Consider the following 72,089-nt stretch of genomic DNA (forward strand, 5'->3'; position numbering starts at 1 on the left):
AAAAGCACAGTCAATGCTCTATGTGTAAATAAAGTGGGAGGTTTCGGAATCATTCATGACAGTAACTATTAAGTTTTTATATTTAGATGCGATTTTACAATATTAATATTCACTTATTTTAAGCAGTAACAAAAACATTTAAGCATAAATAAAACACATTCCAGTGCAGAATAATTACTTAAATAAAGTAATCAAAACTATGATATGGTTTTTAATTTAGAAGCAAATAAAGAAAATAGGAGTCAAAGGCTTATTCCCAATGAGTAAGCGGTACGGAATAATAAATAGTACGCGGCCAAATTACACATGCCGAACTAAAATTTATATAACAAGAAAAAATGACCTAAAATGGCATTTCCATTTGAAACCCGCCGGAGTCCCTTTATGACAATAATTTTGTCTACATCCAACATTTTGTGAGGTTGTTTTTGATGGGGTGAAGGATAAGAAAATTTATAGCATTGGGTGATTATAGAATTAAAAGTAGAATTTAGAGAAGAGGTAATAAAAGGGAAATGGATGAAGGGTATATTTAAAGAAAAAGAGGTATTTGGTAAGATTATGAAAATTTGTGGTGTATATGGGGTTGAGGTGTGGGTAGTGTATGTGAGGCAGGACCCACAGTAAGAGGGTGTGGACCATGAGTTGGTGAAGTTGATATTAGAAAGATGATGGGGTTCACCAGGAGAGTGGACCTTCATTCTCTGAAGTTCATCCCCCCTTAGCTTTTCTCCTGCTACCCCAGTCTCGACACACACCCACTCTTCTCTTTTTATCTCCTTTCCTTATCTTACTTATAACCTTCTCTTTCAAAACATATATAACATTGCCACATCAAAATCTCCTATTTTATAACAATAACCATCTTTTTATACACATAATCATCAATAATAGTGATGGTGTGTGTGTTTTTTTTTACCTAAAAGATGCATGCTCTCAACCAGAAACAAATTCTTGCCCATCCATCCATCAGTCCCCACCGAACTTAACATCCCAGTTCCGGTTTGTCTTTTCGACCAGGTTCGCCTAAGTATTATTCCACGATTTTAACAAAAATAGAAAACGAATAAAGAAAAAGCACATCCATTGCACTATCCTCCTTTTGCTCATCGCATTATCATTCATTTCTATTGTTTGTCCCATGATTTCTTTATCCACAATCCTACTTCTTAGAATGACCAGGATTCGGCTAAGACTATGCTCCTTCACACAATTATTGTCAACCTCAGCTACAATTATATACCACAATTTACCCTTTTGGGGTCACTCTTCCTGATACCTATTGCATTACCGTCACATCACTCACAAACAGTCTTATTATAACTTTCATTATTAATTATTTTGGTGATATATATATATATATATATATATATATATATATATATATATATATATATAGCTGTGTGTGAGTTGTGGGAATAAACGAGAGCCAGACATGCTATGAACAGGGAAACAGTTTGAATGATGGGACTATGAATAAAAAGAAATACGAAAATATAAAAGCGTGTTGTGGGTGTTAGCATGTAGAACAAAATTCCGTATTATTGGGAAATAGACGATGTACGGAAAGAGTCCTTGGGCATTGGAAGGAATGGACCACATGGCAACAACAAGTTGATCAAAACCGGAGGGCTCTAAGACGGTGGGCCACTTTATTAGTTTTTCTTAGATGACTCGGTTCTTCTTCACTGGTTTTGGTTTTTGTGGACCCTCCTAAAATAAGGGTTAGAGAATCCCACCCTAACTTTCAATTATGGCCTCCAACAACATTTTAAGGATTATCCATGCAGGCACATCCACATCCTAGATCATTAATTATTACCAATAATATATGCACCCTCTACATTAATCCAATAATATAATTCACTGTCCCTGGTTTAGTTCTCTACTCTTGTCTCAACCCATCCAATTCTATGCAACTTGTACTTCGATTTTATATTCTTCCTTATAGACATAATATATATAATATATTCTTTATATTTTACTGGGTTTTCTTCAATTTAAAAACTGAGTTCAACATTTTTAATTCAATTTTTTTAATAAATTTGTTTTTTTAATTTCATTTTCAGAAATAATTTTGTGCAAAATGATTTAATTTTTTTTACCCAAAAACTACATTTGAAACAGGTGCCCCCCAAGAATCTTGTTTTATCAAAACTTCTTTTTAAGTCCAGATATATAAGCACACAATAATTTGTCGAGAACTGAACCAACTTTATTTAAAACCCACTATATATATAATTACCCGTAAATAATACCCACTGTACATTGTTTATTTTATTTTATTTTAAGTGTAATTCGTATTTAAAACCGTACGGTACGAATAACTATTTTTTTTAATTCAAATTTATAGTAAGTCTACAATGTTAAACAAATATGGATTATAAATACACAATGTTGTTTTACTTATTAAATTTTAAAAATATTAAAACTGAAATTATTAAAAATAATAAATTAAAAGATATTTTAAAAACCCAAAAACCCTCATTTCCTACAGTAATCCAAAGGAATCACTAGACAAACATCGTATTGAAACAGAGACCAAACTTTTAGATTATGATAGATCATCATCTAGCATTTGAACGGTTTTGAAATTAGGTGTTTACTTCTTTTAACCTTCGTCCAATCAAATAAAGAATATGTGGTTATGAACCAAGAAAAGGAATGTTATCCATTGATGTTATGATCAATTTGATGGGAGAAATCATGTTAATAAATTAAATGAACAAAAACTAATTGAGAACTTAAAAAAGCAATGAGAAAAAATTCAAACCAACACAATAATAATGAAATGAATTATAATGTTAAACCTAAAAACAAACATAAACTACGATATCGGGATTCCTGAAATTAGTTTATTTGAAAAGTGTTCGTAAATTGAAGCAAATGTTTCCAAACAAAAATATAGGCAAAAATAATCAGGATATGTCAAGTTTAGAGTTCAATTCGATCAAAGTAGATAACATAAAACTACATTATTTGATTGAAATTAAATAACTAAAATTATACATATTTTCAAATAAAAAATGCATTTTGGCCTTTACTTTTAAAACAGTAAAAAAAGGATTTTTCATATGAAATAAAAAGGTGGAAAATATGATGTAATGAATAAATGGTCTTGTTGAGTTGAAGTGTGGTGGGAAACAAATATCCATTTGGATTTTTGCGCGCATCTAATGGTCTACAACTTGTGTTATTTAAATTCCGTCGACGCGACCCATCTCAAACCACAATCAATTTGTTTTTTAAAAAATAGAAATTAAATAAAAAAAGTGTTAATAAATATGGATTCTTTATTTCAATTTAAAATTATACAGGTAAAAATTAGGGTTTTAGTAATGGTAAATAATCAACGATGCCAGATGGGATGGTTTGTAAAAGTCTTTCGGTTGATATTATTTGTACGCGGAAACGGTTTGGTGGTCAAACACGTGCATCGCCAGGCTAATTAAGCCTCTGATTAATAATTAATTACCCTATGTTCATGCTTATCTTAATCGTTTGCGTAAATCACACACAGTTCCACTCGATGAGATCCGGCTTTCATGATGAAAGAAATATACTAGAAGGAGCAAAATCCCTTTTTTTAATTTATGAAAGATGTCGACATGTGAATATCTCTGAAATTGTTTTATGTTGATAATGTTAATATTAATTCTATTGGTAATGTAAAAATTGGATCAATTGTGAGAGTGTATATATTAAGTACTAGTGATTTTAAAAATTTATATTAAGTAAAAATGAAAAAAAAATTATTATTTTTAAGTTTATAATTAAAAATAATATTAATTTATTATATGAATTGGATTCGAGTATATAGTTCTTATGTTTTTCTAAAAAAAGAATTCTTGATAAATCATCAGTGATATTAGAACTACAAATTTATTATTATTATTATTGATGTGAATTGAGTTAAGATTTTATTATTATTGTGTTTTTTTTTATTAATTATTTTTTGAATAGATTCATCACAACACTAATTATGTGTTATACATTGTTGTCATTCATATGCAATTCAAGAAACCAGATTGTGTTTATTTCATAGTTTTTAATATGAATTTTGATAACTGGTAAATGATTTTCATAATTTATCTTGGAGTCTTTTGTGACATATTTAGTGTAGGAGTGGCACATGATGGAGGATCTTATTCCATGTTGTGGAATAAAGCAATGAAAACAAAACCTAGAAGTAGTGTTGTAAAGGAAGGAATAATGAATGGGTGATGAGAAAAGGAGATTATTAGATTGGATTAGGGTTAGGTTGGTTAGGGTTATGAGGTAGAGGTATGGATGAAGTGTGATGGACACTCTGGCATTTTTTCTATTATTAGATATAGGTTGGTCCCACTGTCCCATTTCCAAGTGTGTAACATAACTATTACTATTAAGTATAAAAGCCTTTATGATACAGGTCACAGGTGGTGGGAGGGACCCTAATAGTTTAATAGACTGCTTGATTCTCATTCTGATTCCCTTCCTTTCACCTTCAAAAATTAAACACTACTTTGCACAAAGCCTCCCACAGTTTCTGGGAATTCTGAAAAGGCCAAAATTTAAATGCATTAATTAAGTGTTGCTTGCGTTTTTGTTTTATTCAAGTTGGAAATACTATTTTAATAAGAGATATTGGAAGGTAGATTTTAAATTTACTTCAATTTCATAAAATCAGTTTAAATAACTAAATGCATCTATTTACATATTTTAAAAATTGATTTTATTTTTAGTTAATATCAAACTTCTAATATATTTTTTTATGTCAAAACTTTATACATAAAACTAAACATTAGTTAATAATTCAATAACAGATGAAACAATATGATCAATACATATCAAATTTTATTAAAAGTGACTTTCACAATCACTTTAATATTATTATTAAAAAAGTAAATTTTAAATCTTAGATTTATATCCATTCATGTACTGTAAAATTAGTCTTAGTTTTATCTCTCATTAAAATTAAACTTTTAATAACAGAATTAAAAAAGAGAAAAAATATTTTAAGTTTCTCCTCAGTCGAAGACTTCATATTTAGTCTTTTCGGAATTTTGAATTTTCCCAAGGTTTCATAAGAAACACGGTTGTCAAAGTGATTCACTAAATTTAATTTGAACCGCTTATGTTATGGTTTTCATTTATTTTAATTGGTCAAATATTTTTTAAAGAAACTTATCTCACCGTATCTAGTAGCTATTAATTTGTATTTGGCCATTAGGAATAGACTGAAGCATTAAATTGGTGTCATTTAATTACAAATTACGAAACTTGTGTTTTTTTTAATTTACGTAAATAGACAAATCGAATTCGAAATCACGATTTCTTCAAGAAAAAAAAAAAGCATGTTCTCAAGTATGATTTAATTTTTATTGTTTTCGATTTGTATTACAAAAATAAAGTTTATAAACGTTAGTTTGGGGTTTTAAATGATTTTTGTATTCAGAATACACCAATGGACTGTTTCTAACCTGCTACCTAAATGAACTCAGGTCTATGGCTGACCCATTTAAAAAATAATTATTATATTTAAAAATTAAAGTGATGTTTTCTTAAACGTACTTATATTATAGTTTATATTTCTTTATATAAAAAATCATCATACCCGAAATTTAAATTTAAGTTCAATTACATGACTTGAAATTTTAAAATATAAATTTGTTTTTTTTTAAGTTTAATATTCTTTTTCTTAAAGTAGACCAAGATGGTGTGTTAGCTTGACGTAGGATTAAGGTACGTGGAGTTAGAATGAAAATTTTGTAACCCAATTAAAAAGAAAAATAATATTTTGATATACATAAATAATTTATATTTATTTAATATATTTTTTTACGCTCTTTTAAAAAAATATAAAAATTAACTTTTGCTCAATTAAAAAACGAACCGGTCCAATAGAGATTTGTTGCTGTTAGTCCACATCAGACTGGTCCCATCTTACCAAGTATTTGCAAAATTTATAAAATTCAAAATCAAAATTACAGAAATTCATTATTAACTCTAATATGTGACGACCGTAATCGAGAAAATCAACCATTATTCTCGTTCACATTGAAATAAAAGCATGCTTATAAACACAATTATAACATAATTTAATTCACAATAAAATCATATTTGTAATTTAAGTCTTTTTCTAGACACAAAATATATAAAACGCCAAGTTATATATAAAAAAACACGACCTTTAGATAAAAATTAAAAGAAACAAAGTTAAAATTTCGATTTTGTTTATAAAGGTGTATTTACAAATATATATATATATATATACACACACGTTCAGAAGCAATGCTTTGCCTTGTAAGATACTTTATACATTCCCGTTGATATGTATGGTTTTGCTGCGTTAAAATTCAAAGGAAATTGCTCTCACTGTCACTCACAGGTCACACGAAAAACGTCATTCTTCTTTTGACAGAAATAATGACATTGCATCTTTCATATTATTATCTTTATTAAAAGTTTTGAGAAACATATTATTAAAAAAATTGATGATTTTTTTTGAGTATTCAATAAAATTAAAACTTAATTAAGTTTTTCACTTAATTAATATATTATATATTATAAATAGCGTAAATGAATATTGTGGTAGTGAAAGAGAGATTAGAAGTTGCGGGTATGACATGTGATAGTGTTTCGTTTGAATGATTTGGACAAGTGGAAGACGTAGAAGTTTGACACACGATGATAATATGTTAACAATTTTTTAACAACAAGACACGTGTTACCATTTTATTGATCTGTTTAAATTTATTTTTTAAAGGACCAATCACAAGTTGTCGTACATGCATTTTAAAAAACTTGTCAAAAGAAAATAAGCTTACTACTATGTAATGTAAGCCTTTTCTTTCTCACTAGAATGTGGTCGACCAAATATTTTCACTCTGGGAAATCATGTTTAACTCACATTTACAGAAATAAATGAAAGGTCAATGCATAACTACTGGACCACCTTACATTAATCCCGTCTAATCCGGTGCTACTTTGCATCCTAAAAAACAAACTTTAAGAAAAATAGAAAGCAATTGCACCAAAATAACAACATTGACTTCTAAATGTCTTGTTCAAACAAATAATCTTTTGGTTCTAGAATGTTTTAGAACCCTACTTCTCATGCATGTAAATCAAATAATTAAGCCAGGTGAAAAACAAAAAGGGCACGAAGAAAAAAACAGTCCACAAGAGCTGCTACCAACAAACTAGAGCCAAAAACATGTAACTCTTTCACACTAGATTCATCGTAACACCATGGAATATCAAAATGTTTTTTTTTTATATATGGAATAATATATAACACGGAAACTTATTAATTATGAACAGATATTGATCCTTCAAACAGATACTTTAAATGATAAAAGCACCCTAATTTAAAAGAAAAAGAATAATTGTCACAAAAATCATATGACCAAATATCATCAATTCTTTTATAAATTAAAAAACTCATTTATATATAATCGTCCAAATTATGAAATGCAATAGTTTAAATGGTTTTGAATCAACTGTCTAATTATAGAACTTAATTAGTAGTAGAATTATTGAGTGTGAATCCGTGTTTTGAGTCAAAGCATCGGTGGAAGAGAAAAGGATTAAAAATAAAATTAATTGAGAGTGTGTGGTTGGAAATAATGTGGTTGAGTCAGAGGGTTTGTTAAAGTCAATTTGATCACATGCTGGTTAAAGTCAATTTCAACACTTATGTCAGTGACTGTGCATGGGTTTGGCTTGGTCAAAACTGGATGAATACATAATCCAAATTCTTCTTTCAAAATCAAAATGTCGTTGTAGATACGCTTTTAGATGGAAGTTATTATGCAAACATGGTCATTTCAAAACGCGCGTTTAGTTTACCGCGTGTTTGGAAACTCCAAGAAGTCGTATTTCAGATGTTAAAAATTATAAATAATTTAACTACGCTGTGTCAAACATTGCCATGCAGATGACAATATGGAAAACTGAATCTGACTATGTCATAAAAAGTTAGAATAAAGTTTGTACGGATTACGAGTACGCAAACCCAATTTTTATCTAACTTTTTTGTGAGACGCAGCAATTGCCAAATTGGATCAATAGATAGGTGGGCTTAACGAGTTTGGGTGGCTAGAAGTAGTACTAGCATTGATGGACCAAAACTAGAATATAAAAATGCCTAACTTCTGTAGTTTCTCCGTGTACTTTCTTAAGAAACTGAACCGTTTTTATAGTTTATTCTTTCGACTCAGCACTTCTATTTATATTTTAAGTTATACAATTTAGAATATATTTTTTATTTTATAATTTATATTTTATATTTATAATTTATAATAAAAATATATATTTAAAATTATACAGTTCAAAATGAAAAATAAAAAATATATTTTAAATTATACAATTAAAAATACAAAATTTGTATTTTAATTTTTTTTCAAATTTTATATTCTAAAGCTCGAGATAAAAAAAGATAAATTATTTTTTTTAAATATATGGAAGTATAACAAAGAAGAACAATATTAAATAGAATAGTATATAAAAGGGTTAAATGGATTCAATATATAGATTCTCGAGGGTAACAAAATGAGTTAATATATCTATTTAAGTTCGGTCTAATTTTGTTTCATCAAAATAGGTTCGGTTGGATTAGTTTGCAACTTAATAATGGATTGATTTTTACAATATTGCTTGTTGAACTGTCGGAATGTCAGGCTGAAACAAATTTATGTTAAGTTGATGCTGAACTGTTAGACACGTTGCCGGGTTACATTTGAATAATTTATCACTTATTTGAATATAACATCATTATCTGCATTTGAATTTCCTATAATATATCAAAATCTAATTGTACACTAAATTATTTTTGTTTCCACAATCATTCGATTTATAATATTAAAAATAAAAAAAATAACAATCAGTTCCATCATTATTCCTTCGTTCAAATTCATCATTTCCCCTTTTAAGGTTATTAGATGCAATATTAGAAGAACTTTCTTTCTTCACTTTCATCTTCAACAACATCATCATCTAAATCACGAAACTCATGCTTTTGTATGGAAGTACAAATTACTATTTCAACATTTTTTGACAATAGATGACTTTTATACTTATTCAAAAATTTTGAACCAATGCTGAAATCATATTTAGATGCAACTATAGTAATTGGGATACTAAGCACTCTAGCCAACAAATATGAAAAACATTGATAGTTACTCTTCTACAATTTAGTAATATCAGCATCGAATGTTGGTTCATCCAAATATATATCAAGTTGAGTCTTCCCCATTTTAACAGCAACCAGAAGCTTGCGTTTTTTATTTCCTAACATAAAAAGTGAAATCAAAATTTAATTTTTATGTATAATAATAGTAATTAAATGACAACAAAATAATATGACTTACATCAATAGTGGATGACTTGATTGAAACAACTCAGAATGACATTGACAAATCACTATGCTTACCTTTTATAACAGGGAAAGTCTCGTTCTTTAAACAACATTCAAATAATAGGTTGTGCGACTTTTGCTTCATCTTTTCTAATTTTACTTCCTAGTTAGAGGATCTATCTTTTTATGGTAATATCCCAAGGTTGGGTTGGTCTATCGAGCTAGACGAGTTGGTCTGTCTGGTTGAACAAGACAAGTTATGTTGGGTACCAGGATTGATGACGTCGTCTCAGAATGCGTTGTTTGACTAAACGATGAATTAATCTATCATACTTTATTTTTTTTCATCCTTAATACTTTATTTTTTTTCATCCCTAATTCTAATTATGTATGTTTCTTTATTGACCTTTTAATTTGAAATGGACTTTAAGCAAGTAAAAAATTTACATTTTGGAAAACTTGTTTCAAAATGAACAAAGATGTTCAAGAATTTTATGAGAATAATGTAAGGAAGATATCATGAGAAAATAAATGAAGGAAGATTTTTTTTATCCCTTTCCATTTTCCTTCTTTATTTTTTAAATATTAATTTGTAGAACGTATATTTGAAATTTTGTAAAGTTTTGAAACTTGGGTTAGAAATTTAGTTATTTAACATTTTGATTTATGTTAAGGTATTTTGTTTCAAATTGTTAACATTAAAGTAGACATTGAATTTTTTTATTTTGGAAATATGGTACAATAAAAAAAAAGGTTTGGAAGTCAGTGTGATACCATAAGAAGTAGTAGCCTATGGGAAACGTCTAATCAAGAAACTACTACTAGATTCTTCCTATTTGTAATGTGAACGAGTTGAACAGACAAATATTCCATTTAAACTCACAGAATATTTGTTCAGCCTCATTTATTAATTAAATAAATAAACTTAAACTTGATATTTATAATTTGAAATTTTTTCTAAACATATTTTAAAACTTTTAAAATTCATTTGAAAAAAATGTAAACATTTATAATCTTATTCGTGGTATATGAAATGAGACCTATGTTTCCATTGATTTTTAGGTGTTTTTATTTTAAAGAAAGAGTTGCTAGAGTGAATTTGGGGTGAAAAAGTGAATCAATTTGAGAATAAAATGTTCTTGTGTTTTTAAAGAATTTAGAAGTCATTAAGAATAGATTTAGAAAGTTTATGAAAAATTTAATTGATGTGATATATTAAACTTTTATCTTATGTAACATGGCATTGTCACAAATATGCATGAATATCGTAATGAGTATAAACTACACTGAACACAACTGATTAGAGTATTCATAATCTGTCCAACAACTTTCAGACAAAAATTATTGTTGATTTAGTTATAACCCAAAGGAAGGACATTGTTTTAAAAATTCTTACATTGTGCCAGCCATCATATATTTGCATTTCCATTTTATTGAATATTGTTTTCACGTTGCATTTACTCCTACGAAATATTATTTTTCAAGTTATGTTTTTGTTTCAAATACTTTACCCTTTCTATTAATTCACAATCTTTTAGAAAAATTATTTTTCAAATGATAAATGAACTAGTAATTTATAGCATTGTTGTCATATTTATGACTGATGTAGTAAAGTGAATTTTTTATATTCATACATACTTTTATTCAAAAGTCGGACAGGGGGAGACAGAAAATAATTAATGTCATTCATTTAAAATATTTATCAGTCTTCTAATAAAAACAACTCAATTAATTAAGACTGTTCTAGGATGAAGTGTAAATTATATAGCACTTTAGAGGACTTAAATCTAAGTTGGAAAATGAACTTTTTAGTTATTTATATGTTTGGTTAAAAATTTCTAGTACTATATACCGTCTTTTATTACCAAATAAACTAGCTCATCAGCATTAAAAAAATAGTTAATTTCATTGAAATAAATTAGAAATTTCCTGTATTAATATTTTTTTTCTATAGTTCCTCTATAAATAATACCACTAATTAACTTATCTATTGAATTGGATAAAGATTTTCGAAAATTACAGTACATTCAAAATACATTTTATTTGAATTTATATAATTTTAAATTATTTTAATTTTCAAATATTTATTTAAGTAATATAATGTATTTTCTTAAATAAAATAATTTATTGATCATCTACTTAAAAAATATATTAAATTTTTTATTAATTTAAAAATAATTTTAATCAATGTTGGTCGAATATTGAAAAAAAAAGAACAATCAACTTTTGGTTTGGAAGTAATTCTAGTTGATATTAAAAATATTATTGAAATTATAATACTTAAATTTCCGCCAATCAAAAATTGAGTTAAATATAGAATGAAAAATGAAAAAAGATAACTTTAGATTATAAAAAGAATTACTTTTGAAATAAAATTTTAAATTTTACATTTTTAATTTATCCAACTAATGTCAAGTTTTCTCTAATTTTAAAATAACCATCTCGCTAAAATGGAATTGGTAGCTACTTCTCAATTTGACCTACTTAGAAAAGGAATAACTAAATTTTGATATTCATTATATATATATGTAAGAAATTTAATATACTTTCGACTGAACACTATAAAAATATAGATTCTAACAAACTAATGAGAATACACAGCTGCAACACCAATCAAAATGACAAAAAGAAAAGGAGATGAGAGAAATAATTGGAACAACTCTGTCAAAAACACATGCAAATAACATTTTTTTATTAGTTAAAAAAAGGAAAGAAAATCCGTAAAAATCGGGATGCCAATTCGGTTTCGCTCATGGCAAAACATTTTGCGTCAGTAATGGATAACAAGTATTTTAATATCCGTTTTTAAATGGGTCGAATGCAGATATTATACTATCCAATCCGCATATACCGTTATCCGAAAAAAAATAATAAAAATTTAATTAATATTTTTTAAAATTAATTTTTTTTATTACTCTTAAAAAAGGGAAATTTTAATAATAATAACTTAGGATTCCTTTCAAATTACTTTTTTTTAAAAGAAAGAAAGAAAAAAGGGGTTACATTACTTTTGACCTAAAACCCTAATAAAGATATTAAACATATACATAAAATCCCATTAGAAAATTCTCTCTGACTCTTTTCTTCTTCCTTTTGCTTCAGCTCGCGTAGGGAGTAGGTTCTATTCCCTCTTCCTCTCTCTCTTGGTTCTGATTGGGGTTTTGTTCCGATTTGGGATTTGAAATTAGGGTTTTATTTGTTCTCTGGTTTTGGGGGTTTCTTTTGTAAGTTTTGATTGGCGTTTTGAGAGTTCGTTTCTTGATTTCTTCCATGATGATTGGTGACGCGATTTTGAGGTTATGATTTGAATGAGTGTTTTGAGTTTTTTTGAATTTTAGTTCATTGATGCAAATTGGATTTTTTAAGACCATGGTGATTATCGCGGTTTGGAGATTTATGTGATTGCGTTCGTTTTCAGAATTTGGGTTTAGGTTCCTGTATGCATTCTCTTGGAAATTCTTTATCTCTCTGATAGGTATTTGTGGGTTAATCTTTGTGACTAAATTGAGACTTTATTTGGTGTTTCTATCTTTTATTTTTTCAAAAGTTGTTCAGTATTTGTTTTGTTTAACTAAAAATTACATTATATCTTTTTAATATGTAACAAATATATTAAATGGTTCTCTTTAACTTATAATTTAATTTAAACCTTATTTAAATATTTGTGGGTTGAAAACGGGTATCTAATGAGTATCCACAGATTGAAAAAAATCCACGGAATTTTTTATGCAGGGATATCCAGCGTGTAGCCGATCGGGTTGCGGGTAGATACTATCCATGCCCGACCCAACCCGTTGCCTCGGTATGTCATTGATCTATTAAAATGGATTATCAGTTTTAACCGTTACACCATAAGATAAGTTGGCAGTTGGTCCCCTATTTTTTCTAAAATTTTCTAATTTTAAAAATTGTTTGTATATATGTATAAAAATAAATATTAAAAATATATTTAATTATGTAAAAATTTTATAAATTTTTAATTTAATATTTTTATTAGATAAGTTAAAATAATTATTATAGTTACATGTTAAATTATTATATTATAATTAAAAATTAGAACTTAATTTATAAGTGTTAAGATTTAAATTATAATATAATTGTATATTTACATCTTTAAAAAATATAATATCAAAAAATTAATTTTTAAATTAATTTTTATTTTAAATTTTAAATTAAAAAAATTGATTAGTACAAGAGGAATTAGCATGTCTTTGACTTATCAATTTAATTTATTAGATGGATTACATCAAAACAGATTAATGGATTGAAAATTTTAACCCAACATTTTTCTTGACCATCTAACCTATCAGGCATGACCCGTTATTGATGATATTATGATTGATGATATTATAATCATCAATAAAATACTTATATTTTAATTTCAATAAAAGAGACTCACTATATATACATGTACAATAACTTAATTTCAAAACATGGGTGTGGCATCCTAACCAATAAACAATTAAATTCCCCGTGATTTTTTAATAAATATAAACTTTCTTTGTGTTTTTAATAAAAATTATTGCTCAATTTCTTTATTTTATTTATATCTTTTTATTTTAAAACATGGGCTCTTAGTTTAAGTTTTAGTTAATACGATAGTTATTCAAAAGGATCACTTTTGAAAACATAAAATAAAGAAGTTTTACTTATTAAAAATATAAACTTGTGTTTGGATTTAAAGATAAATTTGTAAGAGTGAAAATGAATGAATTTGAGAAAAAAAAAGGTAAAAGTGAAGTTGTTTGGATTAAAAAAATAGTAAAAAATAAGATAAAAGTTTGTGAAAGTTTGTAAATTATTTAATTGATATGTAAATTATTATTTATATTTTTTATCACTCATGTTATTATTTATATTATTATTGATAAAATATAAATTTATATTATTATTAATTGTAATGGTTAATATTAGTAATATTATTGTTATTGTTATTTTATGTATATCAAATTATAAAATATTGTGAAGTTTTGATTTCCAAAACTTTCTCCACTTTTCTTTGTACACGAGATAGAGAAACCTAAAAAAATTGAATAAAGATATTTTGATAATATTTTTTTGACAATATTTTAATATTATTTACGTGACTTGTCTAAAATTATTGCACAATCAATAATAATAATCATAAACACTAACCTGGACCAATCATATAATGACACGTAGATGATGTTAAAATGTTGTCAAAAAATATTGTCAAAGTATATTATAAAAAAAAAATATTATCCATCTCAATTTTTCGTGTTATCCTTTCAAATCAACGTACTCTGTTTCTCTCATTGGAAACAAACATGGACTAAGAGTGAATACAATTTAAAATGTAAATAATGTGAATCTCTTTACATTAAAAGTACAGGGGAGATAAATATGAACTTTAAATCTTCTGTTTTTTTTTATCGTTTTTAGTGGAAGACAACACTGAGTAATAAGCTGTCGCTTTATGGAAGGTTCCAAGAGATGAAAAAAAGAGTTCAACTAGAGTTGTCTTTATCCTTCCATAATTCTATTATCCAAGAAAGATCCGTCTTTCTAGAATCTAGTGTTGGAAATGAGCCGTAAGTAAATTAGATATAAGTTTTATTATCGGAAGGTAGTAATTTTAAGTTCAATAGGATCCCTATCAGTTAGGGTTTAACAATGAACAGCAAAATTTTTATAAAGTGTGCTTATTAATTATCTACAGCACTGCCTACTGTTGGCATCAATTCTAAATTGTAGCTTTAGGTAACGCGAAGGGACCAAATCAAAATACAAGTATTTATGTGCCTAAAAGGCATGGAATCTTCTGGACCATCCTTTACTTGGTAAATCCGTGGAAAAATTTCAAACAATAATACAATGTCCAACAAAACTCACTGATGTTTTGCTACATAGATCAGTATACAGGGTTGTGTATGAATCGAGCAGAACATGAAAAACTGGAGGCCAAGTTCTGGCTCCAATTGTATACATTGATGAGGTTATTTATTTGTCAGGTATGTGTGTTCATCAAAAGGTACAGATGGCTAGAGATACAACAAGGGATATTCCTTTCTTTGATGATTCAGGAAACTATTTTCACTGTGTGTGGCACTAGGAATCTTGAGCAATCCTCGACATGGCAAAGTTGTAGAAGAAAAGCAGACCAACCCCTGTAAATCATTTTCTTTTTTTTCTTTCTAATGTGACTTTGCCTGATGGCTCAGGGATGCTGCTAGCCTGTTACATTTAATTACCTTCTCTAAGCAATAACTGTGTATGTTTACCCGAAACCAATGAAATGAATCTTTCATATCAGTTGAAAAAAAAAAGTTATAGTGGAGTAAAAGGTGAAGGTAGTCCCTTGGCATGTTGACTCTCTAGCTCAAGAAGCATCAACGATTTCTGCCTCTGATAGCGGTTTCTCTTGGCAGCTAATGCTGCAGAAGAAGTCACAGTAACAGTCGATATTAGCACAGGATTTCGATATTCAAAGTTGATAAATAGAACTCTTAAAACTAAGAAGTCCTTTTAAACCGAATATCTCATCATTTGGTGGAATTTAAGCAGCTGGAACCCAACACTTGCTAGAAGTGAAATTCAATAAGAGGATCCATTTTATAGAAGAAAACAAAATATCACAGCAGATGCCATGTCCAAGGCCCCTAAAAAATCGGTTAGATTGGATTTAAATGACTTCTTCATTTATCTTTGATCCAACCCCGGATTGAACCGGAAATGGAGGTTATTCATAGGAAAAAACTAATGATTAATGAAGACCGGTACATTAACTTAAATCTTGATTTAAATTCCGATATAGAATGTACGTCATTTTGCCACTTTTGAAATAATGAACACGTGATGAAACTTGAATAATACACATGACAGCAAAAGTAAAATAATATTTATGAAGGATGCTTTCATGATCATGACAGGAGCAGTTAGAAATTTCACCCAGTCAGAGTTTGCCAGAACAAGAAAACTAATATAAATACTGCACGAAAATGAAATCCTATGTGTATAAAGTATATTCATAAAAGAGTCCGATAGTTATAGAAAAGAGCAACTACTACTCCGACAAAGCAAATAAAGCAAGGTCACGTTAGCCCCAGAAAACCAATACACGTCACAAGGAATATTATAAATAAAGATGCATGACAAACACAGAATCTTATTGAAATCATACTTACAAATTAATTCATGAGGAAGAGCAAAATCATAATCGTTCCTTTTCCTCCTGATGTAGATATATGCCAACAGCAGTACCACACACAAAACAAAAAGACATGACAAGCCTATTGCAAGTTTACCCCGACTGGATAATCTGCCATGCTCCCAAAACATAGGACATGATGGAAGAGATGGTACACCGCACAATCCCTTGTTGCCAGAGAGACTGAATAAAAAAAAATCACATTGAATATTTAAAAAAGATTATTTCTCGTTGGATTATACAACCGGTCACACATGATTAATATGTAGTTCTTTTTTGCATCCATAGAAAGTTAAATAACTAGTAAGGATTATTATACACACAAGCAAAATAAGGATAGAGCAGAGATAGCAAATAAGGATTATTATTATATACACAAGCAAAGTTATTCAACATTTCAATCTGAACACAAAATTATGCAGAAGCAGATAGAGCAAAGATAGCAAATTAAAATGACATACTCAATAGCTCCACCATGCACACCAACAGAATAAAGTTGCTCTGGAACTTGCCCTTCCAATAGGTTACCATTCAGTAGCCTGACATGATTAAAAAGATTAGAAAATGATATATTTTTTATAAAGCAGAAGCATTGCAGCATCCCCATTTGTGACAGAAAAAGATATTGAACTTGAGGGAAAATAAGCGCTAAATCTAGAGGAAGGACTACACGTCTTACAAAACAGAAAAAGAAAGAAAATAACGAGGTTATAGAACCTAAAGAGACGATCACATTAATTGATGCAGATGTAGTAGATACTTACACGAGCTTCAAATTCGAAGATGCCAAACCGTCAGGTATGGATCCCGTTAACTGATTGTTTGATAAATCCCTACAGTAAAGTAGGAGGAGAATTTTTAAGGAGATGTAGCATTATTACTCGTCTGCTAGAACTAGTAGCTAACTGGGATAATAACTGTTCTTACACTTGTATAAGAGATTTTTGACCCAGTCCAGCTGGTATTTCGCCCGCCAAGGAATTAGAACTCAAATTCCTGTAAAATTAAGTTGCCCACAATATGAAAATGAGCAACACTGTCTGGCAAAACACGTGCTGCATGAATCAGAATACGTATATGGCAAAGGCATAAAATATCGTTTCCAACATTGAAACTGAGAGCAACACTTAATTATAAATAATGAATGTGGATACAAGACAGAAGCCTCCACTAAAAAAATTATGGAAAAAAATGGCAATATGAAGGACAACAAACAACAAACTTAGAGAAAGGCCAGGTATGGAAAATCGAAATACTTGCAGTAGCCATAGCATTCATTTATGAGGTAGAATGCAGAACATCATGAGTCTATCTAAACGGTTTCACATATCAGAAAAAAAAATGGGTTGAAAGTAGAGACGGTGATACTTACAGGCTTACCAAGTTGGACAAAAGACTAATCTGGTCGCTTATGTACCCTTTCAAGCCCTGAGTGCCAAGATCTCTGAAACCGCAACAGGAATTAAGATTTCATTGCAACATGAATTGGCAGAGTAAATAAATTGAAAAAGGATGGAAAGAAGAGTTACATTACATCTCACTTATGACGAGAGCAGTTTTATCGGTAGTCATGCGGCAGGTAACACCCTCCCAAGCATCCCAAGTAGTAGGGGCGCAGGGATCACCATTCCAACCCATTCTATCAGGAATACGAAGCGACTCTTTCAACGCCTTCATCGCAGTCGCTGCAAACACATTACAATTCGTAACTTTCTATTATGCCATTATGAAACAATGAATGAAATAAAATTATACAAAATGTGTGAGACCTTGGAGAGGGAGAGTGGAGGGATCGATTGGAACCAATGCGTAATTCTCAACGCCACTAATGAGAGGGGCACCCACAACCGGCACGAGCTTCAGTGTGAACGCGTTGGAGCTCAAGTTCTTGAGGGTGTAATGCAAAGTCAACGCAGAGAAACCACCAACTTGTTTGTATATGTCAACCCTGGTAACATTATCGCCGTTGATGAACACGTCGAAGACCCTCTCCCCTACTTTTTTCACGCTGGAATCGATTTCCGCGAAGTGAAGCCACACGGTATAGTCCATCTTCGCGTCCACCTCCAATTCGTACTCCAGCGTCCCCTCCGTGGTCACCGCCGACTGGTACACCTTCATGGGGAAGTAATTAGGCTCCTCGTCCGCGCCGGAGATCGATTTCGACGTGGAGAGGAAGCTGACGTCGTTGGAATCTTGGGGGATTTTTCGGAAGGCAGAGTCCGGCTGCCAGGAGCGGGCGAAGCGGTCGGTGTCGTTGGAGAAGGCGGCTCCCCAATGCTGGGGGGCGCCGCAGGAAATGCGGCCGTAGTTGACGAGGATAATGTTGTCGGGTGCGTCGTAGGCGGAAGGGTGCACCTGGATGAGCTCGATGGAGGAGATGAGGGGGGCATCGGTGGCGAAGCCGTAGAAGCAGAGATCGAGGGAGGAGGAGGTGTTGGAGAGGGAGGCGAAGAGGTCGGAGTAGGCGCCCTTGGCAGCGGTGGACTCGGGCCAGGGGGAGCGCCAGCTGAAGAGGACGGTGGAGGAGAGGGCGACGTCGAAGGAGGGAGGGCGGGACTTGGCGTCGTAGTTGTCGTAGACGGTGAAGGTGCGGAGAAGGTAGCGAGAGGAGGAGGGGAGGGAGGGGAAGGTGTAGCAGTTTTTCTTGCCGTAGGAGGAGGGAGGGAAGAAGCGGAGGGTTTTCTCGGAGGGGAGGGGGAAGTTGAGAGGCTGGGAGACGAGGGCGGAGGAGCCGGCGGAGAAGAAACGGTCGGAAAGCCATGTGGTGTTGAAGGAGTCTGTGGAGTTGGCAGAAGTGCCACAGTTAATGTGGTAGGATAAACCTGCGGAATGAATTGAAGAGTGTTACCGAAGAATGAAATGTGAGAGGAGAGAGGAAGAGCTAAGTTTCTTACCGTAGGGATATGGCGGAGGAGGGTGTGGTGGTGGTGGTGCAGAGGTGGTGATAGTGATGGTGAAGAAAAAGAAAAAGAAAAAGAAAGAGATGAAGAAAAGTAAAGTCATGGTGTGTGTGAAAGTGAATGAAGGTGGAAGTGAGGATAGCGTGGGGTTGTGATGCGGAGATGATAATTATGACAAAACCAGAGAGAAGAGAGTGGAAGATGGCGAGATTAGCGGGAGAATATAGTTGAATTGAAGGAGAGAGTAGGTATGAACGCTTTACTATACTATGCAATGACCGTTGTTTCATTTCTCTTTCTAAACTCCCTTCTTCACTCCACACTATCACCTCATGCTCATTTTCTCACGACATTTTTTGAAAAATGTTTTTTAACCATTTTTTTTTTAACTCTTTTACATTTTTAAGTGTTCATCACATTTAAAAACCTCATGCTCCAACTTATCACACTCCTTTAAATAAACATATTTTGCTTACATCATTATACAAATACAATACGACCATTTTATCGGAATACATATAAATGTTATGAAATTAGTTACATCTTTCACGGGTTTTGTATTTTTGGCGTTATTAAAACATCCAAGGCATAAATTTATAAACTGTTACAATAAGATAAATTATATGACATCACTGTTCATTATGTACGTCTTTTAAAAGCATACTTTTTTCTCGTGTATTTTTTTTTTTAAATTACCGAAATTGGTATATTTGAAAAAATTCAGAATACAAGTTATGTTATCTTTATACAATTATATTGAAAGAAATTGACACAATTTTAGTTTAAAATATTTTTAAGTTGAAATCATATAAAAAAAAATACAATACATTTAGAACTGAAGACGTATCAATGTATAATCACTTTAATTCAATTCTGGTGGAAATTATATTAAAATATATAATTTTAGTTTAAAAAAAATGTTCTGAACTAAAGCTATATTACATTAATAAAACTTTAACTTTATAAAATCATTTAAACTGAAGTCGTGCTACATTTATCTGACTTATCTACCATCCCAATTTTTTGAAACTACTCATTTTGGTAATTTTTTTAAAAATTGCATCAAAATTATGTTTTTGTCCTTTTATTAGTCCTTTTCTTATATGTTCAAGTTAAAAATCATCAAATCATCCAAATATTAGTTTATATTTGAAAAAAATGTCAAAATATCATTTATTTAGCTTTTTATGTCCGTTTACAAAACATGGAACCTGACTGATTATAAACAAATTCAATTATCAATTCTCATTTCTATCAAACAATGGTTTGCAACTTCAATTTAAATACAACTCAATACTATTATAATTTACTAACTCCCCTACTTAGATTGTGAGCTATTAACACAAATAACTCTACCGAGACCTTTATACACATATAATACAATATTTACACATAAATATTCATATAAAAAGTTTGAACACCTTTTAACAATTCTGACAAAAAAGAGAGATTCACCTTAAATATTTAAATGACACATACAAACAAATTTTTTAAAAGATAAAAAAATAAGAGAAAATAATTGGTAAAAATTGTAAATCTTAATGTCAGAAATCCTATAACATTCTCCAATTGTCAAATACACTAAAAAAAGTTAAAGGAAGAAAAAAAATAGTTTTAAAATTATGGTAGTCTTTACTTATGAAACTCAGCTAACTATTTTTTTTTTTCACTTATAAATTCGATTTTTATTAGTGAAAATAATCAAGCTCCAGTTTTAAAAGTCAATTATACTCTTAGTTTTTTCATAACTCTTACATTTATCAAACATATATTTTGTAAAATATAAAACTGTAACTGGTTAAATTACATATCAATTTTTAAAAGTTGGCTAAATAGATATTTTAACAAACATTAATTAATTTTTAAAGTCGATAACATAATTTCAATTAACAATATTGTAAAACTAACATGATCAATATTTGTAAACAACTAGAAGTAAATATATTAAATATAACATCAATTTCATTGATTATTTATTAATATCAACCGAAAATAAAGTCTAACAAATTTTAGTCGACTTTGTCATCAACCAATATTCATTAAAAATTTATAACATTGATACTTTTATCGAGTAAACTACTATCTCGTTAGAAATTTAAATTCAAAAAAACGATTGAATAAGAACTAATATTTATCAACTAAACCGTAATTTTTCATGGTAAGAATATTTTTAATTGATCACTTTATTAACTACTTGTAAATAACTTAATTGTGAGTAACCAACGACTAATTATATAACACCAGGTGATCTCTCAAGAAATTATTAGAACAATAAATAATTTGTAGTCTTTGAAAACTGGTATAACATTCTATAAATTTATACTCTAATTATCATTTAAAAACATATTAACAAAATCTGTCTGATGTATTTGATAATGATTTTCTATTCAGCGAATGGCAAAATCAAATATTTACAATAAATTATGAATAATCAGACGAAACGAGTTTAACAACAACCACATCCAGGTTTGAGTTCCAAATATCGAGATTAATTCCAAAGTTCCTTAATACTTAACCAATGTACGTCAAAAATAATTTATTTTCTTGTTCTTTTCTTTAAGTTTATAAGTTATTGAGATAATTTACCGTGTATGATTATAATAATATATATACAAGTTATCGCTAGATAAGTTTAAGAGACTCCTTTATCTAAGAACCTTCAGAACAATGATTAGTGTGGCCATTTTTAAAATCATAAGTATAAATTTTTGTTCTTTAGCAAATCAGTGAATAGATCTATTAATGTGCCAAAGCTGTTATTTTATTTGACCTCAAGAGGTAAAAAATAGGGATGCTTCACTTTTGCACATTCGTTTTTTTTTCTGTGGTCATCACATTAGTCATGAAAGAAATTAAGATACGGTTTTTCTTAATTAAAATTAACCTTTTATTCTAATAATCTAAGTAATAGAAATTTACGTCAAATGTAAATATTTAACGCTAATTAATCAATAATAGCAAGAGCGTTTACAAAACTGCATCTGGTTTTCTTAAATTCGTAATTGTTTTACTTTTTTATTTATTAAATACTATAGGCATGAAATTGCATTAAAGAAAGACTTAATTATAATATGCTAGAAACTTTTTAAAATGAGTAAACAGGAGAATTAACACGAAGTGATTATTTGGTATTAAAGGGTAGTAGGAAGGAAGATTAAATTTCATAAATGTAAATATATAAAATAATAATATGATGCATAGAATATATAAATATATGTTAGTAGTAAATGTGAGTGGGTGAGTAGTGGGGTTTGATAAGCGAAACGTTAATTTTTGTGGGAAAACGTGGTACCCACTATGTATTAGGGTCAACCCACCACTACCTGCACGGCACGCCTAATCTAGCCAAGGGGCAGGTCTGGTATTTACTGTCTATAACATTCCTCATTTTTCATAATTTTTATAATTCTTGACGTTCACAAATTCACTTAATTTTATGATTTAAGTTTTCAAGTTAAAGGTAGTATCAAATCTTTTAGTCATTCATGGTTTCTTATCACTTCAAATTTCTCAAGTTATATAACAACTTTTTTAATTTATCTACTAGAATTAATATATATAGAGAGAGAAAAGAAAAGTATACTGATTTTTCTAAATACAAAATGAATGTTCTTTTCTTTATGTTTTTAATAAATAACATTTACTTTTCATAAATTTTTAATAAAATGAAATTCACTTCTCATTTTTATTTTCAAAACATCACACTAATTAAAATTAATTAAAAAAATTATGAAAATTACAATTTTTTTTTATAGCATAAAATCGTTTATTTATGTCTAAACTAAAGCTAAATTTATAATTTGAATTATTGCATTATAGAAGATAACAAGTTAGAGGTAAACATATTTCCCTCAAACTTAAAGTAAGTTTAGTAAATATATATTAAAGTAAATAAATTAAGAAAATACAAATAAGATGTCATTAGTTAATAGTTGAAAATTTTAAACATTGCATTTAAAAAGAAAATTTCATTAATTTAGCCCACAAATTAGAGAAGCTTTTTAATATCACTTAGCACATTAAATTAAAACATATAAGTATAAATTAATTTAGGAATTTATTGTAAACAGAGTCAATATATTAAATGTTAAGTCATGTCTTCAAATGCGTTATCTCGTTAATATTTTTCTAATTTAAAATATGAATATAGTTTTATGTCAAAACTTACAACATAAATTTTTTAGTAAGTATAATATTCATGACTGAATTGAAAGAGTTCATATGCAAGGAATTTGTTCTTAGTATTTAACGAAGTGTTTGAAATCATATAAAGCTAATAATTAAAGATACTAAATGTTCAATAAATAATTTAATTAACTACGTACTTTTTTTAAAAATTAATTTTAAATTTAATTTAATCTTATCAAACTAATTTATAAAATAAATTTTGTAATATATTCTAAACTAATCTTATTTTAAGTCTATGTAAAATTTTTAACATATTTTCAAATATACATGGATTATTTATATTTTCATGGAGGATATTAATTGTGTTCAAATATTTGTACAGTGAGAAAAATATTTATGCCTGTTTTCAGTTGATACATTTTAGCAATGTGTACCGAGTTTTAGTAGACAAAAATACCCTGTATATCATGGATTCTAAGTTTTAAGGTTAAGGGTATTTTAACAATTTTCATTTTCAAAACTAAAAAAAAACTCCAAACCCTTACTCACCTCTCTCATTCCTCTCAACTCTTTCTCTTTCATCTCTCTCACTCTAACCTTTCTCTGTCATCCATACTATAGTCTCAATCATAAAAAATCAGAAACACTTGTCGTTAAACAATCTTACAAAAAATGATTTTATAATGAGTTTTCATTTTATAATTTTTGTTTTATCTAATTTTATCCAATTTTCACAAGCATAAAGGAATTGGTAATTGACCTGAAAAAAATCAGAAATATTCGCTGTTAAACCATTTCTTACAAAAAATGATTTTAATGACGTCAAAGGAATTCATAATTGACCTGTAAAAAATCAGAAACATTCATTGTTAAACAATGTTTTACAAAAAATGATTTTATAATGAGTTTTCATTTTATAATTTTTGTCGTATATAATTTTATATAATTTCACAAGCATAATGATATCCGAATGAATTGAATTGGTAATTGGCTTAAAGGGTTTTTTAGAGACGATGATTCAACATATGCAGATGATGAAATTAGAGAGGTTAGTGAAGATGGTGAAATTGAAGAGATCTTGAATGAACCTTTACCTCAAGGTGATCAACTCTTTATAAAGGCAAATTGTTTAACGACAAGTGTTTCTGATTTTTTTCAATTGAGACTACAGTAGGGATGACAGAGAAAATGTTGGAGTGAGAGAGATGAAAGAGAAAGGGTTGAGAGGAATGAGAGAGGTGAGTAAGGATTTGGGGGTTTCTTTTTTCTTTTAGTTTTGAGAATGAAAATTATTAAAATACCTTTAACCTTAAAACTTAGAATCCATGATATATAAGGATATTTTTGTCTACTAAAATCCGGTACACATTGCTAAAATGTACCAACTGAAAAATAGACGTACGTGTGTATATATATATATATATATATATATATATATATATATATATATATATATATATATATATATATTTAAGTTTTGTATTTTGAACTTTAAAAGACTCGAGGAATGAGGTGAGTTTGGTAAAAGGTGGTGCAACTAGTAAATCAGGACTTTTTTTTTTCTAATTCAGCCAAAAATAGATCTTCTTCTTTCATTATTACTTAGTTATCCTCCTCCTTTCTGTTGTCTCCTTAGAAACTCAATTTTCTTTTTCCTTTCTTATGTAAGCGTCTTCTTTCCTTAATGTCTTCTGCTTCTTCCTCAGGGAGGCACTTGCATCTTATGATAGTTAATGATTAGGGTTTTTTTTTTTCTATGCCACGAAGAGATTCATTTGGCGTGCAAGCAAAGTCTAGGCACGAAAGTAGCCTTGTTTTAATTTTCAATATATGTTTTGTTTTAAGTTATGTATATTGAATGGAAACTTTTGCATATGAATAAGGACATGATAGAGAAGTAATTAGTTTAATTGTCTACTTCTATTTTTGAGTTTGATATTTGATTATTTTTTTGGATTTTGTGAAATAGTTTAGTTTGATCCTTTTATTTGTGCTATTTAATGAGATTGGTTTAATTTGATCATTGAAGTTCATCTAATGTAGAAACCCATAAAAGTTGATCTAATGAGATTCTTTAATTTAATTGACTTTGTGCTTCCATGATAGTTTAAAGAAATTTAAATGAGTTTTAACTTATTATTCATTTTGGTTCATCAAATGTTTCAATTGAAATAAATTTAGTTTTTTTTAACGTAGAATATTGTTTCATAATACTTAAATAATTTGAATATATATTTTATTTATTTGTCGAGTTATTTAGATTTAAAACTTCAATATAATGAATATAAAAAATATTGAAATAACAATAAGTCAACTTACTAATTCACTGATTCACTAATCAAATGTTTGAAGTCTATTACATTGAAATAGATTTAGTTTTTTTAGCGTAGAATGTTCTTTCATAGTATTTAAATAATTTGAATATATACTTTATTTATTTCTCAAGTTATTTAGATTGAGATTTTAATATAATAAATATTGAAATAACAAAGCATTTTAAGTGAGTCAATTTATTAATCTACTAATCCATACAAGTTTAATTGAGTTACAAAAGTTTTGATTCAACGAGTTTTCAGTTTAACATGTATTCAGTTTAACATGTATTGAGTTAAACTACATAAACGGAATTGACTCACTATGACGTTCTAAATATACATAAAATAATACAATATTAATATTACTTTTAAAAATTATAAAACATAGCATAATATATATTAATACGAACAATACTAGTATTATTTTCTAAATTTATTACAATATCACAATGGTGATTTGTTTCTTATTAATTACGATATATATATATATATATATATATATATATATATATATATATATATATATATATATATATATATATATATATATATATAATAAATAAATAAATAAAGTATCAAATTTTAGTTGACAAAAATACTCTCATATATTATGAGTTATAAGTTTTAAGATTAAAAATATTTGAATACTTTATGACTTTTATTTTAAATTAAATTTTTTTATTAAAATATTTTCGTGTTTAAAATATGTTTTTTTGTCAATTAAATCTTAATATACTTTAAGAGATTACCTAAGTTACCAATCCCTTATAATAAATATTTATATATTTATAAACTAAGCATAAACTTAATTTATAAAGATATAAAATGTTATCTAATTGAAATTACATCATGTTTCGAAAGTGAAAAAAGAATGAAATTATGGACTTATTAAAAATCATAAGAAAGAGAGAAAAAAACACAAAATTTTGATAGGAAGAGCAATTCAATCTAAACTTTCATGCTATGTTTCATAATATTAAGAGTTTGAAACTAATCTCCTGTACAAAAAGACCTAAACAATACTCTTATAGAGTAAAAGAATACCATACAATAGAATAAACTAATATCCTAACAAACATAACAAGAAAAACAAAATTTGGCAATCATTGTTAAGAAAAAATTCAACAAAAGTTCGTATTGTCAACAAAAAAAAACTAGATAATTTTTTTTTTTATGAAAAGAAACTTTGACAAATTCATTTCCACTGTATCTTTTTATACATATGGGAGTACACTAGAATTCACTTGTACTCTCATAATTCCAACCAGCCTTAAAAAAATAATAAGTAACATATAACTTCTAAGTTTTGAACGTGGTAGGTGTCCAATAAGATTTTTTCAAATTTGAAATTCAAACATGAAATTGAAAAATGTAAAAAAAATGTGATAATCAAAACTAATGAATGATTGAATTTTGTTTGTATTTTAGAAAATTTATTTTTAGAAATTTTGTTTTAGTGTGGTAATGTTGGTTGTTTTAAATTTATAACTTTTGATATTGTATCATGATTAAAAAAGTATTATTATTTTTTTAATTCCAAAAAAAAAACTTAAATATTTTAATACTAAAAAACACTTAAATTATGAAGTTTTATATTTTGATTAAAGTAATTTTATACCATCAACTTATTTTCTTTCTGACCAATTATTGATAAATAAGAAACTTATATACTAAATTTACATAAAAAGTTATCTTAACAACTATAAAGACCACCACCTAGTCATTACTATATGTTTCATTGAGTTTTCATCAAAATAATTATATAAGTAAAATTCTAGACACATTGTGTATAAAATAATAGTAAGATAAAAAAAAAATTAAAGTGTACCAAACTCATTCATTTTCTTAACAAATACCACTAAGAAATCACATCATACTCTCTCCTCAATTTGAAAACTTTCAAAAGACGATATTGACTTCCTATTCACAAAATATTCAAGTTAGGTTAGATTACCAACTAGGAAACCACCTCTAATACAATTATACATTATATTATATCCAATCATTAAAAAAATATCAATCACTAATAATTACAAAGTTTTATATTATAATAAAACTATGTCATAATCACAATATTTGAAGGATGATTTAAACGAGTATAATTATGTTTTAGCATAACTCTACAAGTTTAACTCAATTTCACTTGAGAGAGAATATATAGCTCGAGTGACACAAATATAACTAATCATTCAACATGCATTCTATAAGTCATCGCTCAAAATTTCAACAAGTTTCAAAATTTAATTAATATATAAATAAGCTCAATAGTTTATAATTGAAACAAGAACGTTTACTCAAAAATATATAACGATCATATTAACTAAGTTATTCATACCTATCAATCGCATGTATCAATTAAAAGTAACTCTTTAGTAGCAAATGTAAATTTTATCCGTGAGTATAATAATGTAGGTTTTTTTGACATTCCTACTTTGATGGTCTGTAGTTCAAATGGTTTTGTAAAAAAAGTTGGAGAGGTGTAACAAGAAAAAGGGGTGGGAAAAAAAGCCCAATGCGTGTGTCGTGGAGCCCAAAAAGGCATGGGGGTGTGTGAAATGGAAATGGCACTAGCACTGGAATTTTCTTAACCGTTGGATGGGTTTATTGGATGACAAAACCCACTCTATCGCACTTTTTTGTTTGGACGCGTTGAACCCAATCCTTTTCCCTTATCCTTATCTCAGTCTTCGCTACAAATTACCACCCAAAATTTGTTCAGTTTATTGACAGGAGAAAGTTTAAGTCTTTCTTGGTAATTTTGTATTGCTTGTTTCTTGCTCAATGTTTGAATTGCTTCACGATGATTCTTGTTTAACGGTTGGATACAAATATTTAGTTTGATTGCTTCTCCTCACGAACACTGTTGCAGGAATCAACCAAACTCAAAGATGGTGGTGAAGATTCGATTGGCAAGGCTCGGCTGCAGGAACCACCCATTCTATCGCGTGGTTGTTACTGACAGCAAAACACCTAGAGATGGCAAGCAACTTGAAGTTTTAGGCTTCTACAATCCTATCTCAGGTTATTCTCTTATTCTTAACTTATTGTAAAATGGTTCTGTCCAGTGAGGTTGAAAATTTCCTTTTTCAAAAGAAACATTTACAGGGTTATACCATTCAAAATTCCAATTTGCTCTTCAGTATAAGGTAAACATTTTCTTTCCTAAAAGAAACTAAAATTACAATTAAGCCATTGTCATACGTTTGTATAATACGAAAACCTGCTGCCAATGTAGTGTGTATTCGTTACTGTTATGTCTAATGTTTAATTGTTAGGAATTACAAAGATAATGGAGGATGGTTGTAGTTGGTCCTAATTTTTCTTCAATGTATTACTTTTCTGCAGGCAAGGATGATGAAGAAAATATGCGTCTCAAACTGGAAAGAGTGAAGTAAGTAACTTTCTCTAATGTTAGGTTATCTAGTTGTGAGTGTATCAATGCGGGAAAATAGTGTTACTGCCCGGAACACGCTTTCATTATTTGCCTGGCAAAACCTCACCAGGAACATGCAGAGTGTAGGCTTCTAGGGTATACAAAACACTGTGAAATACTTAAATCAAGGCACATAGTTTTCGTTGCTCCGACCAAAATTGTAGCTCCAAATATTTCAATTTTTTGTTTTCTAGTCTCCTGACATTTCCTCAATACAATAAAATTGTGTTTACACTATATTTTTTTTCTTTATACATGTACTTCTGCTAAATTACTTGATAGGTGTTTTCATGGTGGTAATGGGGTTGTGCAGTTGTGCAGAAGGCCATTGGCAGTATAATGAGATATATTGAACTTGCATTTCTATATTTCTTTAATTCAATGATTAGGATTAAATTACCTATGTCAATTATCTTTGAGAAAGAAAAAGAACTGTTTCTGATTGCATGAATGACAGCCCAAATTTATATCTATGAATTTAACTAGACAGCCATCTCCATTTGTTTGATAGCATAAATTCTCCCTACGTTTTATAGGTATTGGCTTTCTGTTGGAGCTAAGCCTACAGAGCCTGTGGAATATCTACTATATAGAGCAGGTTTAGGACGTCAGGGTGGACCATTTGAGAAGTTCTCTTTTGCTGCTCTTAACCAAGAGCAACCAGCCAATGTTGATGACAGTAAAGACAACGGTGAACTGGACTCTCCTCCATAAACCTCTTTCGGTGCTAGTTTTTGATTTCTTTCTCATTTCTTTTACCATTTATTCTAGGTACATCTCCAGAAGCTATATTTTCTATTGGCCTACAAGTCTGAAGATAACACCTCCATAGGTTTGGAGGAGGTGGGTGGTTCTGTGAACATGTCATTCAAAGCAAGGGCAAGACTTTGATCAATTGTTGTACTGTTCAATACCACCTAGAACAATTTATGAGTTATCTTGCTGTTGAGAGACTGATTTCATTTGTTTTCTGGAACTTTTGTATTGGAAAGACATTAGCACGGTAGCAAAAGCAGTTCATTTTATTTTGGCTCGTTTATGCATGTATGACATTGTTGTCAACACTTGTGCATTTGCAATTCTTCTTGATTCTGGGGATTAATTTTGAAATATTTTCCTTTAATCTCAAGTGTCTGTGTGTGTATGGTATAAAAGAAATAACAAACTGTGGCTCAAAATATTTGAAAATTATGTAATACTTTTAATTATAAATGAATATAACCTTGTTCAAAATTCGAGTTTCAGACTCTGTCCTGCACCCACACACGAGACTTAGCTTCTGCTCTACAAGATTTGGCAAGGAGAAACGCTTCAAGGTTCATATTGAACAATTTTTTGTTTACTTTTATTTTATATTTGTTTGACTCTGTAAGTACTCCGCATGGAATTAGAGAATTAATGAGTTTGAGATGTCCGCACTGTCACTTTGGTTTTTCTGCTCTTATTTCCGGAATTAGTAATTTAGTGGCATACATTGTGCTGTATTTGGATTCTTAGACTGTTCCGGCAATCAAATCAATGCTTTTGATGAGTACTTGTTCAGCTCATAATAAACAATTGTTTCTAGAAGTAGCTCATTTTTTAAAACAATTCCAAGCATATCGAACTAACCCAAGAGTTTTTTTAAACAAGAGTTGCTTCCTAAGCAACTCCTTAGCATCCACTCTAAACAAACGTTTATTCATAAGAAAAAAACTCCCATGCTCAAATATGAATGATCAGGAGCTATTAAAAGATTTATGGAGACCTTTTATACGAAACTTGGAGTTACTTAATTTTTTTAGTTGTTTCTGCAGGTAATTATTGCTTTAAATTAAATAAAAGCAATATTTTACAAAACTTATAATTAAGTATAATTAAAAGAATATAAACTTATTAATTGTTTAGAGTTTTTTAAAATTTGTTTCATTAAATAAAATTTAAGTATAAATTTGCGACACAAAGCACAAATGTAGTAACTCCTCTCATGACTTCTTCCATTATATCTGTAATTAGTAATTCACTGTTTGAGCACCTTTGCTAAGAATTACGATTTATCTTTATAAATTCAAAATCCCGCACCTTAATATGTCCAGATTTTAAAAGATACAAATATTAAAATATATTTTCCCGCTTACTTTTTTTAATGATTTTCTTTATTATTCATTAAATAAAAACTACATTCACACAAATTTACAAAAGTAATAAAAAATCACGTTAAAATCCGTGTTACCAATATGACATTTATGAATTATTTTTCTATCCTGGTGTTCTTTTATTCAAACAGAGCGGGTGAATTTCATACACATTTGCAAACATTAAAATTATCTTTAAATTCCTAACAAGCAAGTCGTTGTAGTATAGTGGTAAGTATTCCCGCCTGTCACGCGGGTGACCCGGGTTCGATCCCCGGCAGCGGCGTTGTTTTGTAAACTTCTTTCTCATCATTTAATTAGGTTATTTTCAATAATGGTTTTTATTCTAACAACTGAGTCGTTGTAGTATAGTGGTGAGTATTCCCGCCTGTCACGCGGGTGACCCGGGTTCGATCCCCGGCAGCGGCGTTTATTTTTTTTAAGTCTTAACTAAAATTAATTCAGGGTTGGCCTATTAATAGTTCTTGTTATTATACCTTTAATTTTTGCTGCATTTCTGGACCAATTATTTATCAATCCGTTTTATTATATGCTTGATGAAGATGTAGTTTGAATGAGAATGTAAATTATGTTATTCAAAGAGTTTCTACCTTGGATTAAGCTCAAATAATAGATTCATAATTTCACCATTCAAGTAGGTTACTTTCGTAAGGTGTTAGGGTTGAATGGGGAAAAACTCTAGAGCCTTCCTTTGGTACTAACTAAATATGTAATGTAAAACCCTTCTTGTGTTTAACTAAGAACTTAAAAACTTTTACAATAATTGATTACATTTTTATTACTCTTTATGATTTAAGGGATGACATAGTCTTCATTGCATTCTTTCAAACCTAAAGGATTCTTGTCAAGAGTGGACTTGAGACCATTTTCTTATCTTTTTCTTCCAACTTTAACTTCTGCGCTCAAGAGAGACCTTTAGATAAATAGAATGAGAAGTTTTAAAATCAATGTCAATAGTTTGATACAAAGCACACCAAAGGCTTAGTGCAAAAGCAACATTAGCAAATTCCTACCTTAACCGGGAAGAACTTCTTGTAATACTTTTCTGCTGCAAAAGGGTGATAGACTGTAGCTTTTATCAGCAGGGCAGCAGGACTGAGAAAGTTATGTTATGTGAGTGTTACTAAGCTGATCGAAATGTTTCTGCAACTATAAACCAACTTCTTTTCAGAATTTATAATCCAGGTGGTAAGTTCTTTTCTTTTTATCTGTAGAAATTTGAGCCAAGAGCAAGAAAGATATCTTGCAGGGAGAAATGCTCTATTAGGCTCTTAGGCTATATTTGGATAAAAGTTGAGAATACAATTAAATTACATCAGTAAATTTAACATCATATGCAATAAAAAACTTTACACATTAGATTTGCGAGCATTTTTATACTTGTATGCTTAATTTGTTTATTTTTATCTGATATACTCTATTTTTACATTTACACACGCACATAGACTTCAGAGAGGGATTATATAAAGACCATGAATGATAGTATAAATGTGTTCCTCGATCAATGCAGAAAAAGTCTTTATGTGGCAGATGGATCCCCACGGAGGAATGAAGATTATAATTATGGTACACTAGAAAGACCCAACAAGTTTGTCTGTATTTTGGATATCAAAATTATTTATCTTGATGAGAAAGAACGACTTTTGATCTGAAAAGAAAGATAAACAAGTGTGATGGAGATGTAAGAGGAATCTTTTGACCGCACGTGTGATGCTGCTTTTTTCTAAGATATGTTGAGAAGGTGTTGAATAATGGAAATCGTGATAAAAAAATAACATGACATTATCTTAGAATGACACCTTTTCTGTTTTCCTTCTGGCCAGCTGTTATCCCATCATGACTTAAAACTCCATGTTGCCTTTATACTTTGGAGAGAGCACGAAAACACCTTGTAACTTCTCACTTTATATTTCTCATTTCATCACGGTGTGAATTATTGTAACTTCTTTTCAATGGATGCCATTTTACTTGATCAAGATATCATCCAACTTTGGATCTTCAAAAGTTTAGCACTTTAATAATTTCCTCGTACTCTTTCTCCTCAAATTACGGGATAATAATTGGATTACATAATTTTTTTTATGAGTAGTTGAGGTAACACGCTTATCACTAGATGTGAGAGACAACAGTTATTTATATGTATGGCTAAAAATGACTCTGCTAAAGATAATTATATCAACATGATTATTGTATAACCAAAGTAGAACTATTTCTTGTCACTGCCAATCTCAATATGTTGGTAAGAATCCATCTTGGTAACAGAGTCAATTGATCTGTCATTGTTACATAACCAGCTACGAACCATGTTGTTTACATAGTAAATTAGCAGTTGTAAATAGAGACTCAACCTTCTAGTATTGTGTCCGTACACAAGTGAAACCGTACTTGTTACTTAACTAGTAAGCCACAGTGTGAGTGATGTTCACATAAAAGATGGAAAAATGTTGAATTTTTCTGTTGTATTACTTAGCATATGTATTAGTTTGTTTTACTGTTTTTTCTTCTTTTTTGATATCTCAGTCCATCCCATTTTGGGGGTGTACGTTTATGATTACCCTTAAGGAAGCAGTGTGGAAGAAATTTACATTCCATCTGTGATATGTTGGAAAGAGAGGACAGTGTACCAAATAAAAAATGCAGAAAAATTAAAATCCTTCACAGATGTTGTGGTGAAGAAACATGTGGCGAGTTTGTTCCGTACTGAACAAGCATGTAGAAGAGAATGGAAATGGGGTAGTGGCTTAATGACTGAAAGTACACGTGACTATTAAATTACTATATATGTTAATTATACCGCAGGCAATGGTATTGTGAATCACGAGAACTTCACGTGTAACTCTGACCTCCTTGTTCTGTACAACCGACCAATTTTTTTTAGATTCAAGATATGCTGTGTTTGGACCACTTTGATCACGGAGCATTTCGGACATTAATGTTATCACCTCTGTCTGTAATGCTGTTAAGTTCCCACTGTTTTCCATTTCTATTGCGCTTTCTCAATTACAAAGTTCTGCACCCATGCTTTAAATGAATATAATAAATTTATAATTTTTATATGAGGGTCCAATCAGCACATTAAATATTTTCAAATGACCATTTCTCTAAGAAAATGAAGTTACCTAGAAAACCTCATTGTTCTAATTAAACGACCCCAGTTTGGTTTTGGATTTCTTATGGCTGATGACATCTTCGCAAAAAGTGATGCTCTTTGAATTTCAATGATCTTGAACAGGGAATGATGCTTGAGTCTGCTATATGTTACTGTGAAAAATATAAGAAAAACTTGGCATCTTAACCTTGATAAAGGACTCTGTGTCTGGGTTGGAATACGAGAATTGATTGATGCAAATAAATCGAGAGGATACACTGTGAAATATGTGAAGATCTACCGGTTTCTGAGACAGGATCGGATGAAGTTTTTGCGAAATTTTGATGGGGATTTGTGCAAAATTTCACGGTAAAGAGGAATTTTGTGTCAAATCAACGTGATGGAGAAAAGAAAAATTGTTCTGAAATTTAGAGAATAGACTGAAACAAGAAGCAACGGGGAAATACAATAGTAGGCTATTAGGGGGAAAGTGGTAAGAAAACTGTGTAGTTACTGCTCAACGAGCGAGGAAGAAACATGAGATTATATATACTCAGAAGAGTTTTTCTCTCATAAAAAGTTTAATGTGATAGATAATTTCTATTCAATGTGTTGTCACAATATATAGCAGCAGGAATATTAGACATTCATTTCTTTAAACAGAGAATAGAAAAACAAAATAAAGCTTCGTGCATGAATAATAATTATAAAAATGAAAAAAAAATTAATCATTCAATATTTATCTCTAAAATATTTAAATTTTTTAAAAATAAATTTCTAAATAATTTTTTTTAAAAAATTGTAGCTTATGATCATCCGATGAATTTAAGAAACGGAGAGTTAATACAACTTAATTCAATTGTATAACATATATAATTTTACAATTTTTCTATGTTTTATCATATTAACATTATTTATTTATGTATCATAAGTAATGTTGATATGTTGACAATATTAATTTTTTTTGAAGTGATGGAATTTTATAATTAGAATCACCGAATTTGATGACTTAACCCAACTCAATTGAACTATTATCTGGTTGATTATTAAACAAAATATAAATCTCAATTTAATCTAATTAAATTACATAAAATAAAATAGATTAAATCCCATTCAACTTCACAAGTCCTCAGTTTGATATAAATATATAATTTTGTTGATAAAGTGTTTGAAATTGGAGCGATTAATCTAAACTGATTTAGTGGATGGATGTATAACAGGTGTAACAGTGAGGTGAGAAGAAGATGGTAGAAACAACAAAGTGCTGACAAACGCATTATTCAATATGAAGTGCTTAAAATTTGATGAAGACGAAAGCAAAGAAGGAATAAAATAGTAGCAGAGATTATTATTTAGAACAAGTCGTTGGAAAAAGGTTATCATTTGGGAAGAGCACGAGGTAGAGCAAGTGGGTGCTATCTATGACTAATTTAGTTACACACTTAACTGGCTTTTTATCACACTTGAATAAAAATTTATGCCTCTTCTTATGGAATCTTAGTCAAAAACTTGAAACTTACGTCCTTGGCTACTTTTATTGGGCATATGAGATGCTGCACAACAAAAACAAAACTTTCTCCCTTTTGTTTCATCTACTTAGCAAACTACTTTCAGGCCTATGCAAAAGTCACTTTATCTTATTTTTATATCTTTTCTGGGAAGAGATACCAACAAGGATTTATCTGGATTTCTTTCTGTAAGGTGGAAACAAAAATACAGTGTGAAGGGGCAGAAAATTCTGTCCTATCATCATGTGTACGAATCTTGTGATTCAAATCCATTGCTCATGCAAATATCTCATTACTGCTTCTATATTCTTGCTGTCTCCTCCAAAGCTGTCAGACTCCTGTAACATATTCTGATATTCAGTTGGCTTGGATATCCATCATGCAGCTTTTTGCTGCACATTTTAAACTAAGCTCAACAAAAATCTCCTAAAGGCCAAATAATTAGATTAGAGTTTGTGACATAAATGAAGGCCTAATTTTTAAATCTTCTAAACCGATGTATAGGAGCATGTTTTCATCAGTAATAATTATTATAATTTATCAAGCCTTCTTTTCTTTTAGTCTGTGAAATTAAATGTTTTAGTGTAAGGATAAAGATCGTCATTTTTTTTATACAAATGATTGAAGCGAGAATAGAATCTAAGATATATTTAGACTCATACTCACTACACCACTCTTAATGGTGTGGACTAAAAATCATGCAACCAAGAAAAACTGGAAACAATTTTGTGCTGGTTTGTTTCCACCAGTGGGGAACTCAGAGCATTTGAAGGTTTGAAGTTGCACCCTCCATTATGTACAATTATAATTTTTATTTTTTCATCCCCATACATTAATATATTAATATCATAATTAAGTGAAAGACTCGTATATGGATACAAACAGATATATATATACTGTTTAGTCCAGATTGTTGAAAGCCACTGATTTTCATCTAAGAAAATCTGAACTGACTTTTAAAAAAATGAAGCCAAATCTAGTATACTATTGGTTAGGATGAGGTGAGGGTCATGGCATTCTGTTTATGAGTGATAATCCCAGAGGTTCAATAATTTATAGATTTTGTGGCATTGGATAAGCATGATTTTCAGCCATGGGAATGCAAAGTTTGATGTTGAAAGCTGGGGCCCTAATTATGTGCAACTTTTTGAGATGAAGTCAAGGTAGTAATAAGTTAGTCGATTATGCTATAAAACCTTTGTAATGGTTGTTGTTACGAACTGATATGTAGGATTGAACAGGGCTTTACTTACCCAAGTCCCTCATCTATCAGTCACTTCCCTGATAATGTGGATCCAGGGAAAGATAGAAAGAAAGAACAAAATAAAAGGCAGTGAGAAAAAGAAGAAGAAAAAGGATAAGGCTTTTTGAGTTTTGTCCTGATGGGCAACCATAAACTCTCCATCATGCACAAGATTAAGGTAAGGTTATAAACTGAAATAAAATAGGTACCACATAGTTGAAAAATTGGAGACCCATGATGTTGGTGGGTGGTGGCTACACATAGGATGATAGAGTGTGACATGGCAATGGAAGAAAGAGAAGGGTGGTTGAATTGCTTGGGTTGTTTTTATCAGTTCCCGGTTATTGGGGTAAGGATTCCCAAAGGGTGAGGTGGGGCCCAATTGCTGTTTGTCTGGTGGGTTTAGAGGCACTGCACGCCCTTTCATGCCCCATCGCTGCCTCTTTACTAGACCGATGTGAGATAGGACCACAACCTCAACCACTCCTATAAGAACCCCCCATCCCTCACTCACTCACTCACAACACAACTCAACTTCAAAGCTTCAAAGCTTCAAAGCGTCAACAAACCTTAAAACAAAGGATAACCCTACAAAAATGAAGATGGCTAGTCCTAGCATGGGAGGTTCAAAGAGAAGGCTCTCAAGCAGAGGGCTTGGAGGAGCCCTCAGGGAACAAAGGGCAAGGCTATACATAATCAGAAGGTGTGTGGTCATGCTCCTCTGCTGGCATGACTAGTACTGTTTCACCTCTTCAAAATCCATCACTATGGAAAACAAGATTGCTTCTTTCTCTCCTTTCTATTCTATTTTTCTTCTTCTCTTCTTCTCTTCCTTTCATTCATATCGTGGAGTGTGTATATAGCTGACGGCTGCTTATTGTGGAAGAGTGTTAACAATTTTTTGTATGGCTTGCTGGCCTTATAAATACATATATGGCTTGGCTTTATGTACATCGCAATAACAGAATTATTTATAACAGTTTCAATTTTATCATATACATTCAGAGTTTATTTTTCTACTGTTTTTTCTCTTTAGCTTTCTTTTCTATTTGATGCACTGATTTACTGGGATCATGCTCGTACCTCCAAGCTAATTCATTGTAGTGTTCTTCATCTCTCTTGTTCTCTCTCCATATTAGTTAGATCCACATGGAGGAAATATTATTTCAAAAATAGAGCATATAAATAATTAGTTAACAGCTTGTTGTGCATATTCAGAATCTAGAACAAAGTTTGTATCTTAATATGATCTTTTATGAGTTCGCTCTGACATGGCAAGTTTGAAGAGTGATTCCAGTTAAGGAGTATGAGTCCCCCCAAAATCCCTTTCTCAACAGAATTTCCGGTGTTCTTGAAAATTTTGTACAAATTTTTCATAGGAAGAGACTTTATCTTACCATATTTATGGTGCTTAATTTCGAGCATATACTTTCCCACAGATATGGAAACTTGGTAAGAATCTTCGGATATGGTGGGATTTCTATGGAGAATAATGATTTAAATCCGAGAATAAATAACATTATATAAGAAAAGAAACTCCTGAAACTTAATGTTCGAAAATTTTGGGTTAAAAGTGTGTTAATCACTTTCCTGGTTTGACTCAAGACACATGAACCCACCATCAATTTCATAGATAGCTGGGAAAAGAATAGCTAATCCGAATCCAGATTATGTTTTGAAGTCTATTGAATTTCCGCAATTTCACTCAACTGGAATAATTATACACAGACTATGGCACATTAATTTCATATTTTACAGCAGTTGTGTGTGTGAAGGCTCTTTATCTAACTCGTTAAACAAGTGTAGACACAAATTTTGGCTTACGAAATTTACTACAGTGTAAAAGGTAATATGAAGATTTTATCTTTTTGCTAACTTAGCATGAAACTTTCGTTTGAGACGAAAAAATGCAGAAAAGACATGCAGGTGTTGGTTAAGACTTAAGATGACATTATGAGTAATAATGAAAAATTAATGAAAAAAGAGCGCTTAAGAAACAAAACGATGGTATGTAAGTGAGGTTAAGTTGATAGGAAGTAATACTGAATAATTGTTGGCATAGTGTAGGCCCTGTTAATCATTTGAAGTAAAGATTTGGTTGATGACTCAAAAATTGGAACAGTTAGCACACAGTTGTAACATTTTATATAGATGGATTTTGGAATCTACCTTTTTATCTTTTACCGAAAAGGGCGGCATCTATAAAGTGTTTGCAGCTTGAACTCAAAGCGTTACACTGTTCCTTTTTTTCAGGCTATAATTGATGTTAGTTTTTATACACGGAAAGATTGTCATTAAATTCCAAGTTTATTAGTTATTTGTAATCAAGTCTTTTCATTAGGCAGCATGATTTGATCTTTCAACTGTTTAAAACTTTTTAAATAGGCTCCGTAATCTTAATAGAGATAAGAAATGTTTGGTCTAGTTTTGACAGGATTAAAAATATTTTATAAGTTTAGATAATCAACACTACATATATTTAAAGTATACCTAATTCACTTTTAAGAAAATAAAAATCAAATTGAACTAGTACATTAATATGCATGTCATCAATAAGTGCTTAAATCAACTTACACATATTACTTAATTTAGCCAACAATTTAAGATTTATTTTATGGGAGTTCCCTCAAACTTGAACATGGTTGTCTCTAGTGATAAAAAGAACAAATATTTAATATAATTTTGAAAATTGTTGAAAAAATAAGATGTATGGTATTTAATGATTTAGTTTTTTGTAAAAGCATAAAAGCAACCCACTTACTATGGGTAGACAGTATTGGGAAACATGAATTGAGTTAAAACTCACGTGTAGGACAAAGACATTTGGTTGGTGTGCACTAACAATAAGAAAGGGTGACATGAATAATTTTGTTCTCCCATCTTAGTGAAATGGTTAGAGCAATTATCCTCTTTGTCTTCAACCTAACAACATTACATAAACTATTTTAATTAGAATATATTACTTTTCATTCATCTTACTCTTACTTTAAATCAAAGTATTAAAATAAAGTGTTTCCTTTTTCAAGTCTCAAGGAAAAGAAGTGACTTCTTTTTGTCCAGAAGGAAAAAAAAAAAGAAAAGAAAAGAAAAAGTGTTTCTATTGAATTTTTTGGTGAGAAAAAAAGGTGTCTAAATTAAAACTCTAGACACCGCACTTTTAGCTAAACCAAGCAACAAAAAGGTTGAGTTTACGGTCAAATCTTTGTGCAAGGTGGGCCTTGCTGAATTATTGGCATTGAGCCCACTTTCACGTGTGCCACGTATCCACTTGAATGGGCCTACTTCTTTTACCAATGCATCTAATTCATCAAAATTGACCAAAAGAAAAAAAAAACGATTACATGAAAAATGAATGATGGAACGTTACCCGTTGAAGTTGTATGAAGTATTAGAACCTACAAATTATGTTTGTAAACAAATACGTATCATGTACAATTCTAAAAGAAAAATAGGATTCCAACAAAAATAAGAGTCTCAAAATCACAATAAGCAAATTGGCTACAGAGTGAATAAGGATAAATTAGTAAATATACTTTCAAATTGTTTTTTTGGGTCGTTTAGTTTTTTTACTTGATTTTGTATGAATTAGTTGTTGAATATTCATATCTACTATGCATTTTTTATATTTCAGATGTGAAAAGAATGTAGTCATGCAATAATGATTACATTTAATGATTCACCTAATCATGAAAAACATTTTAAAACTTGGAATTTATTACTTAGCAACATAATTATAGTGGCACAGGCTTTTGTCGGTGTACAATTAGGGTAACATTGTAAATAAGGGTAGCTCAATGGTTGTTTCTGAAATTAAAAGGAAAACGAAGCCGACCCATAAAAATATTTTATCAAAACAACTTTATTTTATAGATTTTTTAATCTGTTTTATTTAAATTTTAGATTGGAGATTAATAACATAATTAAACTATTTACTTATAATAGTATAGATTTAATATTAATTGGTAATCAATAAATATACATGAATATGTGTTTCACGGTGAGAGTGTATACATCACTTAATAGATACAAACACACTCGTACACATACACATTAATTAATTTTATATATATATATATATATATATATATATATATATCAAATTCGTATTATATTTTCTAACTGGTATAACATAATATAATTATAAATATAAAAAAATTAGAAATTAAAACTATGAATATGATAATAACTATAAAATTTCAAAATATGTATTTATACTGAAACTTTTACTATAAAATATTAAATAGTTTTTTTTTATGAAAAGTGTTTAATAATTTTATAGTAATAAAAATGGTAAAAATCAATCTATTACATGATATTAGTTTAATTTGATTCGACTTTTATATTAAATTAAACTCCATTACAATAAAATCTCTAAATAACGACTAATTTTAAAGATAAAAAATAATTAATTAATATTATAACTAATTTATAAATTAAAAGTTTTTTGATATCTAAAATAGTTTTATTATAATAAAAATATATAATTATTTGTGAATTAGATTCTAAATAATTTTTAACATTAGTTATCAAAATTTTGAAAATTAATTTTAGAATCTATTTCATAAATTAATTATAATTTTTTATTTACAATAAAACTCACTTTAAATACCAATAATTTATAGTTTATAAATTAGTATCTAAATTAGTTAATATACTAAGCAATTATTTTTTTTTCTTTAAAATTGATTTCTAATAAGATTTTCTTATAACGAGTTGAGGGACTTTTAAATAAAAATTAGAACCACAAACACTATATTTGATATATATATATATATATATATATATATATATATATATATATATATATATATATATATATATATATATATATATATATATATATATATATATATATATATATATATATATATATATATATATATATATATATGAATTTTAATTGTATTTTTCTATCACGATATACATTTGGCTTACAAGATATGATATAATGTATTTTCTTAGTTTATTTTAATCAGTACATTTGATTTTAAAAAAAAATACTATTTTCAATTTTATTAGATGTTTAAATATAATATTTCTATAATTTTAAGAATTTCAAATAAATAAATAAAATAATTCAAAACTATTATGTTTCTGATTTATCAAATTTGATTTATCAGGCACGGTGACTCGTTTAGGTTACTCTGCAAAACTTTTCTCTAATCCTATTTGATATTATATCTTATATGATTTTTTTATTGTATAAAAATTATTACACAGTATAATATTTGGAAAATGTAAATATTAAAAAATATTAGACAGTGTAACATTTGAAAAATGTAAATATTAAAAACACCAGTTCTATATCAATCTGAAAAAAAAAAATATCATAATGATCGTGTAAAATTTACCTTTTTTTCATTAAGTTGTTCTTTTGTTTTTGAGTCCTACATGTCTGAAACTTTTTTTTTATCATAGATCTAATATGACCGACTTAACAATGAGAATTTAATGAAATTTAGATGAAAATTTTGTTAAAATATTAGTGCCATCACCATAAACCAAAAATAACATTTTTATTATAGAAATTTCTTAATTGTTAAATTTTTAAATTTAGATGTCATGTGAATCATCTCGTTTATAAGAATATTTAAGGTAAAGTTGAGTAAACAAAATTAGCTACATTTGTGTTTTTTTTAACATTATCCTTTTTTTTATAAAAACATTATCCTCGTATGATGTACTAGTTTCTAATACAAATGTGAATAGTAATAAAACATTATTTAGTACAATTTAGCGTTAAATATGTTTTTTTTAATATGCTCGACATATTTGTTTTTTTCAAGAAAAAGTTCACGTATTGTATGAAATTTCAAAGGGCCAAATCATTAACTAAAATTAAAATTTAAAATTTTGAAAGAATAAAATTGTAAAAGCATCGTTGAATGGTGTGGATGAGAATATATTTAAGCGCAATGATGGAAATAAGAAAAGACAAGTTGAAAAGAACAAAATATCAAGAATATTGAAAGCATCCATTGAGCTCTAGGTCCATAGAAATGGATCTAATAATCATATGATTTCTAGCACTTTCCTTTTCATTTCTTTCTATCATATTATTTATCATGTGTAACTAGTAACTTAATTCTACCATCTTAATAACGTAACTTGGATCTAGGATGACACGTCACTTTTTCTATACTCTTTCCATTTTTAATGTATTTTTTTTTCTGATTCTTAATATGAAATTTGTGTTTAATTTTGGTTTTCGCTAAAATCCGTTTTTGTCTCTTATTTATTTCTTTTATAATGAGATTATATATCCGTGTATCACTGTTTGTTGTATTGTATTGACGGTGTTAACACACTTCAAATCACATATGCTACTATATATAATGGTGTCGCCTTTAAAAAAACTAGAAGACAAAGGGTTTTGACTAAAAATAGAAAAGACTTAATCTACTTTTGTAGGTAGATACTACAGTATAAAAATATATCATGCCAGATTATAGGTTTAGTTGCATAGGATAAAAACGATGAAATTTTGTTTTAGATAATTTTAATTACAAAATTATAAAGCTCATCTGAAGAAAAAGTTCACAATAATTAACATATAATGAGCTTGACAATGTAACATTTGATATCATAATATTAATACTAAATGGAGGACTCTGTGGTCCTAATTGAAACATCTTAAACCTATTATTTCGGTATATGAAAGAGAAGTCTTGTATTATTTTACCACCAAAATCAAAAGAAATATGTAAAAACTTTTCTCTCTTAATTTACTGGGACATTTTTCAAAGATATTTAAAGAAATACCATGAAACAAAGAACACAATCGATTTTGTATTAATCAACTAGAAATTCATAAACATAATAAAAATAATTATAATGTGTTAATAAGCTATTTTGCACTTATATTACAGCTTTATATAAAAACTAGTGCAGCGAGGGGCTTTTACCGCGGTTATTTTTTACTATACGTCGCGGTTTACGAACCGCGGCATATCCAGCCGCGGTAGTAAGTCAGAGACTTTAGGCCGCGGTATATAGGTTGCGGAATATGCCGCGGTTGTCCAAAGAACCGCTGCCTAAATCCTTTTTTTAAAAAAAAAAAATTTGTCCACTATATGCCGCGGTTGGGGTTACAACCGCGGCATATTCCCCTGCAGTTTTTTAAAATTGCAGGTCTGTTTTTGTGATATCCACTACCACAAAAACAGACCTGCATATAGTAGTGTCTTGAATCTCTGCAAAAGACAATTCATATTAATTAGTGTATATGAATTCAACATTTGGGAAAAAATCAAAATTTGTTAAAGTTATCAAAATTTGTTAAAGTTACCACTAATGAAGAAATCATGTTAAGAATGCAAAAGGGCATAAATACCTGGAACAGGGGCGACGAAAAAGCTTGGTGCAACAAAGGGGAATGGCAGCGGAGAGGAATGACAGGCGTTTCAAACGATTTTGATCGGCTAAAACTATTTTTTATCGTCAAAAATGGGAAATGACCGAACAATTTTGAGTTTAAACGGTGAAGAAACGAGGGAACTGAGATGGGTGGTCGGCGGGAGAAGAAAACTCGAAGTTGTTGAGCGTCTGCGCGAACAAGACGATACTGTTCCAAAGTTTTATTTTTTAACTCTGACTGGGGAATCTACCGCGGTTCACTACTTAACCGCGGTATAAGATGGCATTTTTGAAATTATTTTTAAACTATATGCCGCGGTTCGGCGGCAACCGCGGTATAAGATGGCATTTTTGAAATTATTTTTAAACTATATGCCGCGGTTCGGAGGGCAACCGCGGTATATTCCTCTAAATATTTCAAATTCATTTTAAATTTATTTCAGGTAGGAGAATAGGTTGCGGTTACTCTCAGAACCGCGGCATATACCCCTGTAACTTCTGAAATTCTCTGACACAGTCAGCCCCTGCAATAAATTGGCAGGGGTATATGCCGCGGTTTTCCAGAGAACCGCGGCATATAGGCTGTTATTTAATTTTTTTTTTCAGACGTGGCGTCAAAGGGGATGGTTGACTGGCGTATATGCCGCGGTTCCCCTCTGAACCGCGGCATATTCCTTCGATTTATTTACAAAACTGCCACCGCGCACCATTATGCTGCAGTTTCTAGTGAACCGTGGCATAATGTGCGCTGTAAAAACCCAATTTTTTACTAGCATCCCTATTTCGCATTCATTCTTAAAGCAACGTATATATAGATAAGTATTTACATATAAATATTTGGGTGTTGAGAATCCAAAAATAGTATCCTACTACGGGATGAAAATATTGGAAATGCATGTTAAAAGGTGAGTGTAAAAAAGTTGACACGTGTTTATATTAAGTCGAAGAAAAGTATGTAAAAAATAGAAAAGAAAAATAATTTTTTAACAATTTTTTAACAATTTTCTATTTGATAACTTTTGATTGATTAGTTTCAAATATACATATCAATAAAATAATGACACGTAATACATTATAAAAAAAATTATTAAAAAAATTGTTAAGATATATAGATCCAATAGAAAAATAGAAAAAATAAAAGAAGTGTGTTATGTTTGGGGATGACAGAGATGGAGGAGAGAGAACAGTGGGGTGTTTGGTTGGGTCAAATAAGGTTTAGGGCACCCACGTGCGCCTCCCTTATCAGAAAACCCCACTGCGTCCTTTTGATTCTTTTCCAGTCACACCATGTCTCTTCTGTTGTCTCGGTCCCCTCCAGTTTTGATACATCCCCTTCTCCTCATTTTATATGCACTCCTTCCTTCTCTTATCCTCTTATAAAACCCATTATCATCATATCACCTAAATTTTCTCTCACAAAAAATAATCATCACTCGTCAAACAAAAAGTGTCGTTTCTTGTAAATATGGAATATCCGTCTTCACAGAATAAGCATAAATTATATTAGATGCCGTTAAACAGACACAACCATTGTGGGAGGTGTTGATGGGTCTGACTCCTAACGGAATGACATTCCCTGCACTGCACCTGAACCAATAAAATACCTATTAATCATCATTAGTAGGGATTACTTATAATGAGATTTATTATTTCATAAGTCAGAGCACAACATGTATGATGTAATAATGTTGCAATTGTTTACAAAAAAACAGTGACGCATTGTTGTTCCTTCGATCCTAACAATAATATAACTAAGACGTTAGGGCTGTAGTGAAAATGTAGGAAGATGATTTTGTTCTATAAACAACAAAATAAGTAATACGATTGGATTGGCTTATGTTGGCGAATGAAGCGAAGCAAAACAAGTTATAATTTTCTGCTGGTCATTGTCTAAGCCAGATAATTTGTCTGTGAATAACAGCACAGCCAACATTGTCTTTGCTTCGATAGCTAAATATTTTAAACACTGTAAACTGACCATTGCCTGTTTATGTTGCCTCGTGAAGAATTGAATAAGAATGAGAGACACGGTTTCATTATGCTTTGGATTGTCTCTTGTTCGATGACCCACCATTTTTTAATACAAAGACCACAAAAGAATCATTTATAGTGTCTGTCTCGTAGAATAAGACGTTAATTGTGATATAGTTTTCAAATGTTTGGATTGGAGGTAAGTATTTATTATTGAACTTTCAATGCTTTTTCATATGATATACATAATATAAAGAATTTAATATTTTCATTTTTTTTTATTTTATATCATTTAAAATAAGGGATTGACATGTGAGTTTTTTATCTGTCAAAATTTAAAGAAATACTCTTATAAATTAAGGAACCATTAATAACTTTTCTTAATTTTGATAATAAATTAAGAGTACTACCCCGGTTGTGTCACATAATAATAATAATAATATTATTGGTACACGTGAGGAGTATGAAAAATTATTGGATAAATTTCTTATCTATGGTATTTTGATTTGTGAAAGGGTTAGATGTTTGTTATATTTATTTATTTTAAAAAAAAAATGCTCTGATATTTGTATGTAGAGTAATTAGTATAAATTGAACTGACTAGGTAACCCATAAAAGAAGTTAACAGTAATATACAATACATCTTATATTTATATATATATATATATATATATATATATATATATATATATATATATATATATATATATATATGGGGTTTGCTAACGCGTGTACCTGTTTTTCAGTTGGTATATCCTTAAATATCATGGATTCTAAGTTTTAAGGTTAAGGGTATTTTAATAATTTTCATTCTCAAAACTAAAAAAAAAAAAAAAAGAAACCCCCAAACCCTTACTCACCTCTCTCATTCCTCTCAACCCTTTCTCTTTCCTCTTTCTCACTCCAATCTTTTCTCTGTCATCCCTACTGTAGCCCCAATTGAAAAAATCAGAAACACTTGCTGTTAAACAATCTTACAAAAAAATGATTTTATAATGAGTTTTCATCTTATAATTTTTGTCTTATCTAATTTTATCCAATTTTCACAAGCATAAAGGAATTGGTAATTGACCTGGAAAAAATTCAGAAATACTAGTTGTTAAACAATTTCTTACAAAAAATGATTTTATAATGAGTTTTTAGTTTATAATTTTTGTCTTATCTAATTTTATCTAATTTTCACAAGCATAATGACATCAAAGGAATTGGTAATTGGCCTGAAAAAAAATCAGAAACACTCAGTTGTTAAACAATTTCTTACAAAAAAATGACTTTATAATGAGTTTTCATTTTATAATTTTTGTCGTATATAATTTTATCTAATTTTCACAAGCATAATGACATCAGAAAGAATTGGTAATTGGCCTGTAGGATTTTTTTAGAGATGATGATTCAACAAATACAGATGATGAAATTAGAGAGGTTAGTGAAGATGGTGAGATTGAAGAGATCTTGAATGAACCTTTGCCTTAAAGGTGAATATGTCAATGACTCAACTCTTTACAAAGGAAAATTTTTTAAAGGCATGTGTTTCTGATTTTTTTCAATTGGGGCTACAGTAGGGATGACAGAGAAAAGGTTGGAGTGAGAGAGATGAAAGAGAAAGGATTGAGAGGAATGAGAGAGGTGAGTAAGGGTTTGGGGGTTTCTTTTTTTTTTTTTTAAGTTTTGAAAATGAAAATTATTAAAATACCCTTAACCTTAAAACTTGGAATCCATACTATATAAGGATATTTTTGTCAACTAAAATCTGGTACACATTGCTAAAATGTACCAACTGAAAAACAGGCGTACGCGCGTTAGCAAACCCCTATATATATATATATATATATATCCTACTATCATAAATTTTCTTAAAGAATAGAATTTTCGAGGTTGAAATTTTTTTGTTGTTGGAGAGAATATACCTTAATTGTAACACCTTATTATTACTAGTAGTAATAAATTTTTGTGAATGAAAAATATAATTAATAAGTTAAATATAGAAATTTTGGTAGGTTAAGTGGTAGAAAATTGTAGTGATTTCAAGAACATGGGTTCAAGCTCTTTTCTACCTTTTTGTAAAAAAAAAATTAAAAAAAAAATTATTAAAAAAAAAATTAAAAACATTGATAGTGGATAAAGCACTTCATATTTGAAGGCATTATTGAGAAATCCTATGTAAGTGGTGATTAAGATATTAATATAATAAAATAATAATTAAAATAATAAATAATGTTTTCAAATGTTTGGTAATAAAAAAGTTGTTAAAAAAATTATTAAAAAACATTTTCCTAAATTAAGACTCACTTTGTCATCATTATGGTTAATGGTTTATAGAGAAAGAAATGCAAATGTGTTTGGTTCTATAAATTTGAAAGGATTTGTGAAAGTAGAAATTGAGAGTATGAGTTTACCGTCCTCCCGTGTATGAGAAGGAAAATGTCCCATCATCATATGTAAAATTATTCTCCTACCTTCATTTTTTTTAAGTTTCTCTCTTTTTAATATTTGAGAAGAAAAAAAAAAAAAGCTTAAATGCTTACTTCATAGAGACTCAATGTCTTCATTTTTAAAACCGGATACTAAACAAAAATTCACCTCTTAACATGAGAACGAAATAAACATTTAAGCCGAAAAAAACTATGCTACATTTCAGAAATAATGACAATAATTATAATAATAATAATAATAATAATAATAACAATAATTATAATAATAATAATAACAATAATAATAATAATAATAATTAAAATAATAATAATAATAATAATAATAATAATAATAATATTTACATTTAAATTTATATCACATTTATTTTTAACAATAAATTGACAATAATATAATTTTATCTCTTAAAAAAAATTAATTTATTATACATATCATATCTAGGATGACAACGGGTCATGTCAGACACGGATAGTGTTTACCCACAATCTGAACCGACAAGAAAAAATTCACGCGTTACCTGATTCCCTACCCACACGAATAGCCGCTTAAAAAATATATGTGGATATTTTAAAACCTGCGGATATCCGTAGATACCCACAAATATTTAAAAAATTATATTTTTATAAAATATTATAATAAAATTTAAATAAAATTACAAAAAATATATAAAATATAATATAAATTAAATTAAAGATAAATTAAAATTTAATTTTAATTATTTTTAACCTTATAAAATATAAATTAATTTTAATTAAATTTAACTTAATAAAATATAATTTAATTTTCTTTTAATTTTTTGCGGATAGCGGATATCCACGGGTACGGATAGTATAATACCTGCATCGGACTCGTTTATAAGCGGGTATTAGAAAACTCACTACCTATAACCCGCGGGTAGTAAATATCTACGAGTACCAATTATCCGTCGTGAATTTTATCCACCGATATCCGTGTACACAGATTTTTTTTGTCATCCCCTACTCACATCATACACAACATTTTACAAACTTTTATCAAATATACTCAAATTACAATATCTTTTCCTTTAATTTAAAGGACATCATTTCATCTATTTTTTCTTTCAAATCTACTTAAAACCACTGATTTCAAATCCACTGTCTCCGATCCATCTTCGTATCCAAACAAACAAAAGAGTATAAATATCAGCAAACGAGAGCAAGTAACCCACAAGTAGATACGAGAATAGTAAATAAACAGTCAGAAATAGTATATCTAAAATAAACGCAAATTTATTTATAAAATAGTGATGAATATTTTATTTAGATAAATAAAGTGTAACTTGACCTAATCTTTCAAAATTTCAAATACTTGATTACTACTTAATATCACCTTTATGCTAGTAATCTTAGTGATTAAAAATGGTTGGATGTATGTTACTTTTGAGGGACACCCTGAAGCACCGATAGGCATTAATGCTACCCCTGAAAATGAAAGCAAGCTCGTGCCCAGCTCTTACAAGGCAAGACAACCTGGAATAAACTGTAACACTCTTGATGTTCATGAATCTGGCAACACTAGAACATATTTTTAGGGTTTATTAGGTAGACAATGCATTTGACTGTAGGGAATTTATACTTGAAAGTTCATAAAACAGTAATATACATGTGTCTGTCTACATTTGAGCAAGTCATGGTCCACATCCAAAATCTGAGAACCTGGAAGGGACATATTACAATTTCACCACAACAAAAGCAAGGTTTGATTCAGCATGGTTGTCAAAGCATGGAAGCAAAAGTTCACTGTCATCCACTAAAGCACAAGTGGTCAAAGAAGCACAAGTTCTATTAATTTAGTCCTGATCCTAAAATAAGAATTTCTCAAAAAAAATAATTGCAGAAATCTTTGCTTCCCATCTGAGGTGAAGAACCACGTTACACCAGGAAGCCTACTCATTCCATCAGAGGGCCTTGCAAAAATGTTGTGCAGCTAAAATAGATGAATAAGAATTCTGTAGGTAGTGTAGCAGCTGTCCAATTCCAGAAATGTCGACAATCAAGTAAATAGTTCCACGAACGAATGGATCGTATCGAATTAAAAATGAAAAGAGTTATACCCTTGGTTGCCACTTTACGGAAAATCATTTGGTATCAATATGTTAAATACATGTAAGTCGATTGGTGAAATAATATCTCTTTTTAGAAAAACATGTTTTTTTACCATCCGGAAAAGAAAAGATTTTGTTGTGAAAATTTTGAAGAATTGTCCATACGTAAAATCATAATTATTAATATAGGTCTTTTCCACGTAAAAAAAATATTTTGTTACAATAAAAACACAAGTTATATTGATTATTCAATAATCAAAGTCGATTTAAGGTATTGACGAAATTTAACCAATTGTATAGATCGTGGAATATCATTAAGAAATAATAATGTGTTATTAAAAAATTTCCTCCTATGGTTTAATCTCTTAAGACTTTCAAATCACTGTGGTTCAGATTTTAAAAGCATATGACATCAAGAATCTTAGTAAAAGAGTTAGGTGACGTTTCAAGTGTGTGAAATTATTTCAGAGTGGTGCCAATGCATGTATCTATTGGAATCAAACCACAGGAAATAAATATCTACTACCGTGTCATTAACCTGAGCAAATTAGATATTTGTAACATAGAAATAAAACCACAAATAGACCTTTCGTATTAGAATAATATTTCATTTTGAATTTGACCCGTCTACTAGAAACCATCTAGTGTTGTTGAGAATAATTAGACTGTCTAATGCGTTTTGTTATAAATGTTTTAACGGTTTTGTTTTCTTTTAAACCGTTTTTATTATTCCCTTCGTTTAGATTTTATTTCTAGAGACTGTTAAGAACTTAGACGCTAAATTATATCTCGTATTAAACTGTGTTCTGGTATTAGTAAAATTGTTTCTTTTTTCAATTTTGTTTTTAGTGTTTTCTTGTTTGTTACAATGGATAACCCAACTGATAGCATTATTCTACCTCAACTAAGAGATTCTACCTTCTCTGCCTCGGCAGAACTCTATTCCTTCTAGATATAGATATACCTTTTCTTGCAAACATTGATGTACGGATTACCTTTATGTGATTGCTTGTGCCTACGTGATTGTCATGCTTAATGGCATTGCTTGTGAAACTGGGCTCTCCAAGACTATGATTCCTTTTACTTTTACATCTAAGATCTCTACTGATTTCAACTCTAGCATGATGTCTACTTGGTTCCAAAGACTTCCTTGTGTGAGAGGCTTTATAATCTCTACTACGCGAAATTGATCTGCTTATTTTTGTACGTGTTGGAAAATGGTGCGAAAGGCTTTCACCTGAGTACAATTTTTTTTTTCATGTCCATTCTGACCCTTCTTATTCTCCTTCTTCTCTTGATATTGTGTAGCTTAATACATAAGAAAGTGCAAGTATACTCCCAAACATGCCCATATCTTTTTGCAAGAACACCGGCAAATACATCCACATATGCCCAATTTATGCACCAGATAGAAGAACAACAGAACTGCAAATAAACAGAACATACAAATCCAATTTCAGGTTCGTGTCAGGCACTACAATAGACCATGCTGCAATCTAACAAACAGTTGAACTCACCAACGTACGATAGCATAAATACCATGGCTAATTTCAGGATATTGGCAATGCAAAAATTTTCGATATAGCACATGAAATCCCATGTTGGTCCACACACTGAGCTGAAACACAAAGAATCAAAGAGCTGTAGGAGATATTCATCAACAGTTAATACTATTTATTACCAATGAAAAGTATTCAGTGAGGGTTTTAGCAGAACACTGATGGGAATGCATTCAGGAAGAAGCGAATAAATATCCTTGATTTGAATATTATAGCCCGTGATGTTCTCAATATCCAAAACCTAATTTTGCCACAATCTATTTGCATGCTTACAGCATATAATTAATATCTTTATATTTAACATAAAAATAAAAACACATACATGTGTATATTGATTTATATCAAAGAGAGTACATTAAGAGAGACTGGTGCATTAGCATAGAAGCATCTATGTTCTGTTTTATGGTACATGTGTGTTCCTTGTACGCAGTGTGTACAGTTATTTTTACTACACTTTTGAATTTCTTGCTTTTCTTTAATTCTAACTTGTGTAACTCTACACTTTATTATCTCTCTTTGTTGAGGATGCAACGTATTTACATAGATAACAAGTTAAAGAAAAAGTGGTAACCGTTAAAATTTGTTACATATTTTTGAAAGAAAGAAAAAACTGTCGACAAAAAAGCTAGGTCTAATAACTGCTTGAAGAAGAAGAATCAAATCAATCCATCCTTTGAGATGATGACCCAGGGAAGAATAGCAGAACTACCAAAACCACAACCATACATCTGGGGTGGAGAAAAAAAAACCCTAATCCCACTGAACCCAAGAAATTCGAATAATATTTAAGAATAAGATCATTGGATAAAAATAATATTGAATAAATAAAATTAAGTGAAATGAATAATCAAGGTAGAAAATAATAAGTTACAACTGTATGAATATTTTATTCAACTCAAACTTATATTTTAATTTCTTATAAATATATTTAAAATTTTATTTTTAATATGATACTATTGTGTTAAAATTTAATAATAAGTTATATAAAATTAAAGTCCATTGTAATAGTCATTATAAAAATTATACATGTTATTTTTTAGTTAAAGATTCAGTATGTTTATGTATTTATTTTAAATAATTATTTTTATTAAAAAATTTAATTTAGTATAAATTTGTAATTCGATAAATCCAATCAAATTAATTTACAATTTGAATAATCAGAATCTGATTAACCGACAAATTAAATGCTCAAATATAAATTTTAAAATATAAAATTAGAATTATACTGATTAAATTAAATTGAATTCGAATGTGATGCGACTCGATTGCTACATATAGTATATGAATATACATGAAATTCATATAAAATTATACAAAAATATTAAATTAACTAAATATTTATTAAATTTTAAATTAAAAAAAATTAAAAAATATGTTAACCGGATTTTGAGAGCCTGTTAACATATTATTTTTTGTTTTTAATTTGTTTAATATGATTTATTTATTTTAATTTAATAAATAATATTTTATAAATTACAATATTAATTCGTATAAAATTATATGAAAAATATTAAGTTAAGTAAACATTTATTAAATTTTAAATTAAAAAGCAAAATTTTAAAAAATATGTTAAACGTATTTCCAAAACCAGTTAACATAATGTTTTAAATTTTTTTGTTTTTAATTTTTTTAATATGTTTTACTTATTTTAATTTAATAAATAATATTCTAAAAATTAAAATATTAATTCATTCTAAATCATATAAAAATATTAAATTAACTAAACATTTATTAATTTATAAATTAAAAAACAAAATTTAAAAAAATATGTTAATCGATTTCTTAGATTTCACAAATTAAAATAAATTTCTTTGTTGAGTAAGAAATCAATGGCTATCGAAAATCATTAAATTCTTAACTAACTTCCAAAAGTTAGTTAAGGAATATTTTTTTTCTTATTCTTTTTTGTTTTTATCTCTTTCTTATATTAAAAAATTATAATAATATAACATAAAATTTTTAATATTTTCTTATATTTGTTACGAAAATTTTCTTATATTTTTTTAGTAATAAAATTGTAAGATATTAAAAGTTAACTAAAATTTAAAATTAAAAGTTTTTAAATCGATTTTCGAAAATCGAAATAAAAAGAGTGTACAGGGACTGGGACAATCTATATGCATAGAGAAGAGAAAGTAAAAAAAAATTAACTTAGTAAAAGTTTTTATTATTGAAAGTTATATTTATAATTTTAGAGGTGTAGAAAAAACAAAGCGAGATACATGGAGAAGCAATCTAATTATTACCCTATGGATAACATTGGAAAAAAAAATCAATGTGGCCCGTGACTAAAAAATGGTTATCTCAATAAAACAATTTTTTATTTTGAACACTGCAAGATGCACGCTGCCTGACGTGCAGAGACCAACCATTCTTCTCCTTATTCTTGGTGCTGGTCTATGAAACATTATATTCAGCCTTTCTGACACAGAATCATGTTATAAAGACTGTTAGTTGTTTCACCACATCTCAAATACAAGATTGATAACAAGAGTTTTATAAACGAAATTTATGAAAATGTGTTATTTATCAGTTTATAAAAATACCGAGTGGTCAAAAAGTGATCAAACATACTCAATTTCAAATCATAAAAGTGGTCAAATATACTTTATTATAAAAATATGTTGTTAGTGAAATTATATATAAAAATGATGACAATGATAAGTTGGAAGAGATAAGTGGATAGATCGATTCCAGACAGAAATATATCCCACTTGGTAAGACCATATCTTCCATTCCATTTATTTTTCTCACTTTGCCGATCTTACATTCATTATAAATCAAATTATATAATTATGAAATCAATTATTTTGTAAAGAATATTCTAATAACAATTTTCAGGAGTTAGAAAGTAGTTTAAAGTAATGTCACTTGTGTAAAAATGGGTTTTGATATTGTTTCTCGATCTTTAACAACCAACTCAAGACCAACCTAATAGCAGGAGACGTTATATTGACATCGAACTATAATACCGACGTTAATTTACGATATATGACTCGACCCATAACATACACAACGTCATATTGATGATCAATGGTTATGCTTCTGTTGGATGAAAAAAAGGATCTGATGTCCAATATTGAGAGAGAAAATGTGGATTTGACGTCGAATTTACGTACGGATCGACGTCAATCTCGCTGAGCCATAGAGAATATCAGTAAGCAAATATTTACTTTGGGAGTCCACTGTTAGGGAGTTAACATCGGCCTATACCATGACCGACGTCAACATATATGTATTTTAACGTTTAGTTCATAGTCCGACGTTAAATTATGGTTTTTTTAAAAAAAAAATGAATCGTTTTCCTTAATTTTACCACACCTGAAAATTAGAAAACCAGCTTTTTCAATTGATATATCCAATAATGACCTATTCACAGTTCAAACTATATCAAAACTAAAAACTAAAGCTATCAATATCAAAACAAAAAGAACTTAAAGTAATATTATTATAACCTAATTCCATCTTTCATTAAGATATCCTGCCCATTCCTTTCTTAGCTTCCTTATTGTGGCATCTGTTAATGAAGATGAATTGTTGAGCCGCTGCAAAATCAAGGAAACTTTACTCTTATTTTCATTCTAATTTTGAAAGTTGATTGAGATTTGTAAGATTTCAAATGTAAATTATTACCTAAGTCCAATCAACTCAAATTTCTGCTCCTATGATTGTCTTCATTTATGACATGATGTAGTATGTAACATTTCATTTTAATAGTAAAAAATTACTAAAATAAATATTACATATGCCATGATGGAACAAAAATTACATATTTCTAATGAAGTTTTTTACTTTACAGAATATATTATTGAACTTAGAACAAAATTACAAGTAGCATGATTTACAAAAATATTTAAAATACTTGTTAAAAAATAATGTAGAGTATAAAGACAAAATGTTTGGAAAGACCGAAGATATTAAAATATGAGAAAATACAAACTTTTACAAAGCTCAATCTAAAAGATGGATAATAAATTATTTATTATTTGTTAAGAATTTAAGATGAGTTAAAATTTTTTTATATTAATTTAAAAATTAGTAAAATGAATAATATAAATCTGATTCATAAATTTATTATTTTAATTTTTTTTACATAATATTCTTAATCCTTCAAATGGGTTTATTCATTATTTGTCTCAAATGTTACAAATGTTTTCTCAAAAGACCATAACATTTAAGATTGTTTTTGTTTTTGAGAATATTTATGTGTATTTAAAAGTATAACCTATTCTAATAGGAAGGAATTGTTGGGTTAGATTTTTTGAAGTTGTTTCTTTAAAATTTGTCTTCATGTTTTGTTCAATAGGTTTATGTTTTTCTATAAATCCAATTAATTTGAAGTGGATTATTGTAATAAAAATAGTAAACAATTGTTTTTCAATCTAAATTAGAGTGTTTTAAATTAGGATTTGATAATTAATAATTTATACATTTTTTTTAATAATTAGAGTTCTTAGAAATCTCTGATTATTGAACTTAGATTTTGCTTTAAATGGTGTGAATGTAAATGAAACGATGTGAAAGAAAATGATGAAGATGAAAGTGGATTAAAGTAAAAGATGATTGAGAAACTGAAAACATAAAGTATAAGAAATGTAAATGCTTAAATTAGGAAGGATAAAATGGAAACTAGTAAATGAAATTTGCGAGTTGTAATCTAAATTAGTACAATCATAACATGAATTGTCCTTATCCTTCTGTTTATAATGATTTGATAGTGTTTATATTGTAAATACAAATTGTCCCATTTTTTTTACATAAATAACCTATTTATATCTACTCACTCTTTTTTTAAATTTTTTAAAGTTAAAGTCGAAATAAAATAACATAATAATTGAAATAACTGTCTTAAAATCGTTCACATACACCAATTATTTCTACTAGATCCACATTTGCAACTATTATTATTTTTTAAGGTTACTTTTGATTTTCATATAACATCTTTCTCGATTTTGTTTTATGATTCTCCTTTTTCAATACATTTTAAAATATCGATCATCTCATGATTTTCATTCCTACGCCAAACATGTGTGGATGTTGTATATAATCATTTCTCTTTAATCTTATCATTAATTTCATTTTTTATATTTGATAATGACATATTTTACCATAATTTCAGTGTCGAATTGAGAGAAAATATCAACTCTTTCTTAACTTTTTGCCTTGTAAATCCTAGTTTTCTTTTAGTTTCTTAAGTGGTTGCATCTTAAACTTTAATGATTCAATTTCATCACTAATTCCCATTGTTTAGTATGTTTTGGTCATTTACATCCAAGCTTGTATGCCAAACTGAAGAACTAAAGAACCATATAAGCAAGAATGAAGGTAAAAGAAGAAGTTTTGAGAGCAAAGATAAATGTTGAAGCTGGGGTTCGGCTGGCGTGCAGCTGAGCCCCATTCGTCGAGACTTGCTGTAGCTGAGGTGCAGTTGGCGTTCAGCTGAGCGCTAGCTCTTTGGAATGCTGCCGCCTGGTGCAGCTGGCGTGCAGTTGAGCACCAGCTCTCTAGAATGCTGCCGTTGGGGTATAACTGGCGTGCAGCTGAGCGGTGGCGACGCTGATGTGGCAAATTTGGTCTATTTAGGGCTTAAACGCAAGGGGATCTACATCTTTTGCTGCCCAAACACAATTTCTCTCATTTGGAGCTCTTGGAGGCGAGCTAGGAGCTGTGGGAACAATCCTTCTTCACCCTTGGGTCTTCTTCCTTCTTCCATTTCCACCATTGTTGTAAGCTTGAACTTTCCATTCATAGAGGGCTAGTATCATTGTTGTTGGGGGATTGATGTAGCCACTGAACTCTTATGTAAACTACTGTGTTTTGAATGAATATATACCTCTTTCATTATTGTTAGTGTTTAATTCCTTTTCTTAATGCTTGTTGTGAAGGTGTTACCCATGACATGATTTTAGGGTTTGCTTGATATTTAGAAATGTTGAGTAAATCTGGACTTGGATTAAACACCTAAAGGAAATAGTATCTAGGAATAGAACTAGGACCTTTGGTTGTCTTAGATCTCAATTCTTAATGCGGAAATAATGGTTAGGTCTTCCAAGGGATTGGAGCCTATTAAGGAAGTCTAGGCTCTCTCTATCAAAGGATTGAGTTTGAGTAATTTAGTAGATTGACATTGGCATATTAATGAAGAGGAAGTGATTTTCTATACATAAGAGTGAAGTAAGTGAAATCATACCCCCAACAATATCATTCCATATCATTTCTAATATTTTCATTTCCAAGTGTTTGAGTATCTAAGATCACTTTTATCATTTATGTTTCATGTTTACTTTAATTGCACTAAAACCCAAATTATGAAGCATTCTTTAGTCTAAGTTAGTTGGAAATTATACGATTGATTGGTGACACGAGTCTTTTGAAAAACGATATCCGGTCTTACCGGTTTTATTACTTGAAACGATTTGGTATACTTGCCAAAGTCTCAACAATATTCATTGACGATGAAATTGATTTGAAGGAAATATACATATACATAAATGGTGTCACTTCTTTGGTGGAATTTCTTTTTTCGTTTTAGATGTATTTCTAAATTTTGGAATATAGATGTTCGGACATTTCTATTTCAATGATTACTGGTAAATAATTTTTTAATAATTATTGATGAATAATTTTTTAATAATTATTGATAAATAATTTTTTTGATGATTACTACATATAAATTTCAATAACTATCTGGACAGACAAATAAAATTATATTATAGATTCACACAAAAAAGTTAACCTTTTATTGAGTCTTTCCTCTTAATAAAATATTATAGTAATACTAATAAATATTTTTATCATGAATTAAATATTTTTTTGAAAAGTTAACCCAAAGAAAAAGTATTTACAGGAGAGAGAATGTAGGTAGGAACCAATATAAGATTTAAGAAAAAAAAATGGTACTCTTTAATAAAATAAAAATCAAATGGAAAGAGTTCCCTCAAACTTTAACATGTCTGGATAAAAAAAATATTTAATATAATTTTGAAAATTGTTTAAAAAATGATATGCATGGTTTAGTCCTTTTGTACAATAACAAAGCAACTCACTTACTATGGTTAGATTGGGAAACATGAATTGAGTTAAAACTACAAAGACGTTTGGTTGGTGTGCACTAACAATAAGGAAGGGTGACATATAATTTTGTTCTGCCGTCTTAGTGAAATGAAGAGAGCAATTATCCTCTTCGTCCATGAAAAATGAATGAATACTTACATGAAAAATGAATGAATAAATGCAAATGAAAAGTTGTAAAAAATGTCATAAATATAGAATATACGTGTTCACAGAGTAAGCATAAATTAGATTAGATGCTGTTAAACAGACACAACAGTAGTGGGGGGTTGATGGGTCTGACTGTTAACGGAATGACCTTCCCTGTACTGCACTGAACCAATAAAATACCTATTAATCATCATTAGTAGTGACTACTTATAATGGATTTATATATTATTTCATAGGTCATAGCACAAAATGCATGATGCAATAATGTTGCAATTGTTTATAAAAAAACAGTGACACAGTGTTATTCCTTCGATCCAACAAGAATATAACTAAGACGTTAGGGTTGTAGTGAAAATGTAGAAGATGATTTTGCTCTATAAAAATCAAAATAAATAATACGATTGCATTAGCTTATCTTGGCTAATGAAGTGAAGCAAAAGTTATAATTTTGCAGCTAGTCATTGTCTAAGCCAGATAATTTGTATGTCATTAACATCACAGTATAGCTAAATATTTTAAACACTATAAACTGACCAATTAAGATGATATATTTTTCAAATGTTTGCATGGAGGTAAATCAAGACAATGATAAGAGAAAAAAAGTTATCAACTCATAATTACATGATATAGTTGTGCATATTCTAGAAAAGAAACAAAATTGAATAGCATGGCATTAGAAACCACTACACACCATGCCTTAATTAAATGTCATATTATTTCTTTTTTTTTGTCAAAGTAAGAAAATAAAAATAAAAAAATAACCTATTCAGGTCTCAAATGGGTCGGTTAACATACAAGTTGATCCACTAAACTTTAGCCGAAAATCTGGGCTGATTTTACAAAAAGATATATTAGAGTATTGATGGACGACAATTTTTATAATCAGGATATATATATATATATATATATATATATATATATATATATATATATATATATATATATATATATATATATATATATATATATATATATATATATATATATATATATATATATAAAAGTCATACTCTTAATTATATAAATGTTTCTATGTTTTTAATTAATTATTTAATATTTGTAATTAGATACATTACAATGATTGGTATTTTTATATGTTAATTTAATCTGTTTATAATTAATTATTAAATAATGTGAAATTAATTTATTGTAATTAATTATATCTTACTTTGTAAGCATTTATTTTTGAACTTTTCATATGATATAATATAAGGAATTTAATGTTTTAATTTTTTATTTTATCTTTTAAAAAAAGGGATTGACATGTCCGAGTGAGGTAGTGAGTTGGTAACTCCAACTTGATTTGTCATCCTTATTGTTATAAAAATTGAGGGTCTTAATTACTTTTTATAGGGACAGAAATGCAAATGTCCTTTATGTTTGGTTCTATAAATTTGAAAGGATTTGTGGACATAGAAATTGAAAAGAGTATGAGTTTACAGTCCTCCCATATATGAGAAGAATTGGTGAGAATGTCCATCATGATATCTAAAAAATAAACGCAAATTTATTTATAAAATATTGATGAATCTTTTATTTAGATAAACCTAGTGTAACTTGACCTAATCTTTCAAAATTTCAAATACTTGATTACTACTTAATCTCACTTTTATGCTAGTAATCTCACTTATATTTATGACTAAACATTACAATTAAACTTAGTATTAAACTTTAATTATCACTTTAACATTTGTCTAGACTAGTCCGTATATAGTGATTAAAAATGGTTGGATGTATGTTACGAGGGACACCCTGAAGTACCGATAGGCATTAATGCTACCCCTGAAAATGAAAGCAAGCTCGTGCCCAGCTCTTACAAGGCAAGACAACCTGGAATAAACTGTAACACTCTTGATGTTCATGAATCTGGCACCACTAGAACATTTTTTAGGGTTTATTAGGTAGACAGTGCATTTGACTGTAGGGAATTTAAAGTTCTTAAAACAGTAATATACACGTGTCTGTCTACATTTGAGCAAGTCAGGTCCACATCCAAGATCTGATAACCTGGAAGGGACATACTACAATTTCACCACAACAAAAGCAAGGTTTGATTCAGCATGGTTGTCAAAGCATCGAAGCAAGAGTTCACTGTCATCCACTAAAGCACAAGTGGTCAAAGAAGCAAAAGTTCTATTAATTTAGTCCTGATCCTAAAATGAGAATTTCTCAAAAAAAAAAAAATAATTGCAAAAGTCTTTGCTTCCCATCTGAGGTGAAGAACCACGTTACACCATGAAGCCTACTCATTCCATCAGAGGGCTTTGGAAGAATGTTATGACATCAAGAATCTTAGTAAAATGGTTAGGTGACATCAAGTGTGTGAAATTATTTCAGAGTGGTGCCAACAAATAAGCATGCATCTATTAATCAAACCACATGAAATAAGTATCTACTCCAAACCATGTCATTCACCGCAAATTACATATCTGTACCATAGAAATAAAACCACAAATAGACCTTTCGTATTAATACGTGCTAAATTTAGGGGATTTTTCTTTTGAGGGAATAAATTGAGAAAATGAACTAGATGATATTCTTGTCACGTTTGTGTTACTTACAAAAAAATATAAATAATATTCCCAATATTTCTGGGAGAGATAAATATCATGGCCAAAAAGTAGCATAGGAGAGATGTATTGGACTAAGATGAAAATGTTAGGATATGCATAAGACACAAGGATTATTAATGATATTCTCTAGAACACAAGGCCATGTTACTTCTACAATGGACTTGAGAATTCATCTTCATTTACACTTGACACCAATATTAGGAATGAACTTCTTTATGCTACAAGCTGAAACTGTATATGTGCAACCCCCGAATAAATTCTGAGCATTCCAGATTCTCGTATATTCCATTTTTTTTGTTTTTTCATTCTGACAAATCAGAAACATGCAGCGAGACAAAATGGTTCGCATACGAAACCTCAACTATTCTACCCTCTCTGCCTCGGCAGAACTCTATTCCTTCTAGATATACCTTTTCTTGCAAACTTTAATAAGATCTCTACTAATTTCAACTCTAGCATGATGTCTCCTTGGTTGCAAAGACTTCCTTACGTGAGAGGCTTTATAATCTCTATTACGCGAAATTGATCTGCTTATTTTTGTACGTGTTGGAAAATGGTGCGAAAGGCTTTTACCTGAGTACAACTTTTTTTTTTTTCATGTCCATTCTGACCCTTCTTATTCTCCTTGTTATTTTGATATTGTGTAGCTTAATACATATATAAGAAATAAGAAAGTGCAAGTCTCATCATATAGGGATTAAGAATAAGGGAATACAGCAAATGCATTTTTTTTATATGAGTAGTCAAATCAATCTCTTTAAGTTATCCTTCAACTGTATAGTCTCATACCTCGTCCTCGAACCACACCGTACTGGGAGAGGCTAGGCTCTGATACCACTTGTAATGCCCTGGAAACTCACAAGGAGTATCGACTGCCCCCACACACATCACCACGAGGTTTTTTAATGTGCTTTGTCCTCGCACACTTTCCGAAAAAACTTCCCAGAAGGTCATCCATCCTAAATTACTTCAGGCTAGGCACACTTAACCATGAAGTTCTTATGAGTTAGGCTACCGAAATGCATAATGCTTAGAAATACCTAAATTGTATAATATCTTTATCGAAAGTCATGCCATTATTTCTATAATCATATCGTCGGAAAAAAATTGAAAAACAGAGTAGCAGGACCAGCACCGCCACTACCATCGCTTCCCCTCTTTGGAGACTCCATAATTGAATAATGAAATAATGTGTTTGTCCTTTGGACAAATATATAGGTTCCGACTTACATTTTCTCTCCACCGTTGACTAGGGTTAGCTTTTCAAAAAATACTTTAATTTATAATAAAAAAATATTAATATTATTACTCATACTATTTTATTGAGAAATAATATTAAAATTTTATTGATAGGAAAGACTTAATAAAAATTAACTTTTTGGTCGTAAAGTACGCTATAATATAATTTTGATTTTCATCTCTACTTCAAACTTTAATCTTCTTAAGTTTTTATGTTCAAGAAATGTATTAATACAGTTTTTTTCATCCGAAAGTGTTAACCTATTTTTATGTAATAAAAATAAATTACGTTCTGGTTTGGATGTAATCCAAGAGATTTTATCTGGTAAAAGGTATGTCATTTATCATCCAAAAAAACATAGTAAACTTCTTAGGACAAGAAAAACTCTTTAAGATAAGAACGAAAATCAACGGTTTGTATCAAAACTTTATACACGTAACTCACTAAAGTTTTACGTGTCAATATAAAATAATCCAAAGATAAGTTTGTTTTTGGACATGCATTTTTAATGTTTTATACTTATTTTGGAGGAAAACAACAGTGATGCAGTTGAGCAACAAGTATTGAAACTAAGCATTGAACACAGAAGAATCATGACAACGAAGAATGATGTTAAGCCGTCAAGGAACCCCTCAAAAGAAGGAAAACTCAGGTGTTGATCACCGAAATAGAAGGCTGAGCTCAAAGAAAACCACCACCCATGAGAGGAAAACTTTTTTAAGGACTGAAGAATGAAGCTAAGCACCACCCAAAATTATATTTAAACCAAGGGCCTAGCTTTTAGTTTTGTCATTCTGTGCTAGCTTTTTTAAGCATTCTTTCTGCAAATTAGAATATCTTAGTAAGAGGCATACAACAAACTTCTAGAGCTTAGATTTCTTAATCAACATTAGTAGTTTAACTCTCTTGTGTGTTGTAGTTGAATGTAATTGATTCTAATTCTCTACACTGCTACATCTTTATTATTTATGTATGATTTTATTTGATATTTTTTGGTTTGATTTATATTTATATATTATTTAGATGAATTGACAACTCATCTTATTTCACTAGTTTGAATTAATTTGAAAAATTAGTCTCAAAGTGTTGTCCAATCAAATCACCTCATTCTTGTCAAAGGCCAGTAGATGATATGATGAGTGCCTTGTTTATAAGGTCATGCACTTAAGGTAAGAGTTCATGCAATTATGAGTGAAGGAATCACATTAAGTCTGAAATTCTTAGGTTTTTAGTTATAGTAATGAACCTAGATATACCTTAGAATATTTCTAAGACGTTGAATAAATGACAAAGTATAAAAAATAAGTGATAGTACAGTAGAAGAAGAGAAGATAAAATTCGACCTTAACGCATATTTACCATATATTTTCCAAAAGTTAGCCAAACTTTGTTTTTATGATCAACACAACCTTTTAGAAACACTACTCTATTCAATTTAAAAGTAAGTATTAAACCATCTTAACAAATTCTTATAGATATGACACTTGTTTGGTACTACTCCACATCAATACACTTGTTATAATTGGTTGTTACTCTAACATCTCATTAAACCACACTAAAAATATGGAGTTTTATTTTAAGATATATTGTAAAAAAATAAATATAATGTATATTTAATGTTAAAACAACTTAATTACATAAAGATAGTTTTTTTAGAAACTATAAATATTTGTACGTTAAAACTTTAGTGATAGTGTATGCTACATGTTCGGTATCTTCTACAGAATCAATTTACTTATTAGTATAATTTCATTTTATTGCTTTCAATTAAAAACAAAATATTGTTTGAATTTTAAAAAGTGCACATAAAAATATGAATTTATTAAATTTGTATTTCAGTAAAACCATTTTTATACTAGTTATTTAAATATGATATTACACCATTCATCACATAAATTACTTTAATATAAATTAAGATAGTCATGTATCTTTTAGCCGATAGGAGGAAACATTATAGAAATAATTAAATATCATCAAAATTAAATGGTTGAAGACGAAAATATTATCAAAAAATTCTTCCAAAGAATATTCCTGGGATAAAAACTAAAAAAGACTTGATATAATGTTAGATAATAAATTTATGTATAATCCAATCTTGTAAAGTTAATATTTGTTATTTTTCTTATATTATGATTTTCATTTCCAACAAAAATTAATTTAAATTTGTGTTATTATAATTAAATGAATTAAACTGTATTTAAATTCATCTTATTTTTTGTATTATAAATTCATCCTCACTCAAAATCTTAATTTTTAATATAAAAAATTCATAGTTTCCTGAAAGTTTGAATTGTTTTCAAATTAACTAACAAACTTATATGCATCCGTCAGTTTGATTGCTAGTTTTTTTTTTTTCACAAGGAAGACTTAAATTTAAATAACATTGGTAAAAAAAATAATTATAAAATGAATTTACAGACCATATTATTGGACATAGAACGAAATTACAAGTAGCATGATTTACAAAAATATTTAAAATACTTGCTATTAAAATAATGAGAATATAAAGATAAAATGTTTGGAAAGACGGGGTATATTAAAATATAAAAAAAATACAAACTCTTATAAAGCTCAATATGTATAATCAATTATTTATTATTTGATAAGAATTTAAGATGAGTTAACAAAATATTAATTTAAAAATTAGTATAATGAACAATATAAAAATCTGATTCATAAATTTAGTATTTTAATTTTTTTATTGGATAATAATCTTAATGTTTCAAATTAGTTTTTATTAATTCATCAGTACAATAAAGAGAAAAGACACCGGTTGTTTATGCTTATAGGCATTGGTTTTACAACCGAGATATATGTGAACGAGGTAAAAAGGTTAAGCTTTATGTCTCGGTTACAGACCGAGATAAAACGTGACAGGAATATGTCTCGGTTCTTAGATAACTGAGGCAGTAGCGTGTGTGTTTTTTTTTTCAGACTTTAGACTCGGTTCATTCATTCTGTCATGCCAAACAAACCCAAGATTTCCCAATTTCAGCTCAAGAATCTAAACCAAACTAGAAAACCATAACAGGAATCAAACAAGACACAATATTATAACAACCAATGTCAAAATTCTGTCTAGAGAAGCAACAAACATCATGAGCTCATACATATAAACAACCAATGTCAAAATTACAACCCACAAAACCAAAGTGATAATAGCAACAACTAATGAGAAGAAACTCAGAAGCAGAGATGAAGATGGACTTAAGCTGAAGCGTTTTAGATCAAATTTCTTCCTCTTCGCACATGGTGAAACAGAAAGTTAGGGTTTCTCTGTTCTTCCCCCAACGGCGTGGTCAGAGGCCACTTATCCATGCAGTTCAGCTTCTTTGTGCCACCTAAACCGTCGACAGAAGCATCTCCGACCACCACCATCTCCCCCACGAAGCTTGCCAGCATCCACCATCATTGACTTCCTCTGCTCCCCCTCTGTCGTCCCCACGAAGCTTGCCAGCATATCCTCCGCCGTCCCCACCCTCCTCGCCACCATCACTGACTTCCTCTGCTCCCCCTCCTTCCACGAATCCTCCGTCCTCGGGTGGTTCTCCGCTCGTCACAGATCTGCCCTCCGCCCCTTCATGCGCGCATATCTGCCCTCCGCCCCTCCATGTGCCCAGATCTGCCCTCCGTCACCGCTGCGTCCTCGTCGCCGTTGTATTCTCGTCGTCGCGTCCTCGCCGTCGCTGCGTCCTCGTCGTTGTTGCGTCCTCGTCATCGCATCCTCGCTGCGTCCACCGTCAGTGCTGCCTCGCCGCGTCCACCGTCGTCACACATCGCATGAGAAGAGGAGGAGAAGAGGAGGTCGTCGCACATCGCAGGAGAAGAGGAGAGGTGCTAGGTTTTTGGGGAAAATTTTTTGCTACCCAAGCTAGGTTTTTCTCGATTTAAGCCACAGTCCAAGCCCAATAAGCCTCGGGTCCATCTCCCAACCGAGGTCGTATCTTTGCTACGTGAGGGTTATGCCTCGGTTCACTCTGGCAACCGAGTGAGTATTTTTTTAGACACCGATTGCTTAGCAACCGAGACATATAATGCTTTTAAAATTACTAGACTGCCACCGCGTTTTGATATGCTTCGGTTCCATAACGTACGAGTTAAAAACATATTTTTTTTACTAGTGATTACTTATTAGTCTCAAATGTTCGAATGTCTTATCAAAAGACCTTAACCTTTATGATTGTTTTTGTTTTTGTTTATGAGAATAATTATGTGTATAACCCTATTCTACTATTTTACGGAAGGAATTGTTTGGTTGGATTTTGCGAAGTTGTTTCTTTAAAATTTGTCTCGATATTTTGTTCAATATGTTTATGTTTTTTATAAATCAAATCAACTGTTGTTTCTTTAAAATTTGTCTCGATATTTTGTTCAATATGTTTATGTTTTTTATAAATCAAAACAACTTAAAGTGGATTATTGTAATGAAATTAGTAAATAACTCTTTTTCAATTTATATTAGAGTGTTTTAATTCAATATTTCATAAGTAACACAAAATTATATATAAATGGTTTATAGTGTAGACCAATTTTACTAGTTAACTAAATTGTCTTCTGTAAATATCAATTAAGAATTTATATATATTTTTTCAATAATAAGAGTTTTTAGAAATATCTCAGATTTTGCTTGAAAATAAAATGATGTGAATGAAAATGGTGAAAATGAGAGTGGATTAAAATAAAAAATGTTTGAGAAATTGTAAAGGTAAAGTGTAAGAAATGTAAATGCTGAAAATTAAATTAGGAAAGATAAAATAGAAACTAGTAAATGAAATTTATAAGAGGTTGTGTCATTATCCTCCTGTCTTTTTTTAGTAGTTTGATAGTGTTTATATTGTAAATAGTTATCACTATTTTTTTAACATAAATAACTTATTTATATCTACTCATTCTTTTTTGAAAATTAAATCAAAATAAAATAAAATAAAATTACGTAATAATTGAAATAACAGTCTAGAAATCGTTCAGATGCACCAATTATAAACCAATTATCTTTACTAGATCTACCTTTGAACCATTGATATTTCTTAAAGTTACTTTTGATCATCTTATAACTTTTCTTTGGATTTTGTTTTATGAGTCTCTTTTTTAATACATTTTAAAATTTCAATCATTCCATTATTTTCACTCCTATACCGAACATGTCTGGTTATATGATCATTTCTCTTTAATTTTATCATTAATTTCATTTTTTATATATTTATTGAGATGAAATTGATTAGAAGGAAACATGGGCATGGGTAGAGACATAACAGATTTGGCCAACTTATACATTTGCTGCTATCCGTCAGTCAAACTTTAGGCTTAGAACAAGAAACTAGCTTAAAATGTTTAAGAAAAGTTGTAATATATTACAAAAAGAATGTAACAAGTAATCATGCTTATTCCTCTGCATCTGAATTTGGAATGGATGTGTTAAAAGGTTTCTTCCTCCCTTTGCCTTTTCATAAATATAAATAAAGACACATTATGAACATTGAAGAGTATGTTTAAAACAAAAGAAGGATCTTATCCAACTCAACCATAGCTAGCTGATAATGAGAGCAATTACTCTGGATTCTATTATATTATCTATTTGTTTTGAAAAAAAAAAGAAAAAGAATGAATATTTATTTATTTAATAAATGTACAATAACATTATAGAAGAGTGAAATAGGTTGACTGATTTATAAGATTTATTATATCCTTCATCTTACATTATATAGTTTTTGTGTTGGAGACTACAAAATTTTAAACTAATAATCTTATTATATATCAAATAATCAAATTCAATCTCTTTTTTCACTGTGAGGAATAACGTAAATACAAGAGGATAAATACATCAAAAAATAACCATTAATTTAGTCTGACTTACTTTACCTTGTAATTCAATCATTAAATTCAGAATTCATATTAAATAAATAAAGTTTAAAAATTAGTAGTATGATTTAAAATAATAGACAGATATTTTGAAAGTGAATTATTGGAAAGAGACAGATGTGAAAAGTTGAATGCAACGTCTCCTTCTAAATGATTCTTTTAGATAAATTATAATAAAAGTACGGATATATAATTTGTTTTAGGACAAACTAAAGAATTTATGTACTTTTCAAATTTGCGCTTATAGTACATACAAATTAAATTTATCATTTAAGATCTCAGAACAACAGTTATTTTCTTTTTCTAAAATATCCATAATTAAATTTTTCATTTATTAGATATGTAGTATCATAATTAATTCGAACCCTAGTCATTTATTCTCTATATATTACATTATTTATTATTTTAAAATTGATTTAATGTAAATTTAAATTTTACTGGTCAGAAACTTCTTGTAATAAGATTTTATAAAATTGATGGGGTGATATAATTTATTATTTTCTAATTATAAGAAATATTAATCTCTTAAAAAATATATTAAATGATTGTTACAAGGTTGATTAAAATAGCAGTTTTTATATGGTGAAAAGAAAAACATGATCATTTTGATGGATTTTATATATCTCAGGACGTGTATGTAGTAAACTTCTTTTATGAATTTTTTTTATTTTAAGTTATGAGATGTGTAACAAGTTGTAAACAAATTTCATGAATTTCTTCCTTTTTTTGTTTTTTTAAGTCAATTTATTATTTGAAGTTATCATAAAAACAAATGTTAAGAAGTAGAAATGAATAAATAGACAAAGGGAAAGGAATTAAAGAAGTAAATCAAATTAATAATAGGGAAGAAGGCTCATATTTACTAAACACAATAGAATAATTAATTATATATTTTTGGACAAAAGAGGTAAGTATCTATCAGTCAAAGAAGGGAACTTATTTTTTTATGCACACAGTAGATATGTACCTTTCTCTGCATGGTCACCAAAACCTTTTCATGTGTACAAATAAATTATTTATAATATTTTTAATTTTTTATAACTTTTAACGTAAAATAAAGATCAAAATAACTAAAATATTTATGATTTTACAAATTTTAATTATTCTGAACACATTTTTATATCTTAAAAATGTTTGTATAACTTTTTATTTCAAATTCTATAAAAATTAAGAAGGTAAAATAACACGCACCCATTTCTTCTTTATTTATACTATTATATAAAATGATTTCTTATTTTGGTGCATATATATATATATATATATATATATATATATATATATATATAATTTTAATTTTAATTTTTATTCTTTAAATAATTATTTTTTAAAATTAAAATTATTATTTTTATAAAAATTATTTATATTTATTTTTGTAAGTATAGTAATTTTATTGTTCTTTCTTATAAAAAAAATTAACACAAAAGCCGCTCATTTGTTTTCAGGGATCTCTTATTAAAACAAATTACATTCAATAAGAAATTGTCTCATTGGAGTAATGTTATTTTTTTACAAGGATAGAACTGAAAATTACTGATGTAAAATGAAATTACATCATAAGGCAGTTGCTCTCATAGATATGTATGTGGATTTATGCCTGTTTTTCAATCTGGGTATAAAAAGATACCAAGGAAATTTTTACCTATAGATTTAGTATAAATACATATAAACCTTATACAGTGGTCTTATATTTAAACTAAGCTTAACTAGAGGAAAGTGAGTACTTGAAAATTGTTACACTAGCGTATTAAAACATAAATGTTAATTAAAAGAAATTATTGAAGTAGAGAGAGATGAAATTTTGTTGGTAATTGCATACATTTATTGATAAAACCTTTAATGATACTAAATGTAAATGAATATTCTTAATGAATATTGTGAATATTGTATATGATTATTTAATTACTTTATTGATTGGACAAAATAATATATATAATAATTATTATTAGTAAATTGTATTTAAAACTTTTAAAAGATGAAATAATCAAAATAAAGTTATTGGTGTGGTGAAAAAATATTAATAATTAAAAAATTGTTCATAATTTGATTTTATATATTTTTAATTTTTTATTTAGATTTATAAAATTGAAATTATTTTTAAGAAATTAAGTTTTTAAATTTATATTTTGGTGTAATTCATTTAAATTTACTCTTTAGAAAGACCATGTTTATTTATATTAATTCTTTTAGTAATTTTACTTGAAATTGAAAAACGTGTGTGTTTACAATTAATATTATATTTTAAAATACTTAGATGTTATTATTTTGGTATATCAATTAGTGTTTTGATTAAATAAATAGTTAAAAGTAAAAGTGGTAAGAAAGGATTAAAAAGCAAAATAAATGTATGTATCCATTTTTTGCAGTATAATATCAAACATTATTATAAATAGCTAATCTTTGAAGAATAGGGAGTTGAAGTACACTTAAAAAAACAGTAAAGGTAATGTAAAAATGATAGTTTGCCTAATATGATTAATTAGATTAAAGAAATTGTTAGAAGAAAGTAAACGAAGAAGGCCGATGTTTGATTGGAAGAAGGCTCTGATAAAATTTG

General features: G+C 29.0%; 3 protein-coding genes, 2 non-coding genes and 1 pseudogene across 5 annotated transcripts; 4 read left to right on the plus strand and 2 right to left on the minus strand.

The window, feature by feature from the left end:
- Positions 1 to 15,248: 15,248 nt before the first annotated feature.
- Positions 15,249 to 19,691, minus strand: LOC124833609 (receptor-like protein 4). Its single transcript, XM_047308126.2, has 9 exons — positions 19,406 to 19,691; positions 18,278 to 19,333; positions 18,043 to 18,193; positions 17,881 to 17,952; positions 17,436 to 17,504; positions 17,273 to 17,341; positions 16,970 to 17,047; positions 16,486 to 16,691; positions 15,249 to 15,735 (listed from the first exon to the last, which is right to left on the minus strand). The coding sequence occupies exons 1-9, from the start codon at positions 19,512 to 19,514 to the stop codon at positions 15,629 to 15,631; spliced, it is 1,917 nt and encodes a 638-aa protein (XP_047164082.1). The 5' UTR covers positions 19,515 to 19,691; the 3' UTR covers positions 15,249 to 15,628.
- Positions 19,692 to 28,450: 8,759 nt separating this feature from the next.
- Positions 28,451 to 30,410, plus strand: LOC124833606 (uncharacterized). The gene is made up of 5 exons (XM_047308123.2): positions 28,451 to 28,606; positions 28,724 to 28,875; positions 29,200 to 29,245; positions 29,824 to 29,978; positions 30,059 to 30,410. Exons 2-5 carry the CDS (start codon positions 28,743 to 28,745, stop codon positions 30,100 to 30,102), a joined length of 378 nt encoding a protein of 125 aa, XP_047164079.2. The 5' UTR covers positions 28,451 to 28,606; positions 28,724 to 28,742; the 3' UTR covers positions 30,103 to 30,410.
- Positions 30,411 to 31,615: 1,205 nt separating this feature from the next.
- TRNAD-GUC (transfer RNA aspartic acid (anticodon GUC)) lies at positions 31,616 to 31,687 on the plus strand. The gene has a single exon. It is a non-coding gene; the product is annotated as a tRNA-Asp (tRNA).
- Positions 31,688 to 31,758: 71 nt separating this feature from the next.
- Positions 31,759 to 31,830, plus strand: TRNAD-GUC (transfer RNA aspartic acid (anticodon GUC)). Its single transcript has one exon. It is a non-coding gene; the product is annotated as a tRNA-Asp (tRNA).
- Positions 31,831 to 37,762: 5,932 nt separating this feature from the next.
- On the plus strand, positions 37,763 to 38,259 carry LOC124833605 (small polypeptide DEVIL 4-like). Its single transcript, XM_088097372.1, has one exon. It carries the CDS (start codon positions 37,858 to 37,860, stop codon positions 37,996 to 37,998), a length of 141 nt encoding a protein of 46 aa, XP_087953498.1. The 5' UTR covers positions 37,763 to 37,857; the 3' UTR covers positions 37,999 to 38,259.
- Positions 38,260 to 51,997: 13,738 nt separating this feature from the next.
- Positions 51,998 to 53,053, minus strand: LOC124829526 (uncharacterized; annotated as a pseudogene).
- Positions 53,054 to 72,089: the final 19,036 nt, after the last annotated feature.

The sequence above is a fragment of the Vigna umbellata genome, chromosome 8 (assembly GCF_029865625.1).
Source record: "Vigna umbellata cultivar VRB3 chromosome 8, Vumbellata_1.0, whole genome shotgun sequence".
Taxonomy (NCBI): Eukaryota; Viridiplantae; Streptophyta; class Magnoliopsida; order Fabales; family Fabaceae; genus Vigna; species Vigna umbellata.

What these genes read in the sequence shown, in the direction of transcription:
- LOC124833609 (XM_047308126.2), bottom strand. Translation starts at nt 19,514, where the DNA reads ATGACTTTACTTTTCTTCATCTCTTTCTTTTTCTTTTTCTTTTTCTTC. An exon ending in TCTTCGAATTTGAAGCTCGT is followed by an intron (nt 17,048 to 17,272) that starts GTAAGTATCTAC and finishes TAATCATGTCAG; the next exon opens with GCTACTGAATGGTAACCTAT. An exon ending in TCTTCCTCATGAATTAATTT is followed by an intron (nt 15,736 to 16,485) that starts GTAAGTATGATT and finishes CTTCTTCTGCAG; the next exon opens with CATTAGCTGCCAAGAGAAAC.
- LOC124833606 (XM_047308123.2), top strand. Translation starts at nt 28,743, where the DNA reads ATGGTGGTGAAGATTCGATTGGCAAGGCTCGGCTGCAGGAACCACCCA. An exon ending in CTCAAACTGGAAAGAGTGAA is followed by an intron (nt 29,246 to 29,823) that starts GTAAGTAACTTT and finishes TACGTTTTATAG; the next exon opens with GTATTGGCTTTCTGTTGGAG. An exon ending in TGATGACAGTAAAGACAACG is followed by an intron (nt 29,979 to 30,058) that starts GTGAACTGGACT and finishes CATTTATTCTAG; the next exon opens with GTACATCTCCAGAAGCTATA.
- LOC124833605 (XM_088097372.1), top strand. Translation starts at nt 37,858, where the DNA reads ATGAAGATGGCTAGTCCTAGCATGGGAGGTTCAAAGAGAAGGCTCTCA.